The following is a 72,089-nucleotide window of genomic DNA, read 5'->3' as shown; positions in this document are numbered from 1 at the left end:
TAAGAGTTATCTGTATACAGAACCCTTTCCTTGTCTGCTTTCTCTACCATGCTTCCTTCTTAATTCATTTTCAGTCTTTAATGTACTGTTGTGTAGCATCCTCTCCCATTAGGCCCTGTAATGTGCTCCGATTGCCTTCAGCTTGACTGCACTTAATAGCCAGCGTAAATAGAACTTAGTGTAGCATGCACTAACATCTCTATCCATTGTCCAGAGATTAAATACATGCCACAAATGGTTTACGCATCATCAGCCTCGAGCCCTCGTTTCATAGCTCCCAACCAAAAGAGGATATTAAATTAATTTGCAGGTTGCTTTAGCAAGGCCTAACAAAAAGAGGGGGGGAAAAAAATCTTGAGGGTCACTCTGCACATAATATCCATCAATCAAAAAAGAGGGGTGGAAAATGATAATAGCAGGTCATTATAAGGGGACAGGTGCACACATATTTAGCTCTATGTCTAGTTCAGGTCAAAGCTTAAATGGTGTTAACGGGGAGGAATGCAGGCTATGTGAGCAGTGTGGATGTGTGAGGAAGAGGCAAAGGGCAGCTCTGACAGGACAGCACTGCATCTTTCAGATCTTCATCATTAACCCTTTACTCTGCCTGGGCAAGGGCTGTTCAGTAACACTGAGCTTAGAGGAAGGAAAGGAGCAAAGTATTGTAAATGCAGGTGAACCCAATGGGAAGAAATGACAATGTCTGACTCAATTCAGAAGGCTGAATTATTTATTATAACTGTGCTAAAATACATTAATATACTATATAAAAGGAGGATACTAAAACTACAAACTACTTTCTCTAACTCCATCTCTAACTCCCACTCAACTCGTGACCCTCTCTGAGAGCCCAGCCCCAGGTGGGTTGGATTGACCATCAGGCTCAAACAATCCTCACCAGAATCCAATCAAGCACTCACTCCAGGTAAGCAATTCTCCAAACTCATTCTACGTAGGAAAAACAAGGAGCAGAAATAGAAATTGTTTTCTCTTTCATTTCTCTCTGTGCACCTCTATGAAAAATCCTGAGAGGAAGAGAAATGTGCTTGCCACAGCAAAGCAGCCATCTCCAACTCTTGTCCTGCAGCAGCTTGTAGCATTGAAAGTCAGCAAGGAGGCAGGACTGGGGTAGGGCAGTGAAAATGAAATTGCACAGTGCCAGGGTCAGACTGCCAGGACCTGGATGCACAGTTATCATGGGCAGGGCTTTTGCCAAGCAGCAGGAAATGCAAATGCTCCTCATGGAGAGGCAGGAAGGAGATCTGTGATCAGCAGGGAACATGGGCTAACGGGGATGAGCAATGATCTCCACAAGGGCCAGGACTGAGAGAACTGGAAAAACAGTGGCAAGGCCACATCTCATCTCTAAAACAAGAACTGTGACTAAAGTAGTGAGATGTATTTAAAGTCAAGTGAGGCTGAGAGGATAGGACAGAGCCCTTGAGTTATTATTATGAAGGCAAGACTACATGGATGTGAGTTGCACACAGACACTGTGTGCCAGCCCTACCTGTCAGTCTTTGCTTTTAGCTCAGTGGCTGGAACAGACATGGAAAATGAGAAAGCTTCAGTCACCCTTGTGGGTTCCAATAAACAACTGGGAAGACACATTTAAAGGACCAAGATGAAAATTAGGCCACTTGCTTTGTGGCTGTGGCAAGTAATGTCACCCAGGACATGGGTATGCAAATCTTTTCTAAGTTTGATAGCAATGGAGGTGGAGGGAAATATCAGTGATTATCACTGTGTTTTAGATACCAGCATCAGGGTTTTTCAAAGTCTTGTTGATGAATAATAAATCACTGCATCACTTCTGGAGTGATGTGGCTCACTGGAACGTTCCCTTGCTTTCTGGGCAAGTGTGTTTTCAGGTGCTGTATTCTGTAGTTTTCATGAGGAAACGATCCAAATCCTCCCCCAAGCCCACAATAACACACATTGACTGACATGGATCGTTTTTCTGAGGCTCACAGTAAGTACCATCCATACCCTGAGAAGTGATATACTGGGAACTAAAGTAATTAAGTAAGGAAATACCCTTTACCACAAGAGTTTAAATGCCCAAGGACGGCTGTCATAGAAATCATGAACTTACAGTCTGTCAGCTGATATTTTAAATGCTGTTATTCCATGCCAATTTTCCCAGGCTGGAGCCATGAAAGTGAAGAAAGGCAAAGCAACACTGCATGTTAGCAAGGGCTCAGCAGAAGTTGTAAGAAAGAAATTTGTTAGTTAAGATATACATAAGAAGCCAATTGCAAGCTGTGTTTAAGGGTAGAATATTGGTTTGAGTGCGTTTGGGAAGGGAAAAAAATACATTGAAAAAATGACTTTTTAAAAGAAAGATTAATTTTGGGACCAGGAAGATCTGTTGTGGGAAGAGTTTGTTCTTGATGGAGTGGCCCACACAAAAGCAGAGGTACAACTTCCCCAAAGCCTTGGTGAGCTTTGCTGCCCGGTGGTCAGCCCCAAAACTGCTTTCAGATGTGGTGGTGTGTATTGTCTCATGCTCCATTTCCCGCCCCATCTTGCTAGCAAACAGCAGAAGCTGCTTCTTTTGGGGCTGAATGGATGGGGAAAGATACAAATATAATCCTGACCTGTTACAGAGCAACTTCAGCCAGCTCCTGCTCCAATTTTCAGGCCAAGCAGATGCTCAATCCACGTGTTCTTGGGAGTGAGGGCCAGGGAAGGGAGAGGGAAGAGCCCGAAGGGGCCGGGCTGTGCAGAACAATAGATGATCACTCTTAATTATGGCAGCCTGAATGAGCATCGCTCTGCCGGCCCCTCTCCTCCTGCTAGCTGATCAATACAGTCTTAATTGCCGAAGAAAGGCAGTATCCTACACAATCACGGCACAATGGTTTAATCACTTGGACGCTTAAAGTTAATTTCAGGCAGTTCATTTCTCATTGCCTCTCCCTCTGTCAGGCACGGCTGGGCTCCTTGCGCGCACAGGTGCGCGTGTGCCCGCAGCTAAAGGTGGGTTATCAATCGCTTTCAGCGAGATTATTTGTGCTAAGTGAAACTGTGGGAAATGTTATTATCATGCATAAGCTTAGAAGAGATTTGCTTTTTGAAGGGGAGCATGCTTAAAGCGTTTATTGAGACCCTTCTTGAGGGAAGAAATAAAATGTTCTTTTCTGGGCCATCTCCTCTGCTGCTTTCATGCTGACCTGTCCAGACACTCTGGGGATCCTTAGGTTGGTGGTCAGTGATGCAGCAGGATTGGGACCTTATGAACAGCTGGAGTGGAAATTCTCCTTTCCATTGCACCCAATCCTCTCCAGCTTTCGGGGATCTTTGGGCTCGTGGGCTGTCTCTGCAGGATTTTGTTGCTGGCAGAGCGTGGCCACTTGAGAAGGTGTTGTTGAGATCCATTGTGATCCTTGGCTTAAAATAAGGGCATATCTGGCCCACCATCTGCAGAATTTCTGCTGTTTCAGATGTGCAGGTTATGCTTGGATCACGTTTTATAGATGAGAGCCTGCTGCAGCACCTTAATCCGGTTTTGAATATCGTCCAATAGATCCAGCTGGAAGTCTCAGTTTTGGGAGCTGTGAGATGCTGGCCACAAGAGGGAAATTTGGGTGTTCCTTCCATCTCAACAGAGCTGAGCATCACCACAGCAAAACTACAGGCTTTTCAAAAGCCTCTTGTGATGCTGAGTGCAGTTTCTGACCTTCACTTTGAGACTCCTGCATCAAATCCTCTCCTTTTCTTCTTTCCCCCACCCCAGCCAGAAATGAAGCCACCAAAGCCGACTGCTGGTTTTGTAAATTCTTTGAATGCTGCTGACTTGTGGCTGCCTTAGAAAACCTGGATCAAGAAAACATGGGTAGAAATGAGTTTTGACACAGAGGAACCTGGTCCAGTGGAGCTCTCAGGCATCACTTGTGAGTGACCCCAGCATCTTTTATCTTGGGAGACACAGAGAGGGGCTGGCCCTTGCTGGGTGCCTGTGCTGCATTAAGGAGAATTCTCACCCTTACCTGGGCACTGAGAGCTGGGAAATCTGATCTCCCAGGATCCAGGAATATCAGGACACCAAGGAATATCTGAGGAAACACTTGCTCTTCTTGTAGAATAAGGCAGCATAGGAGCCAGTACCATACATATAGAGGGCCTGAAGAAAGGTGAACAGAGCATTTCAGAGCTATAAGAAAGTCATCCTTGAGCAACAAAAATATTCTGTGAAGCATGTTGCTGATGATGGCAGATGTCGTGGAAATAAAAGTTGCTTGAGAATTTATCTCACAGCCATTTTAGTGGCCTCCAACTTTGTTCTATATTGGACCATTGCCTGCTGGGACAAAGCAGTCAGAAGTTTCTTCTGAGTGCTGGTCAGATAAGGATGAAGTTCACAGGCTACACTGACATTTTTTTTCCCCAGAAAATAATTTCCAGGATAAAAATGGTATCCTGTGTTTTTGTTATTATTTTCTGGCTACTGCATATCTGAAATGACAGAATCAGTTGCAGCTCTCTCTACATCCTGCAGATCATTTTTCCATGAAGAATAGCAGGCAATGTTAGAAATTTGATAAGAGTGGCTTTCTCCTTTGATGAGTTCCTGCCCAAAATCTTAGGCAGAAGATGAGGAATTCAGCATGAAGGATACAGACCAAGAGAAAGGACCTGACAGAAGCACAGTCACTCCCTTTGTTGCAATGCTTTAGGCTAACCATTATTCACAGCCCTTTCCTCATATTGCATCTTTCATGATTTGCTTAAGCGATTTTAAATTGCTTTTGTGATTTCATTTAGCAGAGACCACAATAAAAGTGACCCTTGAGTTTATGAAATGAAACAGCCTGCACAAAGGGACTGAGGGCCTCAGCAGTGTGTGGGGTGACGGGTTTCTGAGCTGCACGGGCTGCGTTTGCCTGGGACAAAGGGATGATAAAGGGCTTGCAGTGAAATGCTGCAAGTGAGGAACATTTCTACCAGAGCAGCTGGTGTGAAACCAATGCTGACCAGCCCTTTGCCTGTGCAAATGAAGGGAAGAACTTCGCCAGACCCATCACCCAGATTTTTTTTGTTAAAAATAAGATTTTAGGGGTTTTTGTTGCCCCCTCAATGTTTTCCTTGAGGAGGGAGGCAGCAGGCAAATCGCTGAAGGTTTTTTTCAGCAGACCTCTTCAACAGGGGAGTTCATTTAGCAAAATGTCCAGGCTCTGAGCTTATGGCCAGGAGGAAAGGTGATCTCACTTTCCAGATGCTGTCCAAGGTGTACCTCTTGTACCTCACCCTGCCCCAAGGTGGTTTGGAAAGAGTTGGCATTGCTTTTAAAAAAAAAAAAATCCTTTTTCCCTTCAAAATCTTCTGAGAGAAAGGCAAAAACTGTCTTTGGAGCTAATTTTCAAGTCTCTATTTTTTTTCAATCCAGTACCCAGCTATTTGGGAGGTGATTTCCAGCCCCCATACCCCAACAGCCTGCCTGTGCATCCCCAAACCTGTTAGCCTGCTAGAGCGATGCCTCTTGATAACACCATGATGTTTTTGACTGCCCAGAAATACAGCTGAGCCTCTCCAGAGCTGGATGAGGCACAAATGAAACAAGCATCAGCAAAGTTGGTGCATTTTTACACAGCTGCTTTGCTGGGATGCTCTCTGCTGTGCCAGGGAGCAAATCAGTTCCTGGGAGGACTGCAAGGGAGGAATCCCAAATCTGACCTCTGATTTTTCTCTGGGATTGGCTTCTGCTATCTGAAACAAAAAAATTAAGCAGAACATACAGAGGAAATGATAAGAAAGTGACTGATTTTCATGCTGTTTGGCTGCTCTTTACTGTAGATGACAAGTGGTCTGGTGATGTTAGATGATTCCCAGGGGGATGAAAGGCAGGATTTGAAGCACGTTGTTGGTGACACCTCATTTAAAGTATTACTCCCACTGCCTGCAACTTCCCTGCTTGCTTCCCTGTGGTTCCTGTAGCCAGGGAAAGTCAGGATAGATTTTATTCCAGCTGCAGAGCACCTTGTGTTTTAGCAGGAGCCAGAGGCTGTGCTGTCATGCTGCAGCCTGGCTTGTTTCTGCTCTGAGCTTCTCTGGGGGCTTCAGTGTATCTTTGCAGAAAGAAAAGACTCCCTTCCTTTCTTCTCCCCAACAAAAACAATTAAAAAACCCCAATAACCCCAGAGCAAACTTTTGTTAGAGGAAGGAAGGAGAAGGCAATGGGAAGCTGAGGCACTGGGGGAAATCTGATTTTGAGATTTTTGTCGCTGTGGTGGCACAATTTCCTCTGATGCAGCTGTGTAATGAGTTCACATCTGTTAATGCCACATGTTGCTCTGCCTTGCACAGATGCAAAGTCTCAATTTTTCTAATTAGCAACAACATGAAGTATATCTTAATTTTCTGTCCCCCTTCCCTCTAATAAACGTGGTATTAACAAGGTTACGTGCCTGCTTTCACGGGGTTTAATCGAATGAGAAGCGAGATTGGGTTAGATCACACTGTTCTTTTTAGGTAGGATCTGCCCAGCCACAGAGACATCGGTTCATTACCATAAGCAGAAAGCACAGGACAGGGGATGGGGGCAGCAGCTGTGTCAGTCACAACCACTGTTACCTGTGTCTGTGATCCTTCAGCCCTCTCTGCACCACACTGCATCTTTATTTTACAGTGTGAGTGCCCAGAAAGGCTGTAACACCAGATTCAGCTGCAGTTCTGGTCTGGGGGGATGGGGAGTACAGCCCAGGTCCAGGCAGGAGATGCTGGGGGCTCCCAAAGCCGTGAGAAGCTGCAAAGCAGCCAAATCTGCAGAGAACAAAAAGGGGCAGCCCTGTGCCTCTTCATGCCCTGGAGTGCTCAGTGGCATCTCTGTGTGAGGCTGAGTGACTTTCCCCACTCCTGGCTGCAAAAATGCACAGCTGGGGGTGTTGGGGACCCTGAGAGCACGAGCTGGGGGGCTTTGCCTGTGGTCCCCAAGACAGTAATCAGAGCAGGACAGGGACTGGGCTGGATGGAGCTCTCCCTGAGCAGGATACAGCCCTCCCTGGACAGCCTGCATTCATATTCCACCTGACTCTGCTGGGAGAAATCCATGGGGACCCCAACAGCAATTACTTGTGTGATTTAATTGGCATTATCATTTTAGTGGCTTGACAGAGATAAATCGCCCTGTTGGGTAGGGCTGCCACTGTGACAGCAAAAGCAGAAGGAAAGACTTTCTTCTTCTCTCTGGAATAGGAGATGACTACCAGTGTATCTTAATAATTAGTGCTGTTATAATTAATCGGGCTATTTGAGAGTCAATCTAACAAACAAATGGAGGGTTTGATTGTTCAGTAATTGACAATTTGTTTCCAATATGGTATCACTCGCTTCTGCTTGTGCAAAGAAGGAGAAAGACACAAAACTGAGATAACTGGAGGGCTGGGGCTTGGCCTCAGTGAGGACAAGTGACTGTGAGTGAGCATGGAGGAAAGGAGTGTTCCCAGACACTGAATGCCCAGGGACCCATTTGTCTTGGAAATACACACACACACACACACACACATACACAGGGAGTTATGATTCCTTCTGGTTCCCTGCTTTTCCAACAGTTGCAGCCAGCTGTCACTGCCTGTGTGGGTAGTTTTACAGAAAAGCAGAGTTTCCAGGCCTTGGCCTGTCCATGCAATTTTCACCCTGGTTATATTCCCGGATCTGCTCTGTCCAGGCTGTGTTTCTTTCCTTGCCTTGTCTCAGCTCCCCTTTCTCTCTGTCTTACCCTCTGCTCTGCAGTGCCACGGGTGCTCTGGAACTGCAGTAAGTTGTTTGTTGATGCTTTGGATGGAAGAACAATGTGTGGCCATGGCAAAGACTGTGTGCATGTACTGGGCATTGCAGCACTGGGGTGTTGCTCTATGGATTCAGACTGTACTGTGTGTGGTGCTCCCATTCCTGCCTCCAAAGAGAGCAAATACAACAAGAGAGTGGACAAACAATTTTTAAAATTATTATTTCCATTATTTAAGTGAGGGAAGCAAGATACAGATATTTTGATGGTAAATATCTCTATGATGATATCTGGTTTTGAAAAATGGTTGAGTCTGTTGTTCTCCAGGATATTCCCTCCTGCTATCTGCATGACAGCTCCTTCCCTTCCCTTCCCTTCCCTTCCCTTCCCTTCCCTTCCCTTCCCTTCCCTTCCCTTCCCTTCCCTTCCCTTCCCTTCCCTTCCCTTCCCTTCCCTTCCCTTCCCTTCCCTTCCCTTCCCTTCCCTTCCCTTCCCTTCCCTTCCCTTCCCTTCCCTTCCCTTCCCTTCCCTTCCCTTCCCTTCCCTTCCCTTCCCTTCCCTTCCCTTCCCTTCCCTTCCCTTCCCTTCCCTTCCCTCTCTTTTTCCCTTTCTCATAAGACCAAATACATGCTCTATGTCTCAGTGCTCCTGCAGCACATGCTCAACTCCCATGAGCTTCTGAACTGCTGGTTCTGGCCTGGAGGATGCTTTGTAGGACATTAAAAAGGTAGCAATACTCATGGCAGGGAGTTCCAAACTCTCACATCTCTCTGGAATTGGCTTTGGCCACCAAATGTGTATGGATGGATATTCATATGGTCTGGGGAATATAATTTTGGGCACGGCTTTTGCTCCCCATACAATTCCTCCCTGTTGCAGCAGAAGTGTTGCAGAGAGGCTGTGAACAGCTCTGTCAAGTGGCAACGCTTCTCCCCCGACCCAGTTTAAATGAGATATGAATAATTGATTTGCCTCCTGAATAATTAATTGGATATTCAATAATGAAAGTAATTGTTTGGCTCATTCCCCCATTGATAATCAAGCTAATCTTCCCCTTCAGTATGTGGGCCATACAGATATGTAAAGCAGGGAGACAGTTTATAGGCCGATAATGCAGCTAATGTGCTCGGTGCAGGGTCACCTTGTCCAAATATTCCAGCAGCTCCCAGGGCTGCTCTCCGCTGGCTTATCCACAGCACAGCCAAGCTGTGTGCAGCAAGGGTTTGTTTTTTTCCTCCTCATTCTGATTGCTGAACATCTCCCACCAGGGAGGAGTCTTCTTTTACAGTTTAAACAAAAATCGTCAGACGCCACTTGCTCCAGTTAAGGCTTCCAAGGAGGTTTGTTCTTCCTCCAGTCAATAGTGCAGGGATTAAAGGGAGCAAGCAGAGCTCTGAACTCATGGGGCTGCTCTCTTCTGCAGGAATTACAGCTCAGCTCCACAGAGAGCCTCCAGAGCTTTTCTTTGCCACCAGCTCTTTAGAAATCAAAATCAAACCAAAATGTGGTAATGCTGATTTTGCAGCTGCTGCATTTGGGTTTGAGTTTCTAATGTTGCAAGTCCCAGGAAGCCTGGAAGTCTGAGCTGACACTGCTGTGACACAAAGTAGATGTGTCCTCTGGAGAGGAGTCCAGCACTGACAGTGGAGTGTGAGTGGATGACAGTCTCAGGTTATCCCAGAAGCATTTTGGGGATGTCCATCTGAGGTGTCCCCATGCACTGGGCAGAGTTATCAGATCTGCTTTGGGGATCTGGGTTTGAACCACAACATAGCATCACAAAATCAAATGATGTGAGGAGATCCACGTTGCTGGGCCTGAGTCAGATACTGAAGGGTTTCAATACTGGCACTTACAAACTGCAGGCTCAGAAAGCCTTGCCTGCACCCCCTCATGTTCCACCAGACTTCTGATTCCTGCATGTTCCTATTGGGTCTCAGCAGGGCTTGAGGTCCTGGCAAGTAATGCAAGTCACAGAGTGTGGAAGACATTCCCAGGAGGTACTGTCCCAGAGGTGCCAGTACTAATGGGTAAATAAATCCTCTGCCACTGTTGTAGGCCTGTCCTGGCAGAAAAAGGCATTCAGGACTCTATGAGCTCCATGGGTTTCATCTTGGGCTTGTTTCTAATGAAACTGAGGGCCGAGAGAAGCCTGTTCTCACCACATTGTGTGTTCAAAGTTCTGCACTCATGACAGAGCTTATCAACATCACTGGGGCAGAAAAGCATAACAAGCACCTTGAGACACCATGCACAAGGAAGGGGAGGGCTGGGACAATCTGGAGTGAGGGGGGAAGGAGTTGTGCTGCTCTTGCTCCTGAGATATCTCCTGGTGCCCAGCCTCCCACCCTCGCTGGGCTCTGTCACCGATCCGTGCCCTGCACAGAGGTGACTCCCAAATGGTCTCAGACTCTGGGTCTCTAGATGTTCTGAGTGGAAGTTTCCTGTGAAAGGCTTTTGCACTAGCTGGGACATGGCTAGGAGCTTTCAAGCATCTTTCACTGTGTCCTGAGCCCATGCTCTGAGGGCAGAGTTCCATGGGGGTGGGCACTCTCAGCAAGAATTCCTTGAGCCTGGAACACAGGGGATTTATCTTGTAGTACAAACCCACACTTCCTGAGGTTGCACTGAGTAGGCATTTTCTGAGGTGTCTGTTTGCAAGGCAGGAGATGAAGATGTCATTTGGGAATATCAAAGCAGTGCAGCTCCAGAATATTTTATTTTTCCATTAGGCCCAAACCTCCAGGACAGTGAGCAGCCCTTGAGGCAGGGAGAGCTGCATGTGACTGGTACATCTGACACTCAGAGGTTTCAGCCTCTGGGTCCCTCCTTCTCCTGGCAGCAGCACTGAGCAGAAGCAGTTACCTGGAGATTGATGCACTGTTGTGAATGTGTATGTGGGAACCATTTAAAACAAGCAAGGAAAGCAGCAGTGTGTTCCTGGAGAAGGATCTACGTGACATGACAGTGCAATCTGGGAAGCCCTCCCCTGCAACAGCTACTTGAGTTTAGATACTTTTTCATTTTAACCAGTTTAATTTCTTTATGAGGGCTTTCATTTGAAAAAGTGGCAGCACCAACAGGGCTTGGAAAGATTCGTCTTCAGCCAATTTACTCTGCAGCAGATTTATAATTTCATCAGTAATTTAAGCAGAGACACTTGATTGTGCATTCATTTATACAGCTCAGAGCTGCTTGGTTGTGTCTCACTCGTGGAAAGTGTGAGAACAGATCAAAAGGGAAGGGACAATGCCAGGACTGTTCCTAAGAAACCTCTGCAAAGTGGAGAGGGGAAAGTGGCAGGAGCCCATCAGCTGAGTAAAACCAATAAAACCCAACTTCATGTGAAGCTTTTTCTCACCACAGGCTAATTTAGTGTGAAGATGGCAGCACCACCCTTCCCTTCCCCTCCCTTCTCTGGGCTATTAAGGGGTTTGTGAGGGGCTCCCAAGATCAAAGTTCCCTTGGTGACTGAATTGATGTGCAGCTGCTGCCTGTGAGTGGAGGGAAGGGAAGCATAGGGACACACCACAGCCCTGCCAGAAGAAATGCTGCAGAAAGCCCCTGCCTCTGCCTGGCAATCCCGGTGTTATTTATGCACACACATAAAGGGTTCCATGCATCCCACTGAAATCTCTGTTATTTGTCAGTGAGATCCCCCCTCCCTCCTGCCTTAGCTAACATTTACAGTAAATCTGTTACACTGACCATTAAATCTGGAGCTGCCCTGAGCGATAGTTTCAATGGGTGTGTTGACAGCCCGAGTGTTAATAATGATGCAAACACTAACCTGTTTATTGATTTGCTTTTTGTACCCTTCATTCTAGCTCACTCCTTCTCACTCTCGGAGGAGAAATCCTAGAATTAGTAATCAGGTGACAGCTCAGAGCCCCCGTCTGTTCCCAGCAGTGTCATCCAACCCAAACTCCCGGAGATAAATCACAGGTGCCGTGTTCTGCCTCTGCCAGCCATTCAATATACTGTTACTCAATGCAAGATGTAGTATTTGTCATTGGTGCCAGCAGACAGGAGGGAAAAAAAAAAAAGAAACATTAACACAGACATGAAAAGCTTTTAACTTTGACAAGAGAAGCATAGGGAAGTTTTACATTTAGCTCCTCCACGGAAGGCCAGTGCCCATCCATTAAAGTAGCTTGTCAGACAGTGGGTGTGGTAGAATGGAGCTGGGGTCAGGATGCTGAGAGGAAACCTGACTGCTCATGGTGCTTTCTGCTCCTGCTGCTAGGTGGATGACTGCCTACAGCACTCAAGAGCGTGGAATTGGTGAAAGGCTTTTTGGGTTCCTACAAAAAATTTGTCTATTCATGAGCCTCCTTGAAGCTGAGATGTAGGGGGGCTTGTAGAGGGGGTGCAAACAGCAGTTTTGATTTATGCCCTGGGAGCCTGGAGAGCTTGTTGAGGGGGCTTGTAGAGGGGGTGCAAACAGTTTGTAGAGGGGATGCAAACAGTTTGTAGAGGGGATGCAAACAGTTTTGATTTATACCCTGTGAGTCTGGGAGCCTGTTCAGACTATGGGGGACACAAGGTGAGCAGTGGCACAGCCTCGAGGCCCTGCTTGTCCTCTGCTGAGGAGCAGCTCAGCCAACTTCTGTGCTTCTAAACCCTTGGCCCCTAAACACTCCCATCTGAGCTACCTAGCAAGGTTCTCCAGGCTGTGAAGTGTGAAGAGCTTTGCAGGCAGAGCCTGAGCAGGAGCCAGGAGCTCACATCTGCAGGGGATCAGTCCTACATCAAGCCAGGAGCTGCAGATGCTTGGTGTGACACCCAGCACAGGCACCACAGCTTTGCAGATGAGCTGCACAGGCTTGTGAAAGAAGAAGCTGGAGTTGACTGAAGTCTAGGCTTTGTGTTCCCCCTCTAGCAGTGCTTTTTGACCTGTGTTTTTTATGGTCAGGAGAGAAACCTGCCCATAAATAGGCAGAATTTATAGACCCTGCAGGGGCTCTGATATATTCCCCAGGAGCTGGGGCCCCAGAGGCTTTCAGTGACATTTATAAGCGTCACTCAGTTGTCAGACTCCTCACTTCCTTTTATTTCTGCTAAGTTTATAAGCTCTGAAAGAGCAGTCTGCAGTGTTTATTAACTGCACTGCAGAGCTAAAGAAAAGCAGTTAATCCAAAAGAAACACCATTCTACTGTACCACTTAAACATGGTTCAAACCAAAGGTCCACGTTCTGTTTTATCCTGTCTTCTAATATGCACCCATCACCAAACACATGGATGTGTGTTATTATAGAAAATAAAATTACACTAGTGGTAAAAATCCTCATCGATGCCTTAATTCATTAGGAGAAACCACAATGGAACATAACAAACAACCACTAAAAGTGGTAGTTTGTCAACTCTTAAATGTTAGTATCTGTGAATATAGTATATGTGAATATAGTATATGTGAATATATAACTGTCCATAAGGACAAGCTAAAATCCAATGAAAATAAAATATGTTTTAAAAAATGGTATTGTGCATGTTTCAATAGGACTAGTATTTTTTAATTAGGGTCCTTTAGCTCGGTGAAACACTGAGTTTCCCAGGGACAAGGGAACCTGTGGTGGCAGCCAGCAGTTTGGAAAAATAGTGTTTAGTGCTGTAGTACATGGAAGTAGCCTCAGGACAGCAGGATCAGCCACTGCTTTTGACATATATAAAATAACTGTGCTCAAATTATAAATCCCAGGGTATTTTAGGCTACATGGTATGTCTGCAATGATTTTGAGGAAAACAGAGCTCTTTCCACAGTGGAACGGACATGCAGGTTTACTCCAGCTATTGGTGCAGAACAAAGCAGTGACAGATTCCTTGCCTCGATTTCAAGAAATCTAAAGGGTAAAATGCTGCCTACAAGCTTAAGCAGTGTTTAATTAAGCAGTTATTGTTATTTATTATTATTATTTAATCAAAGATTAATTTAATTAAGAATTGCCATGTAAGGTTTCAGGACTCCTTTTTTAAACTTATCAATATTTTGTTTTCAGTTTCTTTTTACTTTTCTTCCTAATAAGACAATATGCTAAACTTTGTTCTTCATGTTTCCAAAACTGTAGAGTTGATCATATTTGGGCTGGGCCATTGTGAAGGAAGATTTAACATTTCTGATTTAATTAAACATTTAGATGTGCTTAGATCTCACCTTTTGAATGTGGATAAGAGTTAAAGTTGTTGACTTGGCTGACCAGTGTTTTCCCTATCGGAGCTCAGGTTTGGAGTTCTCAGGTTGGTAACAAAAATCATGAGATTTTAACAGACCAGAGGCAAAGGAAGAAGAAACAGTCCAGAAGCTGGGGACTGGGAGGGATGATGAAATAACAGAGGTATTTGTAGACAGAACTACTAGAAGTGGGAAAAGCATAGAAATAAAAGCAAAGCCCAAGAGGAACAGAAAGCACGTGAAATTAGTGGAAAGGAGAACAAAGCCTCATCCTGTGAGACATGGGAGAATCTTAAATAATTATAGCAACAGTTTGACTTTAAAATCAGGATGTGTATCTGTCATGGCTCCTCCAACAGTGCAAGTCTCTCCTCCTCCCTTTCTTTGCACAGATTTCCCCAGACAATTCACAGTCCTTTCCTTCCTTTATTTATGTGGTTTCATATTTCATGGCTTTTGGTTACTGTATTCCCATCATGATTTATGACCAAAGGGAAGAATTGTATCCAGGTGAGGATCCAGTCCATTATCTCCAGGGAGATGCTGACCACTCTAGTGGAGCACACAGACCTGTTGTACCACGTGATGGAGAACAAGCAGAAAAAGAAGGCTGCCAGATTATGAGGGAAAAACACAATTTTTGTAATTTGGACAGGTGGATGCAAAGAAAAAAAGAATCTTTTTTCCCCCTATTTTTCATCTTCCTGAATGGGATGTATTATTTACAAAAATATAGGAGACCAAATATATTCAATGTGCTAACACACAGCTGCCTTAGCTGAAATGACCCATTTTAAATGCATGATACAACAGGGTAAATCTGTCTTGATACCACCCTTGGCTAGGCTGGAATTTTTTCTTCCACTTTTTCCTTCCAGTTTTCTCCTTTGCCATTAATAAATCAAGATTTCTTGGCCCTGCTCTGCACCTTCACAGCTTTTGCAGGTCATTAATACCAAGACAGGGCTGTTAATCTCTTGGTCCCAAGGTGCATCGACCCACTGGCAGAGAGAGAGGCTGGGACACTGGTGGGACCATGCCCTTGCTCACAGGGCTGGGGATGCACCCCAGGGCCACATTAATTCCAAAAACGTCACCCTGAGGCCTGGCCTGCCCATCCTGCTCTGACAGCAGCTGCTGGTTTTGGGTGTGGACCTCGGGATAAATCTCAGTGTGAGGTGTCTCTCTGCTCTGACCCCCAGCACTTCCACTGCCTGTGCCCTACTTTAGCAGTGGCTTTGCCAAGGAATATCTCCTTCTCTGCTGTTATTGAGGTCTTATTCCCACTTGGGTTTCTTATCCAATTGAGCCCTTCTATCCCTAGTGGCATGTAGGAGAGGCTAAAACCCTTGCTCTATTTTTCAGGTCTCTTCCCATCAGTGAAGGGCAGGAACAAAGCTTGGCAATGAAAGGCAATTTCTCCTAACTCAGTGGGTGAGCTCGGTGTGGTAAGAGTGCTTTTAAACAAAAAAAATCCAATAACTTCCATATAAATTGTCCAGGAGAGAAAACTTTGTGTTTTTGACATTTGTAGCTGTTTCAGCAGTTTTCTGTGCAAGATGAAAAACTTTTGCATTGAGCAAAACACAGATTTATGATCAATAAAGTGAAGTTTAACAGTTTATAGGGGCCATACATTCTTTTTTTAAAAATCTGATATTAAAAACTATTTTTCCCTCCCAACCATGTGAGAAAGGCTCTCTGGTGTCAGAGTTTCAGCATAGTAAAGCAGCTGGCAGAGCACTGAGGATATTCACTGGATGGGGTTTCCTGCAGGACGAGTTGCCACCCAAGCCATCCCCCTCTTGCCTACATGGAGTCATGTGCAAAAGGAGCCCATGAACACCTGGGTGTGGACCTCGAGCTCTGGGGCTGGGCTAGCCCTGTGCTTCAGAGAGCTTAGGAGCACAAGGCTTTTGCAGGTCTCTTTCTGAGCCATAAAATAAACCCATTCCTAATAAGTGTCCCACCAGGCTCTGCAAGCCCTCCCACAGCACAAGGCAGAGAACAGGCAGCTGCTGCCAGACACGGTCCCACAGGTGGGATTTCACTGGCACTGCCTCGTGCCAGGCTGAAATTGCTCAGGGAGTGCTGGGCTGGCTTCTTCCCATCTCTGCCCTGATTCCCAGGAGCATGGAGCAGACAAATCTTCTGGTATTGCCCTCTTACCTTTACCTCTCACCAACAATGCTCACCTCCAAAACATTCTCCTAATAGAAGCCCAGAATGGTTTGGTTGGAAGGGTCCCTAAAGCTCATCCAGTTCCATCCTCTGCCATGGACAGGGGCACCTTCCACCAGATTAAGTTGCTCCAAGCCCTGTCCAACCTGGCCTTGAACATTCCCAGGGTTGGGCAGCCACATCTTCCCTGGGAAGCCTGAACTGCCCTCACAGGGAAGAATTTATTCCCTATATCTAACCTAAATCAACTCTCTTTGTCCCTTGTGCTTTCCATGATAACAAATATGCCAGGTTCTGCTGCAGGGATGCTGAACATACTAGAAAACAGAAAAGACTCTTATTCTCCAATGAAAAGACCAGTGCAATTGATTGTTTTATATATTCTAACAGAAAATCACATCCACAGACTGCCTGATAAAAACTATTTGAACTTGGTTTTTATATAAAAGTTAAGGTGTAATTCTGAGTATAAAATTATGGAGTATAGGGCCAATTTTGTTGCTATTAAAACCAACAAGGATGATTAGATTTATTGTAGAGCTAGTAAGATGAGGTAGTTCTTGTTTTATTCTCCTGATTCCCTGATTTTGCAGTCTCAGGGTTTTCTACAACTGAAGAAATGTGGAAGTGCTCATGTTGCCTTTATCTCTTCAACATATTCCTCTCTGTAAAGAAGTATCTCAGCACAAGGTTTACAGTGGAAAAATAGGAAAGTGTCCATTACCCAAAGAAGGCAGAGATTTAGCCTTTTTTTTTCTTCTTCTTTTTTTTTTTTTTCTACAGAGCATCTGACTAAGCCAATAAATTTGTTGAGGAGGTAAATTGGACTAACTAATCTCCAGGTTCTGCATGAAGGATGGTGTTGCAGCACAACCACACTGACCATGTCCCCTGCTTCCTACAATACGCTTTGAAATTTATCACCCAGTTGTGAGCTTTTTGTGTAAATCCCCAGCGAATTGATGGGAGAAGGAATTCTGGCTGAGGTTTATATGGTGGGTCTTAAACCCTTAAACTCTGGCGGCAGCACGGTCCCCATAAAGCTGGGCCTTGGGGCATTTATTTACACATGGGAAGCTGGGACATGTGGAAAATTGGACTGAAACAAGTGGGAGCTCAGAGCTGAGCAGTGGAACTTGACTCCCAGCAGCATGCCATGCTTTCTGGGCAGTGTACAGCCATTTTCACTTGGTTAAATAAACTGGGTTCTTGGAAGATCTGAAAGTGGCTAGAGGTTTCTGTCTGAGACCTGGCAAGATTTTGCATTTCTTCTGAAGAGGAATTTACACTCAGAAAATTAAAAGATCTACAAAGAGATGTTTTCTGAAGCAAACACTGCCATTATGAGTGTCTTTAGCACTTGCACTGAGTATCTGAGCTAAACAGCATCTCCTGACTGGCAAAGCCGTCACCCACTAAAAGCAACTGTTATGGAATTATGACTAGAGCATATATAATGTTTGTGTTTAACAAGATGACAGAAATGCCACCTTAGTAAAAACTGATTATGGTTACAGCTGAACAATTCACATCATGCAAGATTTATAATATTAAGGTTATGCAATCATCTAATCGGAGAGACAAGCCTTGAGTAATAATATGAAATGCATGTACTTCAATCTGCAGCAGTGGATTCATTGCTGTTTTCTTATTAGCTCATGCCAGCATTAGGGCTGCATTATCCATTTCACCATAGTCTAATTCAGCATTTCCATCTGAAAACATATGCACAATAAGTGATCTATGCCAAACAGGGAAATGGAGACAAAGCCATTTGAGTGACTTCACGGCTATAAAAACATACATAATCTGTATGTCTTTCAGCAATTCCCAATACTTTTTACGACATTTCTTTGCATGAAAAGTTTTCCCAAAATAGAGGAAAAAATAGAAATTGCTCCTTCTCTTCCCTAGAGAACAATACTTTGGGAGTGGAACCAGAGTGGGAATCCAATCTGTGAATTTCTCATCTTGGAAGTGGGAATATCAGATCATTTTATTAGTGCTGTGCCAGCTAGCTGGGAAGTGGCTAAGGATAAGAGAGGATGACTTGAAATGTGGGTCTTCCAGCACAGATAAAATTTGTAATATTTATACAGAAAAGGAATTTCTGTTTTTTCTTAGAAGTGAGATAGATACTTTCTAAACATCAGATATTTTCATCCAACAAATAGCAGCACACACACACATACATATGTCTATGACAGTATATGTATATATAAACTCTAACTGGTAAGTTACAGTACAGGGAAGTCACAGTGTACTTCAGCCTAAAAATATGCTATTTCTGGGCAGACGAGTTCAGGCATCGTATTTCAAAAGCACATATTATAAAAGTTGACAAGTGTTTATAATGCAATAATCAGACTAATTGACTGAGTTCCCTGATTAAAATGAGACTTTTCACGCAAAGCTCAGACTGAGATTCCCTTGAGCTGAGTTAATTTTCCAGAGCCTGTGCAGACTTTGGTCCTGTGAGGCCCTGGGGTCTTGGGACATCAGGCAGTCCTGGGAGGATGGGGGATTTCACTGAACCAAAAGTTTCTGATAATTTGTTGTCCAGATCCCTGTACATGTAGGTGGATTCATCAGACTCCTGCAACAATCACAATTCTCGGGGGGGGAAAAAAAAAAGGAGTATTTCAAAGGTAAACAGAAGGCATTTGTGTGCTGGAGTCTGATTTATTATACACACTATATATAGCTGTCATTAAATGAGCAGGCTAACGTGCAACTATTCATCATGGGGGGAAATGAACAGGCTATTCTCTGCTTGCCTGGAATTGTTCATATTTCTGGAAACTAAAAGCAGTGTCTAGGAAAGGAAAGAATGCTTAAAATGCTGTAAGATATTTGATTTATTCTCTTCAGGCAGTGCCTCTCTTTCTTCTCTGTGTCCCAGAGTATTATTCAAGTCAATCGATCTTGGAAACTATTTCTAGCAATCCCAGTTTTCCCCCAAACTCCCTGCTAAAGACCTTAATCTGCCTCCTTTTGTTGTTATTGCCATTACAATAGGCTCAAATCAGTCCACAGTTTTTGTTTTTACTTTGAAGGTGCATTTTGATCTAAGGAAAACAATTCATCTCCTTACTTGTGTTACCAGCAATTCACTTATGAGTCTGCATACGGGAAACTGCAATATCCTTTCGGGTGCCAGCTAAAGCACTTCTCAGCTTGTTGTTTAGTTACACAAGAAACAGAAAATGAGTCTTGCTGCCTGACCAAAACAGCCCTCTGAGTGCTGATTCAGGGGTATGACTAGAAATATTCAGATTCTTCTTAGCAACAAATAATTGCTGAAGAAAACCAGGAATAATTTTAATTAATGAATCAATGTGATTTTGAACTATTTGTGGCTACAAAGTGACACATGATTAAATGAACTGGGAGAAATGGCTAATGCAACGCAAAAATTGCAATCAAAATGGTTGTTTCAACAGAAAATTGGAATTTAGTTAGGTTATGCCTTTCATGACAAGGCTGCCTTGCCACATATGCATGGTTTTCCTCACCAAAATATGCAGTGCTTCTGGCTGGAAAGAAATGAAATATTTTGGTTTTCGGGAGAAATAATGTTCAGTATGTTAGGCTGAAAACTCAACGTTTTCCAGGTCTTTTTGTAAGTCCCACTTCCCAGTTCTGGCTGTCAATTCACTTATTTAAATTGCACAGCTGTGCAGTTTAACTAAAATCCTGTCTGGAATGAGTCTGGGACCTGTGCTACCACTGCAGGGTTTTCCATGGGGCAGGATGAGGAGCCCCCAGCCCATGGCAGCAGGGCAGGATCATGGGGGGCCTCACCCCATCCCACTTCTCCAGCAGCTCCCTGGAGCAGCCAGCCCAGCTCAGCCTGCAGAGTTGTGCTGATGAGAAGAATTTTTGGTGTCACCCAGCCAGCGAGAGGTGGGAGACATTGCACTGCAAGCACTCAAGGCAACCTCATGAACGATCAACTCTGATTTTTCCTGCCAGCCCTGTCCTACACCCACCCTCAGCTTCAAGGCTTTGGGGTTATTTTTGTCCTTTCCTGCTTGGGGATGCTAAGGGAGAGGAAGTGGGGACATGAAAACCCTCTAAAAGACAAAATGCCTCCCCAGGGATGTCCATCCTGGGTTGGGAGATGAAAGGGCACTTTGGATGTTGGACAGTGAGGTGTGTGGGTGTCTCTCATCAAACCCACTGACACCCAGTGCTGAGCAGCACAAAATCCCCGAGGTCAGCAGGGATAAAAGCAGGGATAAAAGCAGCCATGGCCCTCAGGGCTCTGCTTTCTGCCCTGTGCCCTGTTGGATGAGCTAAAGGCAGGTGAGGCACAGGCAGGAACAGCTTCCCCCATGGCTTTTCAGAGTTCTGCTCCTATTTTCTCCTTCTGTAGGTGAGGAAGGGTCTCAGGCACCACTTGGCATCGGCTCTGGTTCCTCCACTTAAACCTTTCCAGCCTCCCCAGAGTGCCCTTCAAAAAGAAATCTCTGCTGTGCCTTTTCTGTAATAGAAAAGAATTTATTTGCTTGTTCTTGACAGTGCAATTTCTTTGTTTCACTCTGGTTTCACCTGGTGACTTAAAACACACACCTGAACAGCTCAGCCTACACAGGCAAGGATACATGTGGAGGAAGGTGTGTGATTTAGTTGCAATTAGGGCCTTTCCTGCAGCTTCACAGACCTTTCCTGGCTGTACATGCACATACACACACACAAACACATTCCAGAAAGGGCTCCAGAGGTTGAGACCCCAGTGGAATTGTGTATCAGCAACAAAAGTCCAGACAAAAAATCAAGGTGTTTTGTTCAGGTCTTGAGTTGGGAAAAGAAAAGGTCAGCATGCTGACTAACAGGATATTTTAGGACCTAACTGATGCCATTAGAAGTGTGTTCCACCCTTCCCTGTTCTATTCTCTCACCCACCCCCACTTAAATACAAAATAGCCTGCAATCCAATTAGTGCTGAGTGTGTACAAAGCAATCACATTTAATAAACAGAGCTGGTAGGTTTAAAAAAAAAAAAACCTTGTCCATGACCTTTTCTTAATTTTGTTGGATGTAATCTGAAATTCTGGTCTATTTATTTACACTTGCAGTTTAATGAGGGCTGCTTGTTTTACCCCAGCTACCTGCTCACAGGCACGTAGGGGAGCTCACACACTCACAGTGCTCCTGCACTGCTCCTCTGATATCCCCAGGAGCTGCTGGGCTCAACTCCTGTCACACACGCCCTCAGCAGATTAATAATGACAGACTCAGTGTGAGTGAGTGTAAATAACATGCCCTGGTAACAAGTCAGGAGCCTGGAGAGGGATTTGTGTCTTTTAAATGGTTTTGGGACAGCAGCATGTAGTTTTTTCTCTTTTTTTTTTTTTTTTTTTTCCCCACTTTCAGTTCTGATTTTCTCTTCTTCCACAGCCATCACTTCATTCCATGGAGAGATGCCACTGAATGCTCTCTACTTGCTATACAAAGAGGAGTGATCCCCTCTGAACCTTCTTTTTAATTCTTTGAGAGTAGACAAAGCAGAAAAGAACTGAAGCAGCATGAACAATAAGCTGTGTTTTCCAGAATCGATAGTGAAAACCACAAAATTTTTGGCTGAGGCAAGGGGTAGAAGAAGAAGAAGAAGGTGGCTTTGAAGAGGGGCCAGAGAGAGGATTTTGTCTGAAGTCTTTGGGAGGAAGACAGAATTAAATATCAGCTTGTGACATGCTGGGTTCAGGGGTTAAATCCATCATGTTCCATCATGGAATCATGGATCATAGAATGGTTTGGTTTGGGCTGGAAGGAACATTACAGTTCATCTTGTTCCAGGCCTTGACACATGGTCAGGGACACCTGCCACTATCCCAGGCTGCTCCAAGCCCTGTCCAGCCTGGCCTTGGGCACTTCCAGGGATCCAGGGGCAGCCACAGCTGCTCTGGGCACCTGTGCCAGGGGCTCAGGACCCCAATGGCAGGAGGCACAAACACACACATGGAAGCCTCCCTGAACATCAAGTGCTTTTCCCAAAGGTGGAAAACACAGCACTGGTGTGATGACGGGATGGAGCAGCCAAAGCAGCTGGACACTCCCTCGGGCCCTCCCTGAGCTGCCTGGCTTCCATGTGAAAATTTAGGATTATCTCTGAGCAAATGAATTCTTCTTGGAACACAAAATAAAACCAGTGTCCCAAAAGTCCTCTTTGCTTTCCCATGTTGTAGTTACAGGTTATGCTGCTTTTGGTGGCAAAGTGTAAGAAATCCTGGCTATCTGTTTATTCACAAGTCTCAGATTGCCTCTCATCTGTCAGGGGTAAAAAGACTCAGTCTCATCCACGAAGAAACACCAGGCACAGGTTGGCAAGGCTTGCTGAAACTAGCTCCTCAACCAGAGGCAGCACAGCACAGACCTGCCAGCTCCTCACCTCACACTGCCCAAGTGCCAGTCTTCCCATTTCACCCAAAAATACACCTGAAAGTGTTTGAAGTTTGCCTTCTGCTGCTGACTGCAGCACTGGATTAGCAAGTGAGGGGAGCACGTGGAACCAGGTTCAAGAGTTGGCAGATTCATTTGCATATGAGAGGCCAAAATAAGCAAATAAAAACTGCCACACAAAACGAACCAGAATTGGAATTGGCTAAACACTTCCCCGTGAAATGGATTTTCGAAGTGACTCTTGAACTCTTCAGTGGAAAGACAGATTCATTTTCAATGGAGTTTGATCTTGCTCTTCAGCTTCATTTGTAAGACCAATTACAGAGCATTTTGTACAACAATTACGGGCATTAAAACCACTCTGTTCCATTTGATGAATTTTAATAGTAATTGAACAGAAGAAGCCATCAACTGAAAGATTGTCCAATCAAGTATGCCCACATACTGAACTGTAATTTCCACTCCACAAATGTGTAATGCCATTTGAAACTACCAAAATGTCCTCTCCCCACCAACACCCAAGCAGATATGAGGATTTGTTCCAAAACAACTTTATTCCCTGAGGCTCTAAGTATACAGAAAACCCACTGACCACAGTCCTGTGATAATTCCTGTGTGCAACTTTGTCCTGCAAAGCTCCCTGGAGCTCATTCTTGGATGGGCATTTGCAGAGGGCTGGCAACCATAAATGTTTGTGGGTAGCACCCTACAAGTCACTGTACAAAGTTCCCTCTTTGTGAAGAAAGGCCGTTTTGGGGTCCGTGCTCCGAGGAACTTTGAAAGATATTGGAAGAGCTGGGTGGCTGCTTTGTGTGAGTGCAGGGAATGGAATCCTTCCCCTGGACATGGGTCTGGTATTTACATTTGAGCTGGGTTCAGCTTCTTCCCTTGGAAAGAAAGAATGTGCAGAATGGTGGGCTGAAGAAATATAGGCCTGAAACAGATAATTTGGTAATGAGGAGAGGCCCCTCACAGCCACTAAAGAGTAGATATTTGGGCTAGAAGAGTCCAGATGGTTTCCACAAGACCCAAACAGACTTTGACTTCTGTTACAAGTCCAAAAGCCACAAAAGCAATGCAGTATGGCAGAGCAGAGGAGATCAAAGGCCTCACCAGTGTCCTGGGTCTCAGAAGAATGCTAATGCATTTCTTATTCTTTGTTGTGAACATTTTGTTGTTATTTTTTTCCTACTAAACCTGCCCTTTCTGTCTGAGTTTGGCCTGTGCTGTACTGAAAATTCCTTGAGGGAAGTTGTGTTCTTGGTTGGATTTGCTGTAAATTAGAAGAACAAAAGAACTATTTTGATGAACTTGCTCTCAATGGGATTTCCAGGCTCGATTGGGAAACAAAAAGAGATTTTGATAGTTTAGATCAGTGGGAGATAAGTGTCCAACTGTCAGAGCCTTCCTTTGAAGTGGGTTTTCCCTTGCCAGTGCTCACTACAACTGTAAGTTCAATTTAAAGACAAAAGATGAAGTCTTGGTCTTTCTGAAGTCAGTAAGAGTTTTCTTCCTGACAACTCAGAGGCCAGGATTTCACCCAAGATGTTTGTACAGGCACTAACTTTAGCATCTTGTTGAGAGCCACATGAAATATTTATGTTGAAGAATGAAACTGTATTGTTTTCTTGCATCTCATTCTGAACACAAAAATGACCCCGTCTCACTGGAAAATCACCACTCTTTTATGAAAATCATACCATTTCAGTTGTGAGATGCCTTATCCTGGCGTGGTCAAACTGAGGGTTGCAATGTGTGATTTTAAAAGCAGTTACTATATTTCTTCATGCAATAGATCTGATTTTTTTCCTGTTCATTTTAATTTTTATTTAGAACAGGTTAATAGTGAAGTTTTTATGTGAACAGGAAGATCTGTTTTCTCCCCAACTAAAATTTCTATCTGTGGTTTCTTGTATTTAAAAAAATATTTGTCAAATCCTGCCTTTCAAAGCCCAGAACACAGATTTTCCTGAAAGTGCTAGAGGTTCCATATTTCTGTAAGTGGTGCCAGTCAATCAGTCAATGGGTGCAAAGTTTTATAGAAAAAGCTCAGCTTTAGTAAATGAACTGCAGAAAACCTCTGCCTAAGAACAAACCTGTCCAAGCTTCTGAAATGAAGGCAAACACAAACTGGCATAAGTCATTTTTTTGTCAAGACTTCTTCCCTCTTTACCCCCAGTTAGAGACAAGATCCAAACAAGTGCAATCTGGGAAAAATAGAAAGGGAATGGGGGCAGATAAATGCTGAGATACTCACAGGGATCCTTTTGAAAATAAACTGTGCAAATTAAAGGCCAGAGAATTTTCCCCTGCTTGTCTCTTAGTCCCCTCCCCCTTTCAAACATTGTCTCTTATTTCTTTAATTTTATATATTTTTGTGTTTCAGTCCCTGGCTGCTGCAGTGAGTTTTTTCGCCCTTCACACACCATCACATACTGCCTGCCTTTCTTTGACCACACTCCGTCTTGTAATAATAATAATAAAAAACTGGGCCTGATTTTAATTTGTGTAATGTTTTTGTTGAAAAAAATAAAAACTCTACAGCCTAATTAGGAAACCCGTTAAATGGCTGCAATTCAAATATAATTCTATTAAATTCTCCCTGTAAAGTTAATGTTACAGACTTTTTAACAGATGTTTTAATTAGACATTGTTATTAAAGGGAATACTGTAGAAATTAAAAGCAGGCCCTAAATGTGTTAACAAAGACACTTTTCTTGCATGGCATCGATGGTGGCAGAAACATTAGCAGAGAGATTTTGGCAGCAGGTCATGAAAAGGAAGAAAAAAACGAGATGTGTTAAAGGGAAGATGCTCTGAGAGATATGCAGTGCTCAGCTACTCTGTGAGTTCATTTCACATCCAGCACCACCTCGGGCCATTGCCTGAGCTGGAATGAGGTGGGGAAGAGGCTTCAGCCCACTGCTAATGGCACCACGTGGGGAGCACTGGGAACTGGGCTTTGCTTTGCAGCTCCAAGGATTTCCAAGGAAGCATCAGTCCTGCCAGTATTTGGGGTTTCATCTGCTGTCTCTGTGCTTTGGGGTGTTTTCTGATGGTGATGCTTGGAATTGAGCAACACCGTGGGGATTGTGTTTTTTGTAAGGTGGGTTTGCTCTGAGCCTCTCGTGCTGCAGAGCCTGGCTGGGATGAAGGGTGCTGCAGGCCTGGAAATCAGGAGATAAACTAACCCTACAACTGTATTTTTTTGGGAAGAAGGTTTAAGCACACTACAGAATGACCCTGATGAGGCATTTTTGGACATTTATGATACTGGGATTGAATTGCAGGTGAAAAAGGTGACAAACTGGTCAGATTTCACCAGAAGTCCCTTTTTGCTGGGGGCTGTGAGGTGTGCAAGCCCACAGGTCCTCACTTCTGCTTGGCCAGGCCACCAAGGAGCCCAAGGCCAACAAGAGAACTCTTTTTTGGCTTATACTGATGGCTGCAGCAAGGCAGTGTCATCTCATGGGACTGCTGGCCTAACCCAGCCTCAAGGGTCCCTGAGTGCCACCACCTACTGCTCAGAGCCCTCCAGAGAGAGACTCAAAGCTGACATTGGTACATTTGATCAGCAAGAGAACACAGAGGATGAGTAGTCAGATGATGTTTCTGTTCCAAAGCAGAATCAGCTCTACCTAAAACATTCAAGTAAACATGCACCATCTAGTTCTGTTCTATTCCTTCATCTACAGGCACAAGAGCTGTGACTTTTTTTCCCTCAATGAGAGGAGCAACTTCTTCCCAAAATAGTAGGAGTAAAACTGATAATCACAGCTCTGAATGTTTTTATCCCTGTCACAGAAATCTCTGTTATTGTTCACTCTGGGAAGAGGAATACGAGCCTGGGGAAAAAGGACGCCTGGAAAATCATGTTAAAGTGATGCTATCATTGATATTTGTGAAAAGTGTCAACTCTTGTTCCTTCTTCTATCTACAGATTCCATTCTTTCTGCCACATTACTAGACTAGAGACAGGCCAGACTCAGAGCAGGACTTCCTCAGAGCTCAGAGGTGTTGAACCTGGCTGCTGATACCTGCCAGTGACTCTGATGAGCATCTCTCTCAGAATCTGCACAGCTTTGCAGATTCTCACTCTCATATATTTTCAGGCTTTGTTTACAATTTATTCTTCTTTGTTATCCCTTCCCTTTGGAGGCCTTTCATTTAAAAGCAGTGCAGGAACCAAATTAATGCAGGTAATCAAATTTTAATGATCACCTGAGTCAAACAAACTGGAAAATCTTTCCTGTACAGCCATAAGGGTAAAAGAGAGAGGTACAAAACCCCACCAACAGAGACAACTGGCTAATTAACTGAAGTGAAAGCAGTGTAAAAAACCAGAAACTAGAAAACAAATGAAAACCTGTACAGCAATTACTTCCAAAAAGGTAACATTTCACAATTAAAGCCATTCTAAGAACTTTAGTTAATTATGTAGGTTTTCTTCTCTCTCCCCCCCTCCCTCTTCTTCTCTCTCTCTCTCTCTCTCTAGCTCACCCCTTTATTAAAGTCCATCAGGGCTCATGATGTGTGGGAAAAGTGCTAACATTTGCAAATTGCTGGTTTATGATAAATGAATTGTGGAAACTCAGCCCCTTGCTTGGGGCCTGGCTAGATAGCAGAGCACCAGCATCTCCGGCTGCTGCAGCCCTGACCCTGACTTTACACCCATTGATCACAAGTGGTGCATGGCCATGACCACCAAACGCACACCCCGGAGCTGGGGACTTGCTTTTCCCATAGTATTTCATCATTGTTCCACATCACGGGCGCCACAGTGACCTTTGGCACGCCGTCCTGTAAGACTAATACCTGCAGGAGATTTCCTCCTGCCCCAGTAATCACTGCTTCCACTGCCCCAACTTTAAAACCCCTTCGTCATTAACCCAGATTTGATTTTCAGAAAATAACCATTGATTTCAATAGTGCTGGGGAGGGAGGGAAAGGGCTGAACAAGCTGCATAATCAAGCACTAAATAATTCTAACATATTTCCAGCTATAACTTCATGGCTTTCCCAGCACTTCCATTTTAGGCAGGAATTTACAGCAGCCTGTCTGGGTGTTCATCCCAGTGGTCCTTGAAGATGCAGCAGGAAAGAGAGGGAGGTACAGTTAAGGATAGCACAAGAGAGACAGTTTGCTTTTCGTTGTGGCTGCACACCTGGAGTGTAGGAGAGCTCCAAGCACAGTCACATCTGGGATTGCACAAACAGAAAGGGAAAACCCTTTGTCCCAGGTGAGGGAGATATGCAAAGTCAGCCAGGGGGGCAGGAGACACCTCGCAGGTAAAGCACAGGAGGTGCTGGTGGCCCCCTCAGCTGCTGCTCTCAATGGGATGTTACCTCTGTGCAAGTTTTATGTTATGTCAACATAAACTTGGGAGTTGTATGTTGACTTTAGGGACTATTTATGGTTTCAGGGAAAACATAGCTGAAGGGAGCACAGAGCTTGGCAGCTGCACGTCAGCTGAAATTCCTGAGTGGGGAAATTGTTTCCATTCACACTTCTGGGTCTGCAGGCAGGTCCTGATCCTGCTTTAATGAAAACAATTCCTCGAAAGTCAAGTGCATTTTTCTGGGTGGCACATGGATGTGCTGTTTTCTTGGCAGAATCTGGCAGATAATGCTGAGCATGTGTGCACACGTGTGTCAGCTCTCACACACAGGCACACACAGAGGGAAAAGGGAGAAGCTCTCAGAATCCAAGGAAAAACCCACCATCCATGAAAGGAGTCTGGATAGAAGCTGAAAGTGTCCCAAAGAGACACAGAGTAATGAAGTTATGAAGAGCTGGGAAATGTTGGTATTACTTTATTATAGTGTACTGAAGAGAGCTTGTGAGCCAGTGCTCTAAGGGTTGTATTCAATAAAAAAATAATACGTCTGGTTCCCACACGTGGCCACTGAAGTACCAAAAATCAATTTTAGTCATTGAATTGGACCCTAAGGTGCAGAAAAATGGGTAAGATTCACAACAGAGCAGCAAGGAAATAATGTACAGTGTCTGGTTGGGGAACATTTCCCTGCTTCATGTCTAGTTCTGCTTTGTGCAGCAGCAGGACTGACAGGGCAACTCTCAGCTGCCCCACAGATTGCCCAGAGACCCTGACAAACTCCAGCCCCCTGGAGAAAGCCTTCTGTCCTCTCTCCTGTGGGAAAACTCTCTCAGAACTCTGAATCTGATGCAAAACCACCAGTGCCTGTGCAATGGGCAAGCTGTGATGCTGTGGGGCTGCAAAGGCAGCACGGCACGAGCACCAGTGGTTGTAGCAGCAGTTTTAATTCAGTTTGGGAAGGCAACACCTTAAACACCTCCTGGACTGACACCAAAAGGAATGTGTGAGCTCAGACACCCCCACGGAGAGACCATCCCTGCAAAGCTCTGATGTGACTAATGCAGGGGGACTGGAAATTGGTTTCAAAATCAAATTTGAGCAGAAAGGTGAAAAGTGTCCAAAGAGAGAAAGGCTGGGGAATGCTGCCAGATCTGGTTGGCATTTTCCAGGCAGCTTGGTCATGAATTCAGTGTCTGCATCAGTTCTCTCTTGTCTTTGTTAGTGCTCTGGAGCACAGTGTCTGAAGCAAAAGTTAGTAAATTTTCTCTAAACCCTTCCTACATGCAAAGGCTTTTTCTATTTTAATGTTCAAAAAAGTCCCAGTTGCAGCCACCGTCTCTAGCATGTGCCCATATCTTTTCTCATTATAGGCTGAGGTCCAAAACCAATACGAATTAAATAAATATCCCACTGAGAGCTGTACTTTTGAAAACGGCCTTATTGCAGTACAGATGTGTGCTATCTAAAACCAGCTTAAATGTTTTATTTATATATATATATCTATATATATAAATTAAGAAAATAAAATAAAATATAAATATTATCCTGGAAGGAAGTGTATGCACTGGTGGATGTTTGATTTTCATTTTTCTCCCAGCATGCTCTGTCCTTTCATCCTATAATGGTTCTTCTCTATTAATCCTTCTCAAACCCCACAGGTAGAGATGCTTATTGATAGAAGGCCAATGTGTATCTCAGTTTACAAAGGCATATTAAAGGATACAAGTAACATATTTCTCTTGATGTCTTCTTATTAATGCAGTTCCACTCAGAACATTTTGGCATAAGAGGCATTGCCAGATGAAAGATAAAACTTCACTTTTATGGGTATTTTAAGAAAGAAAACATTTGGTTTGCATCAACTCTAAATGAATAATATTTATTGCCCTATGATTTGTATTTTATAAGCAGGATAACAAAAAGCACTGTCAAATACTTAGTATTTTAACAAGGTTTTTTTTTTTTAAACAGAAAGATTTTATAACAGCAAGTAATTTTAAATGATCAAATGCCTTTCAAGCTAAACTGCAATAACCCAAAGCGATGGGTTGTTTACATAATAAAAATAAATAAACACTGACCACAGCTTGGCTGTATTGAAGGATTCTGTCATTTGTTGCCACAGATCCCAGCAGGGTTTGGGAGCCCAGCGTGGGAGCATCACACACACATCAAACAGCCCCGTGCACGCCGGGCAGGAGGGATGGGGAGCTGGGGCTGCTCCTGCCTGGGTTTGGGGGGCAGCACAGTAAATCCTGCAAGTCTCATTTTCCCAGGACACCAGCAGGGCTCCTGAGGCTGGTAAGGCTGATCCTGTGATCACAAAGGATGGTCACTCTCTGAATCTCTCCCTATCAATAATTTGATTTTGTTCATCCATCTCCTTTCATGAAGATAATAAAATTCCATATTTTTTCTTACTTTTCTTTGCTGATTATTTTTGGTATTTATTGCTTTTGCAGCCATTTAGGTCTGTGAAAAGTGTTCAGTGGATCCAAATGTGTGGCCTTTCCCACTCCAACAGCAGAACCTGCCTGGAGCTCGTGGGTCCCAGAGGCAGCACGTCCCCTGCCCAGCACCAGCCTCATCTCTCTGGGATTTGGCACAGTGGTGTTTGCTTTGCAACACTAGACTTGTCCTGCAACAACACACAGTGGAAATATTCTCAAAATTAAGGCTGAGGAAATAAAAATGTTATTAACCTTTCAAAGGGAGGGGAAGAAGAAATAAATTATGTTGATTTCAGATTAACTCCTCCTTTAGTATGAGAAGATTTGAAGTTAAGCTCTTCAGAGCCGATGCCCAGGTTGATTGTGCCCTGTCCTGGGTCACACAGGACGTGCTGAAAGGTCTGCAGTGACACAGTGACAGCAGCACTGGGCAGAACATCTGAGACCAGTTCTGCACTCAAAGCATGGTCTAGTCTGCCATGTGACTTTGGAAGGAGACATTATTTTCTTTCTTCTCTTTTCTCACATAACTTGAGCCCTCTCTAACCCTTTGTAATCATACCCATTTCTAGTAATAAACAGATCACAAATTTTCAGTACCTGGGGACCGTACTGAGAATGGTGAGAACTCCACCCCTGTGAAATCCCTGTGTGCTCTGAGATACCTTGAGAGAGCTGCTTTGAGCTGGAGATGGAGCAAGACTTTGGCAATATAATGAGGAAAAAACCTCCTCCTTTTCCGGCCAGTGATGACAGAAGTCCTTGCAGTCCTGCTCACCTCGGTGACAATCCTTTGCCATTTGTAATCTGTGGAACCCCCAGGCTAAAGGAGCAGCCTCTCCTGTCTCCTTGGTGTCACGCCAGCAGATGGGGCATGAGTGGGTTCCAAATCTTGGAATATTTTACACATAAGCATAAAAATAATGTCATGCTCTTCAGGTGAGGTGCACTGATTCTGCTGCAAGTGTTCTGTCTGCCCAGGTAGGTGGATATTTAGCTTCCCATTTTGAGAGGATGGATTTTTCCATTCTCTTGTGACCCAACATTGAGGGCTGGGTGATGGTTCCCATTTTGGAGGGAAAGCAAAAGGAGACCTTGAACACAGGCTGTGTTGAGGCTCTGTTGAAATAACAGCAGATTTATTCTGACATATTCCATGGGACTTAATATTGATTTTCAAATAATCCAGAATGCTGTTTTTAAAAACAATTATTGGCAAGGGGAGGCGTTGTTTTTGGAAGCTCTTGTATGTACAGTAAGGCTTTATTTCTGCTTGTTTTGAAGTGCGGCACGTCTTTTAAAAAATGCTGTTCAGGAAACATCTGCTGTCAATTAAGGAGTAACACATTAAGGCATATTAAAGTGCACTCTTATTAGTGTTTCAGCAATAAAAAGAAAGGTTTTCTATTTGAATCATATGTTCTTTAAAACATCTGCCAGCCATCTGAAACTTGCAAATATTCCTCAGTAAAAACATCTTCATAACTTTCTAAAAACTTAGTGATACATAGCACTATGTTAAAAAAATCCCTTTATGCACTGAGTTCAGATGATCCTCAAACAGGTTACAGGGCTGATGCTGATAGTTTTAGGTAAGGATGCACTGCAAATGCTCAATCCATACAGTCCCTTTGAACCCATGGGAAAAATAAATTTTCATTTTTCATTTTTATAAAAATGGAAAAGCAGAAAATTATTCAATAGAAAAGTCAGTCTTTTCACACACACAAACAAAAATTGGGCTGGAAAGGAAGCATTTTATTTGGAAATAGTAATTTCTGTGTGTTAAGCTCCCCTGCTCTGTTCAGAATACATTTCCCATTACATGCTGTGGGCTCTTGTTGTTTAGCAAATTTGTTGCATTGTGTGAAACATTGGTCAGATGCATAATGGATATACAGATCATGAGGGATCATCCTTAATCTGCTGTGATTTTTAAGTGTAAACTATCTCAGGCTCCAGAAAGGTGAATGAGACTTGGAAGCTGAAACCACTTGGTAAAAATGTTTGAAAGTATCAATACACTGACACAGAAACTTGTTTTTTTTTAGCAGTAGGACCATGGAGAATACTCAGTTACCTGTGAGCACAGGTGAGCATGGTACCTGGGTTTAGTCACTTAGTGCTCTCTGAATCAGATTATTTTAAAATGAAGGTAATAGGGCAGACCAAAAGCACATAATTTTCACCAGTCCTGCTGGATAAAATCATTATCTAGGAAGCTCTAGGTATTATTCTTAACACTGGGACATGATAGAAAGACTGGGATGTGGGATCCTGCCACAGGGACAGGATGTGAATGCTGCAGCACAGGATTTTCTGCACTCCTGCCCATTCCTTGGTGAAAGGCAGGCACCAGTGAGGTTTGGCCACAGCACAGCTTGAGGAAAAGCCTGGGCATGGTGGTTTTAGGCAGGAAACTGTCTCCTTATGGCACTGAAGTTACTCCTGCTGGCTCCTCCAAGCAGGGCTGAGTGCAGGGACCAAGGAGCCCCAGAGCAGCATTGTTTGAAAGAGACTCCTTGTTCCATCAAACACAGCTTATACCTGATCACCTTTTAACCTCCTTGAGAAAAATTTCACCGGACCTTAGAGAGGGTGGGAGAGAATGAAATCCTGCCTGGGGAAAACTCAAATGTTTTTATTGCTTTCCTTTTGTTAGGAAGTGCCTTGAACACAGATCCCAAAGCTGGGAAACCACTGAGCTCATTCTCAGCTATTTGATTAATATTTTTACTGATACCTTGGAAGTGTCTGCTACTACATGAGTCAAAGTACCAGCCAAAAAGAAAAGGAGATTTCCTATTTCTGCATTTTTAAGGAGCTGGAAGCTGTTATAAGTGGATGATGCAGCATCTAATGTTCAGTGATGAATACATCTGCTTGGCTAAACAACAGAAATCTGCCTAATTAGATGCTGTTTGAGACTGACCTGCTTCTGCCACTCCAATGTACAGATCTCATTGAGGGATGATACAGTTCTTCCCTAGAAAATCACAAATCAAAGCTTGGTCATGTCTGCCTTTTAACAGCAAAAGAATTGTTTATATTTTCCAGAGCTGCAGGGAGAAGTTTGCTAGAGGTTCAAACTACAGAGGGCAAGAAAGGGAAATGTAACTTTACTTCAGAGCTCACGTACTAAATGCCATTTAAAGCAAACCTATGAACAAATGCAAAAAAATCTGCTGGGCTTCTGAGCTGCTGAGAACTACTGACTTATTTATGGGGAGACAATGTGAAGATGACTTATGGCAAGGGCAGCTCATCTTCAAAGCCTTCTGAGCTTTCCACTGCTCCTTGTGGGCTTTGGACTCCCAGGTCCTGTCCAGTGCTGGATTTCTTTCAGAAGTGCTAAGGAGGAGCAGTCAGACCTGGAACTAGAGATGATGGATACAGAGTGGTTGGCTAGGGATCAGATTCAGAAAAACATGTAAAGACATTGAGCTCTCATGGCAAAAAGGCCCCAGGACATGTCTTGAGTGATTGTTTCTACTCTTCTGCAGAGAGATGGGTGCTGCTTTCAGAGGCAGCTTTTCTCATGGTCTCAGAAAAAGGTTCACACCCTCCTGCAAAAAGACCCATAATGTCAAGTTCTTACACTGGAAGCTTTGATGATGCTCTTCATTTTCAAGGTTTGCAGCTACTACTGCCACTTAGCAAACCTTGAAGTCTCTGCTTGGAAGGCTCTGCCAGGAGTCAGCAGGGACTGCATTATTTCAGCTCTCCTTCAGCTGCCCTGCCAGTGATGAATACAGTTTAATTACAAAAGCAGAATTTCTGTCATTTCTCTCAGCATGGCCTCTATTGGGGAAGATTAAACATCAGCCAAACATTACTGAATTACCTTTTTAAACCTATTATTTCAACGTGATTAACTTCTCTTCTTTTCATTTAGCTGTGAGCAAAATCTTGTTTACAAGGCAAAAAAAATGCATTTGCTATAATATCGGCAATAATAATAAAAATGAACATCACAGGGAAATAATTTATGTGTAAACCAGCATAAAAATGTCATTGATGCATGAGTTTCCTCTTCAATTAATAAAAAGGAGGAAATATTTAAAAACAATTTATCAAGGTAATACATACAGTTCATATATCATGCACTCACAAAGATTGTACAGTATCCATTCCACAAATAGCTCTGTGACCTGGACTCTTGCACAGATGCTGGATTCCTTTTGCTGACCTAATTTGGAGCAGCACAGGACTTTGACTCTGCACCAATTTAAGATCCTGGGTCAAAAATAACAATAAAACCATATCTTATTAAAACAGGTAACAATTAGTGCTAATGGGATAATGCAAAACAAATGAAAATACAGTTGTCAATCATTCTGGCTTCATTTTCTACTTTCTGTTGAGATTGTCACCACCCATAAACCCAGGTGATCTGTTCAGAAAGACTAAAACATTATCTCTGCTGTGTAGGGAGTTAGTTTCAAAGTGGTCACACAGATAACATGAATCATGGAATTATGGAATGGCTTGGGTTGGAAAGGAGCTTAAATCCCATCTGGTCTCACCCCTGCCATGGGCAGACACCTTCCACCATCCCAGGCTGCTCCCAGCCCTGTCCAGCCTGGCCTTGGGCACTGCCAGGGATCCAGGGGCAGCCCCAGCTGCTCTGGGCACCTGTGCCAGGCCCTCACACCCTCACAGGGAAGAATTTTTTTCTAATATCTAATAAAATCTTCTCTCTTTCAGTTCCAAAAGATCCTCATTCAAAAGATTCCTGTTGGTGAAAGACTGTTTGCAAGGACATGTAGTGGCAGACTGGACAAGGGGGAATGGCTTCAAAACTTTGTGCAGAGTTAGTACTGGAAAACCAGATGGCTTTGTAATCACATGTGGAAGTGGATTCATGTTTAGAAGTTTCAATATTGAATAAAAATGATAGAATACTTATGCTGAACAGAAATATTGACATTGTCAACTATATATTGAACTCTCTCCATTGGTTTGTGGCAATCTGAGTAAGCCTTTTCCATTAATTACATTCTACAAAGAAATGGGGAACCTTTTTGCACTTGGCACTCTTTAATTTACCTCTTACATCAGTATCCGAAGTGGTGTCTCCCTTTGAAGAGATACATTCTTATTTAAAATTATTTTCCTGCTTTTTAATGTATTTGCTATCTAAAAAGCATCTACAATGCTTTTCAAGGAAGAGCTGCAATATAATTTATTTACTTGTTACTTTTCTTGCTTTTCAGAATTGTCTTAGGTAAATGTGTGTGAAATTATAATTGCTAGAAAATGACAGACTGTAAAAGCAACTGTATCCTTCCAGATGATGTGTTTGGCCCTAGGACTGGGCCACAGGAAAAACTTCTCTGTATCCTCTCAGGTGTTGTGCAGAGGTGTCATCTCCTCTCCCCTGCCCTGAAAGAAAAGGAGGATTTAGAGCTAATTGATGGGATTTTTTCCCCCCTGGTGTTTTAAAAAGGGAAGAACAAGGTGTGAATAATTTGGCACAAAGCATATGGAAATCATGCAAGATGTTATAATTCCTGCTTGCTCTCTGAGACCCATGAACCAGCATTCCCTGCACCACCAACACTGGGTGAGGGGCTTGGGAACAGCTGAACCCTGGAAATCCAGTTGGATTTGGTTTAGCATCTGAAAGGGACAAAGGACACTTGTGTCAGGAATGAGGAGCAGATGGGTTACTGGGGGTGAGCTGCTCCTGTGGAGCTGGGGTGTTCCCTTGCTTTCTCCCACAGCCTGGCAACGCAGGCTCCTGGGAGCTGCAGGTGGAGGGAAGTGCTGCCTCACATAGCTGGGATGTCTCTGGGAGGTGTGAGAAACCTGATCGTTCCTGTTTGCTGAAGCTGCTTCTTCACTCCCTCATGGGCTTGACAAGGTTCTGGGGATACTCATATCCCATAGCCTGGGAAGGCTTCTCATCCCACTGGGAAATAAAATAAACATGCAGAAATCCAACATGATATTAAGCAGAGCTTTGCATTTACAGAGGACAGAGAGAAATCATGTAATTCCCTGACACCTCTGTAGCAACTGTGGGTTTTGCAGGCTCACGGGCACCCCAAGAACAATCCTGCATGCCCAGCTCTGCTCTGCAGGGACCAGGCTGCCTGCTCCAGCTGAGCTGTTGGGTGTAAACATCCCAGCAAACAGAAATCCTTGGCTCGCCATGGCCACCCCTCTGTTCCCCTTTTCCCTGGCTTGCTGGGACCTGCCAATGCAGTTAAACACCATTTTTTATGTATTGCCAACTCTATTGCTACGACACAGAGTGCATTTAACTGAGTGAATCCCTTCAGACGAATTGCACAGACAGTGCTCTGTCCATCTGCCAAGCTCACAGAGAAAAAACAGGTATTTCCTCAATTGCTCACAAACTCCTTCTCTCACATCTCTTTTCATTTCTTCCTTGCCCCACAAAGGTGCAGGTCTCACCCTGACCCCAGGACTGCTGGTCTGTGGGTTTGCCTGGTGAATTTGGGTGCTGATGAGTTGGTATTTGGTTAAGGAAACATCAGGGAGCACAACTTGAGTAGAGGTAGATGTTTTCCATCCAGAGGAGCTTGAAATATTTTCTGTGCAGAGAAAGAAACATGGCACAAAGCATTTTTCCTACTTCTTCCTTTATTCCGAGTCCCACCTGCCTATCACTGAGCAGCGTTTTGGAGCTACAGATGGACTTCCTTTTACTGTACAGCAAACAACAGCATTAACAGATTAGAAATTACTCAGCCTGACATTTCCCAATCTAAACTATGACAAGGGTAAGAAGGCAAAGTGCTCTGAGCTGCTGTTTGCTTCATGTCCAGCCAGTTTGTGTGTTAGTACTTCAAACAAGCAGCTTTTGGTTCCTGGACTGGGAATACCAATCCTTTCCTCCCCAAATGCTAAAGGGTTTCTTCCCTTCCAAGGCTTCTGAACGCCAGGATTTTAAAAAGTGGCATTAAATTTTGCTGTCCAGGGAAGGCACCTGTCCCAGGGTAGTTATTTTTAGCAGCAGAGCTGACATCCAATACGGTAGCCCCAGTTTTAAAGCTGGCCATCATCCTCTCCCTGTGAGTTATGTTTTGTTTCAGTGTGATTAACTGGAGTTAAAAAATGAGCTTGGAGGGCATATAAACAGGAGAACAGAAGGGTTGCTTGGAAGCATAAATCACGTAAATATTAAATGGGAAAGTACTTCCAAATTGTTACTTGTTTGCCCAAAGCTGTTTAAATTAAGGGAAATATCATCCCTTCTCAAGAAAGAGAGTTCATGATTTCCTCAAATAAGACCTAAAAAAGCAAAGACCTAAAGAGTAACACTCTACAGCCCAAAGCATCACCAGCACAGCAAAAACAGGACACTTCCTGCCTCCCTCTTTGGTGTCCTCATGGTGACACAAGGAAGGACCATGGCCATGAGACAAATTGACTTAGGAGTCCACCTCAGCAAATGGTCACAGCTGGACACCTCTGTCTCCCCATATTCTGCATCTCAGCCTCATGGCAGCAACAGAAAGGAGAATTTTCTTTCTTTTCTTGAACATGAATTGCTCTTTTAATACCTTTGTTCTTGATGACAACTAACAGTAGGAAGAGAGACCCCAACCCCTAATTGAAATTTTTGAGATTTTTAGAATCCCACTGATTTGATGAGGAAAAAAGTTGCATTTTTCTTTTCTCAAATTCCAGTGAAAATAAAGAAGCAATAGCAAGAAAAATTTTCAAAGACATTTTACCTACAATCCAAGTGTTCCAAAAATTCATGTGGTGTGCCCACCTCCCTTTGTCCATGAGGAAGGTACAGCTGGGATATTCAGGACCATGTGTGTATTTTTGTGTGGCCATACAGAGAGGTTTCCATCCCAAGGCAAGCTCCCACTGGAATAGGTGTTGCAGAAAGAGAACCCCTGCCCAAAGCTGTGACAGTCTGAATGTCTGGGAGCAATGTGGACTTGAATTATATCTAGCCAGAAAATGTTCCCATTACTGGGAACAGGCACCACTTTTTGTTGGTGGTGAAACCCTCAGTGACAGCCCTGCATGCTGCTGGGTTCGCTCAAGGAAATGCTTATTTATTCACCTGTGAAACAAATGGCTGTTTTCTCTGGGTTGAACATGCCTCTCTGCATCTCCCTAAAGCAACATCTCATCCTGCAGCTATGATTCAACACTTCCCTAAGTGTGCTGGCAGCACTCAGTCTGAAAGGTGATACTGCACCAGGTTTTCCAGCTCTTCACCTGACCAGCATCATTCACATCTCTCCACCACCATCAGGGCTTGGAATAATGTTTGCTGCTGAATGCTCACATAATTTTTCATTAGCCCCTTCTGTTGGCTTCATGTCCTTTCTGTACACATAACCAAAATGTATTAACAGTTTCCAGTAGGTCCATTAGGATTTTCTCCCCAGTCTCCCTGGCAAACACAAGAGCATTATCACAGGCTCAGATTTAGTTAACCCCTCCATATGCTGAGCGTTTCTCCTCCTCCACTGCCTTCCATGTTTCCTTCTGCCTACCCTGCTGAGTTTCCTTTTTAGTAATTATTAGTAGGACTGGGGTTTTTTCCTTCTCCAATGCCACAAAATGAAAATGCATAATTCGGGGGCTTGCTTTAATTAGGCATTTTATATAAAATTTCGTATTGCATTTTTGTGTAGAACCTGCTTCAAAGAAAACAAGAAAGAATGTGGGATTGCTCTTTTTAAGTTCTAAGTTTTTCACTGGCTCTACCCATTGATCTTAAACTGGGCATGAACTTGGTCTGTAATATTTTTAAATATTGAAAATGAATCAAATTATTCCAAGAAAGCAACTCAGCAAAACCTGCTCAGGAAGACATCAGGCAGGGTTTGTTTCTCTATTTCTTCAGTCCATTTAGGATTTAATTCTGACTCTGGTATGGATTGAAGTGCCCAGCACATCTGACTAAAGCAGTCCAAGCTCCTCCAGCAGCTGGTTGTGATATTTGTTTAAAAGAATGGTGGTTGGGATCTTGCATCGTGCTGTTCCAGGCATGGAGGTGTCACAGCCCGGTGCAGTGACAGCCACACCAAACCTGCACCAGTAAAACTCATACCAAACCTGCACCAGTAAAACCCACACCAAACCTGCACCAGTAAAACCCACACCAAACCTGCACCACCAACATCCACACCAACAAAATCCTCTGGTGTTTGCCTTGAAAATGCTCCAGTCCTCCATTTGTGTTGCCTCCTGTTTCAAGGCTGGGGGAGATGCCTTCCAACTGCTGAGCCTCAGGCTTGTGAAATATAAGATGGTGAAGCTAAACGTGTGTTTATTTTAACAATAACAGCTTTACATGAGGGGAACCCCTGAAGGACTCGTTCAGCAGGACTGTGAGTGGCTGTAACTGTGGAGCAGGCAGAGAGCAGAGCCCAGCCCAGGCTCAGAGCCCAGCCCAGGCTCAGCTGTGCCCATGGGAGAGGGATTGGCACTGCCCAGGCAGTACCAGCCAGGCCATGCCCTGCTTTCTGATCCCAGCCACGTCCTCTCCAGCACCAGTGGCACTTGATGCCAGTGTTTTTCAGTTTTTTGTTCAGTTTAACAAATTACAAAGTTGGCCCTGGGCTGCTTGCTATCATCAGCCCAAGTGTGCAGAGGGATATTCGTGCAGCTCCACAGCTCAGCTTGGGACTCCAAACCCACCCGGCAGCCCATGGCTTTCAGAGCTTTGATTGAGTCTGAACCCCTCTTATTTTCATTGCTTAACCCAGAGTATTACAGCTGAACCTCAGAGCCAGCTTCACAAGCCTCCCCAAGTTACTTTTGATCAACCCAATCTATGAGAGGAGTTTTAAAATTTTACTCAGAGAAGGGAAAAATTTGAAAAGAAATGGAGGTCAGATTTGCTGTGCAGGAACATCCAAAAAACTTGGACATCTCTCTGGAGTTTTTCTAGCCCAAACAATCTTTCCTCTAACCTGGAAAGCAAGTGATCCCAAATGCCATCTGGATTAGGAGCAGAATACTCTCTTGGGTGGTGTAGTTTTGGCCTAAGTCAGCAGCCATGAGCCCAAAGGTGATCATTTTATCACCTCATAAAAATTTTGGTGTGAGCCAAGGCTCTGAACAGAGGCAATATTTCATCATTTCCTCAAATGGAAAAAGCTGGAGAGACACAGTTGTTCCCCTGAGCCGACCTCCTGAGGGCCAGGGGAGCCGGGATCCAGCTTGGGCACCAAATGCCACCCGTGACAGGGGACAGAGGGGACTGCAAAGGGCAAGGGCCTGGATTTGGGCAAGGTGGGAAGAGGAAAGGAGGGCTGCAGGGGACACTGACAGGGTAATGGCATCCCTGATAACTATCCTCTAACCTGTTGGGGTGGGGGGCATAAAAAGGGAGATAATTATTTCTTTTCCATGTCCCTAGGGAAAGAAAGAGAAGTCATTGACCTAAGTCATGGCAGATAGATATTGGGGCACTGACACTGGATAAAGTTTGGAATGATCCTCCTGTGGAAGATGTATGTTCTTTTTCAAAGAATTTTTAAAGAAAACCTTTCCAGAAGGGACAGCTTTGTGCTGCAGTGAGGGCAATGCTGAGCCTTCTGCTGCTCAGCCCAGAAAAGACAGAATGAAATGGGGATATTTCATCCTCCCAGAGGCCAAGGTGGAAACAGACCATCAGGATTATCCAGCAAGGACTGAACCCTTTCCCCTGCTACATCTCATTCAGCTAGTTTGTTTGTTTTTGTTTTTGTTTTTGTTTTTGTTTTTGTTTTTGTATCTTTTTTTAATTATAATTTTTATTATTATTATACAGGTGAGAGCTTTGACCTCTGTTCTACCAAGAAACAGAGCAGATATTTTACTGAGCTGAATTTGCATCTTTTACCAGTCCCTTCTATTTACATCCTTTCCTCTTTGGACAGACTGCAGTTGGAGTGTGAGACCACCAGCTTCAAATTATTATTTTATTAATTGGGCTGTAAATTATTTTTTTTTTCTGGAAACCTGCAGCTTCTTATTGATCTCAGCTCACCTTGCCCCCACCCAAGAGGACTGAGTGCTACATGAATAACACAGCACTGCAAACAGGACAGGATCAGAGACTTCAATAAGAGCATAATCTAAGTAAAAACACTGGATCTGTCTGTTTATGGATCTAATAAATTATGTTGGATTTGTGAGGTTATAAATCCAAGCTGTCCAGTAAACCCAACAACTAATTTGTCAGTCGCTCGTCTAGCAATCTGACTCTCCCTGGCAATTGCTCACCATGCAGATAACAAGGTGCCTTACAAATCTCTTGGTTAAATGTCATTTGTTTCAGTGCCATAACATGCTATGGATCATTGCTCACACACAGTAACCCAATTATATTAACCTGTGCAGCAATATGGAGTAATGACGTGACATTAATGCGAACTCTTCAGAGCTTTCCCACAATTTGGTGTTTCCTCTAAAGGGGTTTTTCTCCTTGAGCATCTTTTTCCTTCTTTCCTCCCTTCCCAGTGTTTAGAGACAGAGCAACATATCTACCCAAACACATCTAAAATCATCATAATTTCCCAAATAGCTGGAGCTCATTCACAGCTTGCATTGTGGGGCTGAGCTGTGTTACTTGTTGGAGATCGTGTCGCTGTTCCTTAGGCTCTGACTTCTCTGTGGCATTTTTATAAGAATACCTTTGAAACACAACCCCTTACACTTTGTCTGTGCTGATCACGTGTTCCCACAGTAGTGGAGCAAAACAGCACTTTTAAAATACCCATATGAAAAATCCCAAGCCTGTGGAAAGATGAAGCTGTTATTTCCCAGTGTTGGAGGGAAAGCTGACTAAATCAGACAGCAAGTGCCTTGGCTGATCTGCCTTCTGTTTGCATTGCTGCAAGAGACACTGAGTAACACCAAGACAACAAGATAAATTTGATAAAATAATGTTTTTCAGGCACCCCGGCTTCTGCATGAGGGCATAAAATTAGGGAAGGAGGGTATTTTATAATAATAAACAGAATTCTATTTGTTTTTGAGAAAAGGCAAATGAATGCTGAAGTATGCTGAAAATTTTCTTCGTTCTTATTGCTGAGAGAAAAAGCCTGCCCCATTTCCCTGGTTGTCACAAAAAAATCTCCAGAGTGCTGTAGAGAGGGTGCAAGAGGGTAAGCAGCCAGTTCGGAGAGGGATGCAGGTCCCATGGAAAGACTTGAAGGATTTATAGCTCTGTCTCATGGTTGTAGCTGTTTTCCATCACTGCAGTGTAGTGGGGGGAGGAGAGGGGACAGATGCTGATCCTTTGGTGACCCTTTACTCTCCAGCTGGTGTCACCACAAGTGGAGCAATGTGCCCATTCTGAGCAGTGTGGGCTCAGAACCTGTCCCTGTGTTTCTGTGTGTTTATGCTTTTTTTTTGGCTTCTGCAGGGAAGGCGAGTAACCCCATCATGAGCACTAGGCTGAACTTGCTGATATCAGCTAAACCCAGCTTCTTCCTGCAGGAAGAGTTTCAGCAAGTAAAGAAATAAAGAGGCTCATCTATGACAAATCTCACCTGACACAAACATATTTTGATCAGCCCAACACAATCCGTAAGAGGCGCTTCTAAATATTATGAAGAAATATCTAGTGATCAGCTCCAAATCCAGGGCCTGAAATGTATACTGGCTAAATTCTTTCCATTGTGCTGTTAAATGCATCCAGCTGTCCATACGTTAAAGTTAAATATACTGTACTATAAAGCTGAACTGAGAGTGGAAACTATTAAAATAAACCCAGCTATTTCCCCATTCCCCCTCTCCCTCCCAATCAAGTATATTTTAGTTGGGGAATGAGGAGAGTTATAACAACAATTATTTGATGTGGTGCATGGCAATGACAGGGAGAGAAGGGAGAATGTGGCAGGGAGTGGGAGCAGCCCCAATCTGATGGGCAAGGAAAAATGGGAATGAATTTTCTGGGTGACTTCAGAGGGGGCAAAGGGTTGTCCTTATGAGGAGCAAGCAAAACCCTGCCTTGCTGAGTTTGCCATGCATAAAAAAGATAAATGGGAAAAGGCAGAGAGAGAGTGATGTGGTTGGTCATGGATGAAGGGGGACGTTGTAGACCTGTGATCATCTATATCATAAAGGAACAAAATGGTTTTTTTATCTGTCAAAAGAGCTTTGGGGTCTGTGGGTTGCAAAGTGTGTCCTAACAACTGATTTTGTTTGGCTCCTTATTTGCCATTATTTTGTCACTAACTGCTGAAGAAAAAGCAGAGGAACAACAGCAAGAATGTAAACAGGAATCATCTTCAGTTCTTATGGACAGTGCAGGTTCCTGTCTCATGTCCCAGGGTTAGAATACCAAACTGAAAACTCTCTTATCCAGAGCCTTGAGCAACAGGAAAATGGTAGGAAAGCAATAGCTTATGAAAAAATAGCTATTTTCAAACTAACTTTCACCCCATTTTTCTAAGGAAGTGAGGCTTGTCTTGTCTGTCTGACATGCAATTTCCATAAATTTTTCCTATTCTGATTTTTCAGTCAGCAGAAGACAGATACCAAACACAGTGCTCCCGACGAGGAAAAAGCAATTAGAGCTCAGTCCTATCTATTTAGAGAGGTTGCAGCCAGGTGACCTGTTGGGCCACCTTCCCATCCCCAGAGCCAAAGGGTGCAGGAGGAATGGCTGCAAGGCAGATCATCCAAACCCTAATACATTGCATTTCCTTTTGTTCTGCTTAAAGCACTGCCCATGCAGAGCAGGGACTCTCCTGGTCACTCTGTCACTGCAGGGGCACAGACGTCCCCAGCCCGTGGAGGTCTCTGGCAACCAGAGGGTGAGTCTTGTTCTCCAGACAGCAAACCCATTCCTGAGCACTCCACAGGACACTCCACTGGGCACAGATTCTTCATTTCACAGTTTTTTCATTTCAGATATTTAATTATGTGTGATTGTGTTGGCTAACATGCTTGTTTGGAAATACAAAAGAAAACAAATCTAGACAGTGGAGAAGGGAAATGTGACTGTGAGCAGAAGTGTGGACTGGTGACAGTGTCCTTAAAGTGATTTTCCCCTTCTTGTCTGTGAGTGTGTGTTTGCTTTAAATGATTGCCCAGATGAGGTGAAGGTTCAGATTTAAACACCCTGGCCAAGAAAGAGCAAATCAGTTTTGTCCTCCAGTCCCTCTCAGTGAGTAAAAAAATGTTAAACTAAAAAAGAAAGAAAAAGGAAGCTGTTTCAGCATCACTTTTCCAACACTCCAGATGCTGCTCTGTGATGGGTTTGAGATTTATGCTGCTGTAGTGCAAACTCTGACTGCATCATTCCTGTTTGCTCCCTTGGATGCAATGAGGACATCAGGACACCATCAGCCAGAGCATTTACACCTTGTTAGGGCTGGGAACCACATGCCTTCATCTGCCTCATCTTAGTGAACTCTGTGGATACAAAACCATGAAATTTAGAGATGGAAGTGTAGCTTTGCTCTATTATTATGGAACCACTTGGAAATTGTCTTTGTTTCCTTTTGTTCTGGTCAGAAAATTCCAAAGCTGTTTCTCTAAATATGAACTTTTGCCAGAAAAAAATCCTATCTATAAACAACTTTATGCATCATGAGAACATCCATTTTGACAGCTATTTTCAGATTATAAACAGACTTTGGTTAAAGGCAACAGTCTTCACTTTGAAGGAGGATGAAAATATTATCTGGGTTGGCAGTCAGTAGGACAAGAAGAGGTAGGTTTAATATTCAGCAAGCAAGATTTAGATGAAACCCTAAGAGCAAGAACTGAGTGCATCATACAGTGCAGTTGGGTTCAAATCTTCGTTGGTTCTTCATGAACTAAGTACATGTGATTGTGTTTCCTGCTCTGCTGATGTCTGTCAACAAGGTGATTTTCCTGTACCATTAAGTAATCCACTTAGTGCCCAGATATTTCATGCTGTGCAGCTATCTTGTTGCTGTTTGTCCTCTTGGCAGCTCAGGCAGCAGCAGCCCATATCTGAGCCCTGGAGCTTGTCTGCTGTGAGGGTCAGGGCCTCCCGAGGTGTCAGTGACAAACAGGGGACCGTGGAGAAACCTTCTGGGGTGAGGAGAGGGGCCCATGAGTCAGCTGCCCCGAGGGATGCACATGTTGGCACAGACAGCACCTCGGCTGTTGAGATTTTGCCAAAAAGCAAAGGAAGGTGGAGGGAGATGTTTCTGATAAGAGATGTCCAGCTTATCTCATCAACACTTTGCTTTGGCATTTTTTTAAATAGCTGTTCCCCTGTCACGTGCATTTGGAGTGCACGGGAATAGCAAAATCAAGTCATGTTAAAATGTCCTAGGATCACACCAGCAGCAGCTTTTGTAGCTCTGATGGCCTCAGACCCTTCTCTCAGGTCAGGCACTTGAGATAGGAGTGCAGTGTGCTATTTGCCAAGTGTCAGCTTTCAGGAGTGTTTGGTATCAGCCTACAGCTATCAAAAGGCAAATTAAAGGTGAACTAGAGCAATCTGTGCAGTGGAGAGTGTAAATATGGGAGATAAGATGGTTTTGATGCCAATCCAAGTTGCTTCCACTCTCTCTCCTTACCCCCTGTTTTTTATATATGTATAAAAGCTTTTCAAAAGCTATTTCTACTGCTATCTTGTTATCAGCTCTGCATTTCCCCCCAATTGCTCATGGACTCCCCTGCACACTTTATTTGATTCTTTCCATAGGAGAGGTTTCAAAATAAATGAATGCACTTTGCACTTCCACAGCTGGTTTTGATCCAATGATTTCCAACAGCTTCATGGAGGAGTTTTCAGCACCTCAGAGAGATGAGAAATTCACTCCTTTGCAGCCCAGGGCTGCAGTGTCCCAGGGGAGTCATCACAACCTTCCACACAGGGTAGGCACTTACACCTGTGAACACAGAATTTTACTCTGGCTTTGAAGCACTTTGTTCTCTTCTTGCAGAGCTGGGCTGGGGAGTGGGGAGCCAGGGACATGAAAGGATGTGCCTGGATGTGCAGCAGCTCAGAGCAGCCTGGAGGAGTCCCCAGCTCCTCCACCACTCTGTCCTGTCCCTGCCAGGAAGCCTCCCCTTTTCATTTCCCACCCATCCATGTCAGATGGAGGAAGAACAAAGCTGTGCCCGTGCCATCCATGCTGGGCTGGCTTTCTAAATGTATAAAGAGGGCTGGTGACTGATTCCCATGGAAAATATGTTGCAAATGGACATTTAATGCTCCCTGGCTCTGCTGACAGCCTCATCCCTGGGTAGGTTAATGACCTTAGAGCCTTCCTCTTCCCAAGCTTGATGCAATTGTTTTATAAAAGCTTCATGGTCCACTCCATGACAATCTTTCACCAGAATTAACATCCTTTTTGGTTCAGGTCTTGCAGCATTTACTAGACTTAAGTAACTTGACAGAGTGAGGACTGTTGGCCTTTGCTCAGGCAGCAGGTAAATAAAAGCCTGGCTCCCTTTTGCTCTGCTGAGAGTAAAATGATGCATTGACAGGGGGCACGGTACATATCCACCTCCATTCATCCCTCCTGTTACTCATTTCCCTCCACACGTGGGGATGGGGCCCTGCTGAGGACACAACCTGTGCAGGGAAATGGCGTGAGGGGCAGGTGGGCCATGGGCCACTGGCAGCACTCTCACCTGTGCTTTAGAAAGGCACAGAACGTGGAAACCACTGCCTTTTCCCAGCCCTGCAGCAGCCCTTCAGAGCACCTTGGAACAAATATGTACCTATCCTTTTTCCTCCTCCTGTTCCTATTCCTGATCCTGTTCCTATTCCCATAAAAATACCTGCGTGCCCTGTTTCCCCTCCCATTCCCACATTGCTTAATTGCTGATTTTCATGGTGAATTTCCACAATTTAAAAAACATCCTGAGGGCAGAGGTGAAGCCACAGGGTGATATTTGCAGATGGATGTAGCAAAGCCTGCAGATTTTGTGTCCATCTGAAACCAAACACTTCCAGACTGGATTTTGGGGGACTCCCTGTGATGACCACATCCTCAGCTGACAGAGACAGGCTGCTGGCAAAATAATTTTTTTTTTAATTTTTTTTTTTTTTTTGCCAGTGTAGCTTCTGATGCCTTTCTGGATGTCAACATTTGTAAGGAGTTGAAATCTCTGATGTACTTAACTCTGCAGGCAGACCACTGCTGCCTACTGACAAAGCATTTCTGAGAAAGATTAGGGTTTTCATACTCTTTAATTAGGGAACCAGGGAGAATTAGAGGCGTGACTGCATCCAGGAGCTGCAAGAGAGCCCTCTTTTGTCTCTAATGTAGGAACAATTTCAGAGGATTTTGTCCTGAATGTGGAATCAGAAGTTAGTCCCAAACCAGCAATTATAGATCTGTTCATGACAACAGATAAACTGGGAGATAAGGAGATTTGTAAGAGCTGTTTTTACCTGCAGTGGCACTATCCAGGGAGAAGTTTCTCTGTCCATAAACATTTATCTTGCAGTCCAGAGCCATGAGCCAAGTCCCCAGCCGGATTTGTTGCCCTGACTCCAGCACAGCTCCTGTGGCTGCCCCCAGTGCCAGGCACAGAGAGCACAGCACACTCAGCAGCTGTTTAGCTCCTGGACATGCAAATGCTTTGAGCAACTATCAAACCCTCTGGTTTATCACTGGTTTGTGACTGAATTGCAAACCCATTTTTATCCCATTTAAAGTCATTCTTGTGTCTTTTAAACACTAAGTCACCTCTGCAAAGCCCTATACTGGGTTCATATGAGGGGATCAAGAGAAAAAGAAGGAAAGCGCTGCCTCTTCAGGGCAAAAAATCCTAAAATAAATCCCAGATTGATCCAATTGGCTAGGGTGCAGATTCCTGCTGTCCACCTACACAAGCATCCTGCCCTTGACGGATTGATTCTGCCTATCTACTGATTCCGTGGATGTTTTTGCAAAAAACCAAAGGGAAGCAATCTGCAAAAAGAGCTGCTGTCACTGGGAAGTTAGTCATTAACAGCCAAATGTCTCCCAGACAAGACAGAGATGCTGCAGCCTCTCCAAAGTTTGCATGTCATTAGAGAAGGATGTTGTGATGTGACAGACACAGGGATTTAAGACAGATCTTTTCCTAGCCCAGGGTCCCCCGTGCTTCTGCGGTGTTTATATGGGATCACTGAGCTATATCAAGCATTCAGTATGAAATGCATGAAGTACTATCCACATGCATCACCCGTCAAGAAAGATTAACTTTTCACTGCACAGCAGCACAGCAATACTCCCAGGGCAAAGAAGGGCTGCCCAGACAGAAATCTTTCTTTTTCTCCCTCATTCCTCTCATTAAAACTGTGGCTGGCTGATGGAAAAGGCTTACCTAGCACGGAGATGAATGGCCAGGAGCTAATTTGCTTCAGGAATCGACTCTGTTGCAGTTCAAGACGGAACAGTGGTTTGATGACACCTTAAAAGTGTTTAAACCACTTTGCTGAATCAAATCTGATACCAGAATTAGATTAAAAACATAACTGACCTGGAATTTAATGCCACTGATTTTATACTGTAGCAGCCCCTGAAAGGATAAGCAAAATGTCCCATCTCTTTGCCCTCTACCAGGATGTCAGAGCCAGTCACAACCTCGTGATTTAACCAGCAAGGGGGTCAGGATTCCTCTTGGGTCCTGGATTTCAGCTGTAAACAGGCTTGCCACTGTTGTCCTTGAGGATATAAGCTGGTCAGCTCCAGCCCCACAGCTGGGCTTGGTGTCCATCCCTGTGCTCACAGTGAGAGAGGTTCTGCTCCCAATCCTGCTGGGAGCACAGGGATGGACAGCAAACCCTGCTGTGGGGCTGGAGATCTCCCCCACGCCATCTGAGGAAGAGCTGACCCTCTTGATCTCGCTGTGTCCCACAACATCCCTGACATCCCCTTCTGACCCCACTGGGTGTGTTTAATGGGGTGGTTCAGGGCAGGGTTGGTCTGAAGAGGTTGTCACATTCCTTCTCCTGGGCCATCACTCCTCAGCAAGTGTTAAGTCCCCACTCAACAGGAGTTTTTTCCTCTTTGTGCTTTAGCAGAAGAGGATGGTCCAGTGAGTGCTGCTGCTCTGCTCAGCACTGCACATCACCTTCTTGCTCTAAACAAGGCAAGCAGTACCCATGAAATGAAGGTGTTTCAAACAGCCTGGGGAGGAGGAGGCTGGTGAGGGGCTTGGAACAAAAACCCTACGAGGAACATTTGAGGGAGTTGGGGTTGTTTAGCCTGGAGAAGAGGAGGCTCAGAGGTGACCTCACTGCTCTCTACAGCTCCTGAAGGGAGGTTTAGACAGGTGGGGGTCTGTCTCTTCCACCGGGCAGCAACTGGCAGAACAAGAGGACACAGTCTCAAGTTACGTCAGGGAAGGTTTAGTTTGGATATTAGGAAAAAATTTTCACTGAAAGAATAATAAAATACTGGAATTGTCTTCCTAGGGAGGTGGTGGAATCACCATCTCTGGATATATTTAAAAAAGGACTGGACTTGGCACTTGGTGCTATAGTCTAGTTGTGGTGTTAGGGCATGGGTTGGACTTGATGATCTTGGAGGTCTCTTCCAACTTCATTATTCTGTGATTCTGTGATTCTGTGATTCTGTGATTCTGTGATTCTGTGATTCTGTGATTCTGTGACTCATGTGGCTGGCTGTTGAGAGTGCTCCAGAAGTCAGCAGCATCCTCTTCAGAAACACAGGCAAGGCTTGCCAGGCACCCACTCTGGCTGAAGGCTGATGTGACTTCAGTGCTGCTGGGGTGCAAAGAAGTGGCTGCTGGGTCTGCATGGCTGCAATGGACACAAACAAGGAGAAACTGCTCACATAAAAAAGTTGTTTTGCTTTCTCTGTTCCTGGATTTCTCCAAGGAGCCCAGTAAGAGGCTTAGAGATATTTTTCTCAGTGTAGGAGCCGTGATTTTACCTCCTGTGTATCTCAACTAATCTAACCACAGCATGTTAATGAAACTAAGAGTGTACCCAACAATCAATACCAGCATGCACCAATATTATGTACCACAGACCTCACACTCCTGTTTTATATGCTTGTTTCCATTTTGCTATGCCATTTTCTTACACAGAACACCCAAGTGGAATGATTAAGTTCACTTTGAAACTCTAGCAACACATAAAAATCCCCTTTTGGAGGATATTTTAGTGATGATTTGCTGCAAGTATCCATTAAAACAGTTTAATATGTGGCATTCCAGAGCAGAGCTACAAGATGGGAGCCTCGAGTTCAAAGACTGAGCTGCTGGTGAGCTACTGCTTCTACAATTAATGTGCTTCTTTCCTCAAGCAGTACAGGATGGAAGCAACTTTCCAATGAGAAGGAAAAGCATTTTGCACTGACAGGAGTTGCAGAGGGAGGGGAGGAGGCAGGGGAATTTTGCTCCTTGGTGCCCTTAATCCTATTATCTGTAGAAGCATCACGAAGTGGCAGCACAGCAGCTCCTAACCAGGCTTGGAAGAAAAGGCTGTGCTCTCCTCACAGCCTTCCTCAAAAGTTAAACACATCTTATTCCTCTGTTATTGTGGAAGCAGGAGCTGCTTCCACAGAGAACACAAGCTGCCTGACACTGCAGGCAGGCTTAGATGCCTCCCTCACTGCAGCACAAATGGACACACTACACTTGGCTCCCAGTCTCAGAAGGGAATGATGATCCTCAGGAAGCAGGACAGCTATGCACAGCAGGGGTCTAGATCATGCTTTTTATTGTCCTTTGCATCTGGAATTTATTTATCCAGAATAATTTTATACTCAACACAAGGTGTAGTGCTCAGCCTGAGAAAGGTGGGGCACTTTGGCTCTAAATACCATTTTTCTACTTTTTTAGAGGAGAAAGCTCTTCTTTTGTTCACCCTTTTGTAGTTCACCTTAAACAGAGTGAGTTCTTCAGACATTACTACAATCTCCTTGTACAAATATAATGCTAAAAATTAAAATGCACTTAGAAGGACAGAGGCAGCTTATTTTTTGCATTTATAATCCCAGTCCAACACTTCAAGTACAAATCCTCCAGCCTGTGGTATGAGGGCTCAGTGTAAGACACCAACCACAAATATTAATGTACTTAGCTTGATCTGCCTGGTTCTGGATGCAAACATAGAAATAATGCAATAAACTTCTTTGCTTCAGCCACATAAAAGCATCTCCAACCAAAAAAAAAAAAAAAAGCTACCACCAAAACTTGACTAATTTTTTTAAGGAAAAAGGCAATTTTTCACATTTTAATAGCTTTCATTCCATGTCTTAATAAATGCATGTTTGTTGATTTGTGTAAGCATGATGTAGGATTCTGCAAATGAATGTAATCTGCAACAAGGGGATAGCTAACCACTAGCTAACACTTTTGAATAATGAATCCCTACTGTATCAGATGGACGCTATTCATAATAATTCCTTGCTTTTCTCATTTTGTCGTGTACAGTAGCGATTAATCAATTTGCAGTGTTATGTCACCCGCAACAAATTGCTAGCACCAAGACAAATTTATTGCTTTATGATAAAAGAACTTGTTTAGGTAGAAATAAATTAAATTTGGGGGTTGTTATTTGAGCTTGATGTTTACATATATGACCCATGCAGCACAGGCCAGCAGAGGTAAGGGTATCCAATTATAACACGGGTGTTTTGAGGGTAGTTCAAAGAGATGCAAAAGCAAATGGTGTGTTTGCACAGCCAACTGGTCCTTGAGGAGTGTGAGTGCTCCTGGGAACTCTCTGTTCCACAACTGAGGCTGCTCAGGAGAATTTGGGAGGATTTTCAGGGAGCAGAGCACTCAATGTTCCTTCCATGTGAAGATGGTTGGGAGCGCTCTGGGGGTCTAGAGGAGAAGCAGCTCCCAGGGCCCCACCAAGCCCCTCTGAAGATGGTGTTGCTTTGTGGAAAGGGGCTGAGCAGGGATAGCTCTGCAGGGAGGTCTGGTTACCTTTTTCTGCAGCCCACAAACCACTCAGCCACGGGCAGGAGACAAAGATTTGGTGCTGGACACCAAGTGCTCGTTGTCTGCTTCCACTCCTGCAGCTGGATGCAGCTTTGGGAATCCTTCCTGAGGCACTGGGAGGAGATGGATAGCCTGGAGGCTGCAAGGGCTAATTAATTTCTTGAACTCAAAATGCTCAATCTGTTGCCTTTATTTCATATTCTTTATTTCTTTTTAGTTTCCTTCAGCCTTTGACAGGCTCCAATCTCATATTAGCTGCTCCTCCATAAATCTTATTTTTGCTCTTACTTTCTCCTTCCCACTGCTGCAGAAATCACTTTGACTCTTTACCCCATGTTAAATGTTGCTGTGACTTCTCTTTCTTTGCTTATTTCTTCCACTCTTGCCTTTTCTCATTTCTCGTCCTCCTGACCAGGCATTTTCTGTAGCTCTGGATAATACCTCTCCCTTCGCTGCTACTTCCTTCTAATGTCCTTGTCAGGCTTCTCCTGAATCATTGCTGCACCATCCCAAAAGATGTTTAACTGAGATTATTCCTGTCTGGAACTGCAAGAATGAGAAAACCCAAAGTGTCAAATGGTTCCTCCATGCTGACTGCGGGCAAGGTGACCCTGAAATCTTGGGAAAACAAAGGAGAGGAGAGGAGGACAATAAACTTCACCAAGTGCTGGTAGAGGTGTGAGGGCACCAGAGCTCATTCACTGAAATTCCCTCAATTTTTCCCTCTATCTGAGGTGTATAACCCTGTGTGAACATTGAACATTGATCCTACAGAGAGTAGCCACACAATTTGAACGTGAGTGTGGACAACACCTGACAAAAAAAAAATCATATACTCTTAAAATTCAGGCCAAATCCAAGTTTTACCAGGCCCTGAGGATTCCGGGTTCTAATGTAAGTCAACGACAGCACAGTAATGGTCTATTAGTTAGCCAGTTTCTATCAACACCCGCAGAGCAGTTTTATTACCCATGACGGGAGGCAGCAATCTGCCCTCGGAATCAGATGAGGGAGTGTTCTGCTTGCTGGATAGTCCTCATCTCTGACAATATCTGATGAAATCAAACGTACTCCATACAGCTTTCTCACCACCAAATATTTCTGAGCCAGGGATTAAAAAAAAAAATCCCAAAAAATTTGTTTTAATACATGATCTTCAGGTGGTTGAAAGCCTCCCACAGCCATGTAAGAAAACCTACAGCAAGAGGGTCCTGGGGGGTTGTCTAAATTAACAAAGATTTGGTGTAAAAGAAGCTCAAATATTATTAGTTTTTTAATGCATTATGAAAGTTTTGCTGACACAACCCAACCACAGCAACATCACCCCAGTTACTGTGAGATGTATGTGGTACACTCTTATTTGTGTTCCAGTGAAAGGTGTAATTGGGGCATGTGGATAAACACACCCAAATTGATTTTAAATACCTGGCAATTTAGCACAGTGCTATAAACACCTCATTGCTCTTTGCCTGTTTCACCATCTCAGAGCTGCCTCAGCTCCCTGGGTTAAGCTGGACCTGCCCCAGTGTGAGACAAGAGCTCCACACATCTCCCTCTGACTTAAAGCATCATTCATGCTGCCTAATATTCTCTTTACCAACACAAAGTGTAACTTGAGGTTCTGGATCTCTCTTTATGTTTAAAAAGTTACATATTTCAAATGTTAACACCTACAATTTTAATGGATTTCTTTTTTTAAGGAAATGGGTAACAACTTTTAGACTGAAAAAGAAGGGGGAGATTAGTGAAGTACAAAGTTAGAAAATCTCAGTTTATTCAGTCAATTATTTGTCAATATTAGGTCCCGTAAAATAAGTAAAAAACATGTAAAGCAGGTTTATTCTTATGAAGATAAGTGCAAAGGGGAATGTGGTGTGTTATTCTTCAAGTGAATCAAAATTTTGACAAACCTGATATTTACACTCAGACATTTCAAACCCTTTGATGCCCACGTGGGACTTGGCCTCAACAAACATGGGCTACCAAATGCATATTCATTAACCTCAGAACTGGATAATCCAATAAATGAAAGAAAGAAAGAAAAAGAAATAAAGAAAAAAACCCCACCCAATGCTCTGGTAGCATGCTTATGGAGTCATTTATTGTAAACATGATCCAAGTGGCTCATTTCAGACGTGCTGCTAAAAGCTTAAAAACCACTGGCATTGCTTAGCCCCAAGTCAAATCCTGCACAAAGAAAGGGCCTTCAGGCCAAGCCAAATGGAAAAGGGGAATTAGAAGGATGTTACTCATTCATTACTGCCACTTTAATCACTTAGAGGTCCAATTAAGTATAAATCATTAGTATTAAGTTACTTTATCCAGGACTCTTTATAACACACATGGCTGGATTTGGAGGGCTCTCGGTGGCTAGATGGAGCGTGAGCTGAAAAAGGCAGTCAGATGTTGGGTTCCCCCCTCCCTTTCCCTTTCCCCCTTGCTATGAAATTGATAAATGAAGGCTGCATTCTAGGTGCAGCAGTAATTTCTGTAGTGCAGTCAAGTGCTAGGTCCCTTGTCTCCTCCGAGCAATGAGGCCACCGTCCCCTTTAATGCCTGAGCCTTCCCCTGGGCTGCCAAAGGGCCGGACCAGAACCAGGCACGCTTTCATTTCCATGCACAAATCCCCAGCGTGGGAGCCCTTTATTCATTAACAGATCCATCCTTTCCTGAGGAGGGAGGCAGAGGGAATAGGAAAGTCAGGAGAAAAAGTGGTTTTCATCCCATTCCTGGTCTCTGCCTGCTGTTACTGCCTGAATCTCTCCTGAGGAGCAAAGTGACTTTGGGGCATGTGAAAAAAATTATGCAAGAGCATCTTGTAAGTTCCTTTCCTCTTCTCTTCTTTTTGCCCCCCAATCTTCCCAGGGATAAAATTTCCCCAGCGGCCTAGATCGCTGTCTGGGAAGCATATTTCCTTCTAATCGGTTTTACAGCTCTTTTAAAGTAATATGTCAGATCATTTTCTCCATATACATAGTTAATGAAAGTAACCCTACAAATTCATTTTAAATAGATGGAAGTTGTTATAACCCTGATCTGGAATTTATTACGTTCATTACAATCTTGCTGAAGTAGGTAATGTAATGGACTATTACTTTTATTATCTTTTTAATCCCTCAAAATTATTAGGAACTGACTAATATTTGGCATCACCCTGTTAATGTTTAAACAGAAATTGATATCTTCATTCATCTAATAAATGATGGGGTCTTTTTTCTGCAAAAGAACTAAAGCTGGTGACTCTTTTTTTAAACTGAACTAGGCCAAAAGATTTCTAAGTAAAATCATAAACTGACAAGATGATAATTTTATTAAATCAGCTCTTTTATCAGGTTACGAGAACATTTTCCAGAACATTTTCATGACTCCTGACTGCCCAGAGCACAATCAGGGCCCCATCAGTTTCTGTGAGGGATGGATTCAGATTTTATTTCAGCAGTCAGTCCTTTGATACAGCATTTCCTGGTGACCAACAGAAATAAAGTACTTCACAAACCTCCTCCCGATAAACTTCCTTACACACAAGACCAGTGTTTTTCAAGGTGAAATGGTTTAAATTGGCCTCCCCACACCACCATTTCTGGGACATGTTCTGTGGCACAGTGTTCAGCAGGATGTGATGTGTAATTCACAGCACGAGTGCTTCCTCTTCCTCTCCCTCTCTCCCTGCCAGCCACGCTTGCAGCTTCACTCAGTGCATTTCTTTTGGCACCAGAGGCAGAGGCTGGGCATTCATTGCATCATCCCTTGGTGGCTTCAGGAGCTGCAGGGGTTGTTCCAGGTGACACACACCTGCTGGGAGCTGTCCGTGTCCCACGTGTGCTCACCTGGGCGTGCACACCAGCAGTGGGCAGGGGCTGAGGTGGTGCCTGGTGCCCTGCAGGATGGCCCCTGGAGCCCTGAGCTTTCCACCAGGATGACAGGGGCTGCATTAAAGCCCTCAGCTGCTCAGCTGATATCTTGATGGAAATCTGTGCACACTGATGTCCCTGGGAGAAGCTTCCTGCTCTGGGTGTTCAGCTGCTGATGTGATGCCCTAAGGACCAGAGCAGGGTGCTGCTGTTTTCCACGAGTCCCAGTAAACAGGGACCAGTGTCACTGATCATCAGCTGCAGTTGTGTCACTGACTCTGCCAGGAGTAGAGTTCAGTTCTGTTTGAACAGTGTTTTTTGCTTTTCCATACAAAATCTATCTCCTGGACATTACCTCTGGCTAAAGCATCTAAACTGCAAAGTCCCATTTTTGGGAATTATTTAGATAGAGACAGTAACAGTGCAAACAAGTTTCTGATGGGATTAGCAAAAGCACCTTGATTTTCTTGTACATTGATGATGAAGAAGGTGCTTTTGAATCTCACATAAAACACCTATTTGTACTTTTGGAAAGATTTAGAAACCTTGAAAATGAGAAGTAGAAATCACTTCTAAAATTGCACAAACAAATCTGTCCCTTTGGCACTGCCAGAAATGTTACCCAGCATGCAACCTTTGAAAACATCCAAGTTTATTTTAATATTTTTAATCTGTATCTCACCTTACAAGTGCTAATAATATTCATTATCAGATTAAGGCCAGAATGAAGATGACAAAGAGTTCTTTACAGTTTCTTTGGAGTAAAACCTATGTTGCAGCACAGTGCAAATGAAGGACAAGAAAATTTCTTTGGGAAGTACCCCTAAAAGCCAGTTACTGGGATATATGTGTTCATATACATTAGAAAGATCTTTTTATTAGTATATAGGTGACAAAATTCACAGAGTTGGTGGCATGCATGATAAAAGAACTAAAGAGGGAACTCACAGCATGGTTTATTTTTAATTGAGATGAAAAATGAAAAATATAAAAATTTAGATGCAACCCTGAAAGAGAAATATTTTCTGCAAATTGAACCAGCTGAAATTATATTAGATAATAAATATATTCACAGAAGTAAAGAACTCTGGGTCAAAACACGAGAGGCAAGTAGACAAGTGCCAGCTGACAGTGAAAATTATGAAAATGCTAGCAGGAAGAGCCTGCTTGTCTTGTGATTATGGGAGTTTTGGGAATCATGTAGAAAAAACCAACATGCAAACTTTTACCTGCAAATATTCACATATTCCAATATCACTGAGTGCCCAGCATTGGAGAGTAGCTGGGGTTGCAGATGCAGCTGGGCCCTCTCTGCTGGTTATGGTGGCCCTGTGCCAGTTTGTACCAGCTAAGGATCTGTCACCAAGAAATCATGTTGTGTCCCCAAATGTCATCTCAAAGCTCTATCACCATTTTTATTGTGTAGAGCTGAACATGCTGTAGATACTGACCAGAAAAATCTCTGAATCACAGTGGTGGACTTAGCTCTTAAACCTGAGCCACAAAAGATGTGGCAGAAAGGTGCTATTTCCTGGGACTTTTGTACTCCTAAATACATTTTAAAAATATGTACCTTTTATGTCTGCCTACAAATTGTAAAAAATAAAGAAATTACTAGATTTTGGTGGCTGGTTCACAGAAAATCAAGTATTTTTGATGCACATTAGCACCAATATTTTCTTGTCTCGCATTAATATTGTCCCTGCTTTATGATCTGCTGCTGAGATGGAGTAAAAGGAGCAGAGGAAAAGAATACCTCTTTTTTTTTTTCTTTTTTTTTTTTGTATTCCAAATACTGCTTTAATAAGACTGAAAGTCTCTCTTTTTCTCTCCTTATAGCCCTACAGCAAATAAATGGAGGTGTCAGCCCAACACCCTTGTAGGTTTAAACTGAATGGAAGTGTCCTTTTGAAAAGCTTGTTCTGTCTGACAGTTCTGAATGTGCTCCTATTGCAGTTCCTTTGAACACCCATCTTTTCTGTGTTGGTGCTCTGCTGACATGGCTTTTCGTTGAGTTAAAGATTAACAGAGTGCTGCAGAATGACAGGACTTTGTGATAACTTAATTGCATGAAACATAGTTGTTCCTATGCAAATCAGAGTGTAATTGGTCACTAAGAAATTACTGTGCCTGCATAAAGATGGCAAAATGGATTTTGGACACACGTGGGGAATAATCTGTTACCTTTTATCATACTTGAAAAACATAGTTCATAGTTTTTATGATGAGTGTTAGAAATGCATTTCATGCCATGAAAGTATTTGATGATGTACATTAAATATCAAGTCTGAGAGCTCTAAAGCCTCCTTCATTTTAAGTGTATTTTAACTGCTGACTTTAGAATTAACATAACAATGTGGGAGCTCTGCAATAGATTTATGAATTGTGAATCCTAATGGACATACCTTGCAAAGGTCCCAGGGTATTTACCAGCCAGAGAGGACAAGGTAGAAACTCTTTTAAATGAGAAAACACTGAAGAAGCTGCCTGAAATAGTTTCTTTATTACAATTAGGTTTGGGTAAGAGTAAGTATAGGATTATAGCTTCATCTAAAAGAATATCATAAACCAGACAGGAAAATGATATTATAATCAGAGAAAGGGGATCACTCCAGGGCAATTGCTGCAGCTCTGCCTGAAGGTCTGTGCTAAGGAGCAAATGAAAAAACAAGGTTAAGAACTAAAGAGGTGTGTGATGACCACCAAATCTTTACCAAACTATTTAGCACTTCACCTTAAACAATTGCAGGGTATCATAAACTGAATTACGTGAGCTAAGCCCTGTCTGGTGTTGAAAGAGTGCAATTACAGCACATCCCATCCTTCTCCCCAGTGTTTCAGTGCAGAGGTTCAACACTTTAGGAATGCTAAAGCACAACGGAATGGAAATGGTATTGGAACAGAAAGAGCCTCCCGAAATGAACTGTACGCAGCCCGTTGTGTTGGCATGATTGATACTGGAGCATGTAGGTGTAATGAAACTGATGCTGTCTCTTCTGCACCTGTGATTTATTGAGTACAAATTTAAGATGAGAAAAGGCCCCATACCAGGAGCTGCATCTTCCCCCTCAAAGAGGGTATGGTCATCCATCACCAGCCATTGCAAAAGGCCCAATAGTGAGCGGCTCATCAGATGAGCCAATAGTCTCTTTGTTGGGATTCCTAACAAGTGTTGGATCAGCAAAAGTCTATTTAGGCTGGTGGACCTTTCAAGACCAATTTGTAGTGGGTCACTGATTCTGCTAGTGTATTATCTTCTTTACTACTAGTACCAGTTGGGCAAGCAGCAAAGATTAATGATTTTAGCTGCCGACTGTTTGTGGCAATCTACTGCTTCTGGACCAAAGATTAAGATTTTTTTGTGCTTTACTAGAAAGGACACACCTTTTATCTGGGACCCATTTTTATTTGCTGAGTTCTGTACAAATACTAAAAGAAAAATAAAATAATGGGCACCTCAGTTGCCTTTTTAATGGCAATGAAAAGGATTTTTGCTGGTGCATAGCACAAGAGAAGCAGGTTTTGAAACGGAATGATAAAACTCAAAGCTGAGGGTAAGTTTTGTGCTCTTTGGGATACAGAATATGATGGAGCACAACTCTCTGCCTCATCTGTCAATACACAGTGCTGGAGAAATCCTGAGATCTCCCTACTTCTTAAAAGAAGAGGAATGAGGGAAATGAGACTCTGTATACCAAGAGCTCATTTTCCAGGTTCATATTTCATTATTATATTTATAATATATGGACTTAACATGGTGTAAAACAACTCAAATCCATCTCAGGAACCTAAGTCTGTGCTGGGATCCCGTGGCTTCTGGGGAGTTCCTGGGATGCTGAGTGGCCTTGGCCACTTTTGCAGCTACTTTTTCTGTAAGAGAATTCCAAAATGAAGATGTTGTGACTGTATTATAATGGTAGAACTAAAGAGACACTGACTGACAAATTCAAAGAAAGTAAAAAAGGTGTGGGAGAAACTTTGATTAAACATATCTTTTCAGATATGTTATCTAATGGGATGTTATCTCACTAGCCCAGTAGTAAACTCCTGTTCCAAGCTCAAGAGGTTGGATAGCAGGACTCTGGGCAATTCTAGGGAAATGCCACTGGCTCCTTACAAAAAGATAAGACCTGGTACTGCTCAGCTCCCTGGGCAAACCACTGTTGAAGAAATTAGAAGTGGAAATATAATGACAACTAAATAACTCTGCTGTTGGAAAGGAGAAGGGTAAAAGAACCCTAAAAATGCTAAAAGAAACCCAAACCACAGCACTTCTAAAAATTCTGGTCCATTTTCTTTATCAGTATTATTTTCCTATTTCAGTGTGATTTGCCAGAAGCTTCCCACAAGTTGTAGAGGAGAGAACAGGTCAAGTTGTAGAGGAGAACAGAAGAAAGTTGTGAGTAACCAGGAATGAGAGAATGGTACAGAAATCAGTGCAATTCCTGCAGGAATTATTCTTCACAGAGGGCTTCGACTGCAGATGGACCAGGACTTGTGGGTGAGCTCAGGGATGTCCTGTGCACTCCTGGGAAATTAAAGATATGGCTCAAGAGTGTTTCCAAAGTAAAGCCCAGGATTTTCTCTCTACTGAAAAACAGGACAAAGCACCTGAGTGCATGAAAAATGCACTCATCAAGTATCTAATTTTTAAAAGGAAGAGTTATATAAATGACCTTATAAAAAATGTGATCTAATTGTTTCCACTACTGCTTCTGAAATTGCCAGGGCCTTTTCTCCTTGCTTGTCATTGTTTGTGGAGTCATAAATCACAACCCAGGAGATCACTCAGCTCCTGACACTCTGCAGCCATGCTACCAGGTCTTGTGTCCAGCCAGGCCACGAGCACTGACAAGCTGTTACTTGAGCAGATGACAGGTTTCAAATAGCAGAAACTACAAGGATTTCACCAAGTAAAGAGATTTTAATTTATGTTTTACATGCTTATCTTCTACTCCTGTCGTAAGCACTGTCAGAAAACATGGTACTGCTCCTGTAGATGCTGCAAATTCCAATGATGACATCTAACATGAATATGAATTTTCCGCTGTGCTATTTCTTGAAATATTGATGAAATTTCATAAGGCATGTAAAGTTCTCTGGTTTTGAAGAGAATTTATTTTAAAAAATCTTCCATGTGTTAGATGTAGGGTGTTTTCCTCCTTCAATTCTGAAATAGGCTTTCATCAAAAAAGAAAACCACAGAAAGCTGAAATTTGCTACTCACACCTTGAAACTTTTTGTTGTCTGTCTGTCTGGATTTGCCCTTGGTTGGCACAAGGTGCTGCAGCCAGGGCTCTTCTGGCTGAGAGCAGCAGGGAAAGCCAAGCTGCCTGTCTGGCTCAGCCACTGGAGCAGCGTGGCCCTGGAGCAAGGCAAACAGCACTGCTGCCACAGAGCCAGGGTGATGACAAACATCGTTTAAATCCCAGCTACTCAAACAACAGTAGGTGTTTCACAAATGGGATCCTTCATCTGACAAATGTCTCTCTTTTGTTCCCCCCACACAACTGAACTTGCTCACTTTGCAGCTGTATCCCGTCCCCTGGTCAGCCTTGCAGACGTGTTTTGACTTTTCTCCATGAACCTGGGCCATATTTTAAACACACAGGTATGGAAACTGGAATCCATCTGGCACTGAAAAACATCACACTGGAATTTCTTCTCTCGTATCAACAGTAGAAAATGCTCTTCCGAAACAACTTCACAAATAATCAAACAATTAATAAAGTTTGAACTCATTCCTCTAGGAACTCTCTTGGATTTAATGACATGAAACAACCAATATGATGGTAGTTACTAAGCTGAACCTCTAACCAAACCCCTTTGGCAGTCATTCTTTTTGGGATGATCATCCCATAGGCTGCAGCTTCCTTCTTTGAAGAAGCTCTCCCATGCTCAGGGAAAGTAATAAAACCAGTTTTTTCAATGAATCATCGGAAGATGACTTAACCTTTGCTCAGAAGGAACAAGCACCTGACAGAAAGTTGGGGCCAAGGAATCAACCTTCCTGACCCATGCAAGAGATACCAAGAATTGAATTAATAACTGAGCATTGGCAAGGGCAGAGCTCGTGTTGTGGTGAACTTCTAACTCAGCTGCATTGGAAATTAAATGGGGAATTACCTATGGGGGAGTAAAAGTTGGACAAATTTCTTCATAGTGGGAAAAGTGAAGAAAAGGAAAGGGAAAAAGAGGATTGTAGTAATCTCATAGTGCAATGTTTTGGGGATTCTTTGGTTTTTTTTGGTTTGTTTGATGTTGGTTTGTTTTTTTTTGTTTTTTTTGGGGGGTTTTTTTTGGGTCTTCTTCTTTTCAAGCCAAACACGATTTTGGCTTGGTTTGATGAAGCCTTGGTCCATAGGCAGAGGACACTGGTGGGCAGTGTGCTAAGCAAGGGCCAAGGACTGAGCTTAGACTTTTCCAAAACCTTCCTGGAGAGCAAACCCAAGCAACTCCTCATGGCCAGGAATGGGGAGGATATACATATAGGAGAGCTGCATGTTGTAAGACCCTTTTCTGTGCCCTCTCAACTCAGGTACAGAAGAAAAAAGTGCTGCTTTTAAATCCATTGAAAGTCCTCCTGCTTAGCGTAGGCTTTGCAGAACAAACAAACAAACAGACAATAAATGCAAGGATTCTCTGCAAACACAGCACAGTAGTAATTGTGATACTTTGCTTCCTTCCCACTTTAAGCAGATCATTATTTCATCCAAGTTCAGGCTTGGATGCAGTTTTTTTTTTCCCTACTGAATTCAAAGGCAAAGTGCACAGCTGGCCCAGGCTCCAGTCTGTTTTACAGAATCGACCTGCCTTAGAGGAAGATCAGATCTCTGTCCTGCTGCTCAGTAGCCAGAGGAAAGCACGAGGGCAGCTGGCTGGAGCTGCTCTGGGACACCACGAGGCACCGAGCAGAGCTGAGCAGAGACTCCGTGCCCTGGGGAGCACTCAGGGACACTGACAGGGAGCAGGGTGACACCCTCATTCCTGAACAGAGACTGAGCCCCTGTGTCAGGTGTGAGAGGCTGGAGGAACACAAAGAGTCAACTCCAAAGAGCTGCTGTCAAAATCACCTTCCTGGCAAAGGAGAGAAGCCCTGCAGGACAAAGTAGCAGCCCTGAATATTCACCTCTATTTAGATGTTTGGTGATTGAACAGTAACATCCCAGCTCTTCCACAGGAGATTTTTAGCCACTTTCATGGGATAGTTTTAGCCAGTAACTCTTCTTAATTAAAGAGGTCAAATGGCATGACCAAGGTCAGAGAGGAAATTAGTGGCAGAGCAAGAAAACCTGATTCTTCTCCCTCATCCCCCCGAGTTCCATTAATTGCTCCAACTTGTGGAGGGCTGAGCTTAAAGAAACCAACAGGAGTTTCAGTGGTTTGAAGGTCAGGCCCAAGCACAGCAAAACCCTGGGGCAAAAGTGTGTTTCTCCTCTCCCTCCCCTGCAGCAAGTGTGTATTTCAACACCCTCAGCAGAGGAGGTTACTCCTTCACTGGAGTCCCTTGAATAAAGAGATGTTTCTGGGAGCACACTGAGCAAATGGGTTATTTTGAAAGGACAAGTTAGCTCTATAATTTGCCTTCACAATGTGTTCTGTACTCTAATTACAAATGCAAACACAGTAATTGAGAACAGCATCATAAAACTCTTAAGGAAGCCATAAGTGATATAATACATGGACATGTTTACCATTTGGTACAGCAGGATGCCTCTGTGATGTTTTCCCCATGTTTAAACAGGGTGGAGATTTGCTTTTCTTTCATAAAATTAATTCCATGGCAGCAATTCTTCCCTTAGCCTCCCCTCTCCTGAGCCTGGCTCAATTAAAATACAGCTATCAGAAAACATTTCTTCTTTTTCCTCAAGTGAGAAAAACCTCTCATTCTTTTGAAAGATATAAACTTATTAATTCAAGCTATTCCAGAGGGAAGAAAAAAAGAGAAAATATTAGTGTGTTCTCTGCCTATGATATCCCACTTGCTTGCAACAGCAAATAATTCATCAGGATGAAGTGTAGAAAGGACTGAGGGGCTGCACTGCTGCTCCCCCTCTTTAACTGTCCTTGGGGAGCCTTCAGCCCTTCCCATGGCTCACAGGAGAGAGTCCCCACAGTTTTCCTTCAGCTACCCGCTGGCTGGACAGTGCAGGCAGGCATTGCCTCTTGGTGCTCTCCACCCACTGACTGTCCTGTGCTGGGGTGTGGAGAAGAGTTCAGAGCTCCAGTTTTTCCCAGTTCAAGGAGGGTAAGTGGCTCAGGCCAGGGAATGGCCAATGGCCAAAGCACCAAGCTGCTTGCAGGCTGGCTGAGAGCTTTCTGCCTGGATGGACAGCAGGAGGGTGTACAGCACCCAGCACAAGGGGCACCCCTACACTCCTGTCTTCACCCACTTTGCCCTTCTACACCTCCTTTTCTATCCTTTCTTGAGTCACCCTTCCAATATTAGCCCGGGGTCTTGCTCCAAACAAGGCTTTAAATCAAGGCAAAGTCCAAGGACTTCAAAAGCGTTCCCAGATAAAACACAGAGGAATGGAAAACCAAACAAATCAGCCCCACCCTTTGGAAAGCACCTTTGGGAAGCTGGGGAGGAGTGACCAGGAGGATGCACAGCACTCAGGGAATGCTGCAGGAGGAGCCGTGGGGCCGAGCCTCTCGCAGAGGAGCTGGGTAGCAGCACTGAGGGGATCAGGGCTGAGTGTGCACAGACAGGATCCTACAAGCTCACCTGAGCTTAACAGCTGCTAAATAACATCACCAGTCATGTGATTCAAACCAGAACAGTTCAACCTGCCTTTCGAGATCAATGAAGACGTGTGTCCCCTCTGCAGCTCGGGCAGGCTCACACCCCGTCTCCTCAGATTTGCTGCAAGCTGCTATGGCCTGATTTTCAGAGGTGCTGAGTGCCTGCAACTCATCATGACAGGCTATACATCAAATCCATCACCTCTTGGGAAACTTGATTACCCTAGTGGAAACCCTCATTTCAAGCATTTAACTGGTTCCTACTGGTTTCAGCCGGTCAGCTCAGTTTTGGGATGGATCACTCAGTTTGGGCTGTACTAGGAGAAATAAATCCAAGTCAATGTACACCAGTGAATCCACTAGAAAGGTATCAATTAAAAGAAAAAAATAATTATATTTTTAAAACACTGAACCAATAAAAATAACTCACACTTGGCTGGTTAGAGCTGTTCATCAGGTGACTTGCTGAACAGATGTCTCCAGCTGGGAATTCTTGGATGAAATTCTTCATCTTCTCCTTTTTTTATAGAAGTCAGTTATTAAAGAAGTACATTAGAGGCTTGAAACGTGTTAATTCAAGCCAGGGAAACAACACAAAACAGAAACTACACATACACTGCCAAGGGAGAGGTTGCTGAGGTGTAATCACAGCTTTAAGGGGTGAAGCTCTTTATCTGGATGTGTGAAGGATGAAAACACACTTATTAAAGCCCCTGCAGACACAGAGTAAATGCTGAAGATAAACAGGGCACTCACACTGGAGAATCCTAGAGAAAGCTGTCCAGCAGACTCTAATCTCTTTCTTTCACAATGCTCAGAAAATGTACAAAGTGGTCGTTAATTCTGTATGAGGAGATTAGTTCACAGATATTCGACAATATTTTTCCCCAAATTTTCAGCCATGTTGAATATTAATATATGTATTTTAAAAGCCTAACTAATGCCCATGTTACTGTTTGGCCAAAGAGGGATAACTGAATCTGCTTTAGCAGGGGCATTTACTGATTGCTGCAGGAGCAGGGTATGGGCTGGAAATTTTTTGTCTCCACTAACATATGAGGAATTGATCCTGCTAGAGGAAAACTGGTAGAAACAATCTCCCTAGGTACAGCAAAGTCGAAATGCCCCTTCAGATTGCCATTAAAATAGACACAGGTGTGAAGGAACCTTCCCTGACCAGCTTCACTCCTGCAGCAGCTTGTGCTCACCCCGCACTGCCCCTCTCCCTGCTGCACTCTCCTGTATCCCTCTCCCAGCCCAGGGGATGCAGTCGCTGTTCCTGGCATCCCAGGGTGATCCGTGGCTCACTTGGTGCAGAACATCCAGCCTGGGAAGCAGAGGGGGAGAATTTGCAGCACTGCTGTGCTGTCAGCTCTCCTGCACAAACTCATTTAACCATTCTGCAGGGCAGCTCTGGAAGCAAAGAAATTGTTGCAGAGCAGCTGCAGCTCGTCCCAGGGGCAGCAGTCAGCTCCACCAGCCCTCCCCCTGTCCAGGCCCAGTCGAGTCAGATCCTCCCCTCTCGGATCCTCCTTAGGATCCTGGTAGTGGCCAGTGATGGGAAACATCTCCAGCTTTTCTTGGGTCTGGAGATGCAGAGAGATTTAAGCTGGGAGAGGTTTGTGACACGCAGCAACCACAGCCACAGAGGCTAAAATTCAGTTTTATTTCCCTAAAGACAAAAGGACAAGCTGCACCATGAGCCAAATGTCTTGTTTGGGCAAATGGAGCAGAATTTGCACTCTGAATCTGATTTTAAATCAAGGTTGTGGATCTGTTTATATGTAAAAGAAACAAAGATCAGGAGCCTTTTATTTTCTCCTGTCTTTGTAACAGCTGAGTAAGTGTTCCTCAGACTACCAGGGAAAGCAAACAGAGTAATTTCCCCAGAATTGTTCCATTTCTTTGCGTCTCTTCTTTTCTCTTCATGTATGTAGGACTTAAAAATATTTAGGGAGGAAGGGGGAGGCTTGCAGAAGCCACCTTGTTTCCAGTTTGGCTCATCTTTACTTCTCAAAAATGCACAAAAGGACTTTAATTTAGCAGAAGCCTGCATAACAGGCTTCTCCTAAATACTTCCTCACTTTTCTCCTGCACCTGGATCTGCATGGGGGGGCTAGAGAAGGAAGATAGCTGAATTCCGTAGGTGAATAGAGAACTTCATTTCCAGAGGGCACAGCAAACCTGATCCTTCCTCTTCTGATCAACAAGAGCACAGAAGCTGCAAACCTGACCAGTACATCAAAAAGGAGCTTGAAAAATACTTTGAGCAAAAAATGCTAACGGTGCATCCTTCTCCTGTAACCGCACAGATATTAAATCAGGAAACAGTACGGAACAACTACAAATACATATATACAGGGGCTGTCAAAACAGAAGCAAAACCAAATCCCTAATGGGCTCTAAAGGTGGAAAGAGCAAAAAGAATATACAGTATAGGCTTTATGATTATATTTAAATCCTTATGCAGCAAATGCTGGAAAGGGAATTCCAGACATTTTCTCTGTATAAGCAGTTTTTTTGATCCAGGACTTTGTGCAATGAAAAGGAATTACAAATCAGTCTGAATGAAAGGGTAAGGGTCTGAGGGGATGTCAGGACATGCCTGTGGACTCCTGGGCTGTAATAGCATCCTCCTGATCCTGCAAGGTCCCAGGGATGCACCCAGCCCTGGTGGGAGCATCCTTTCTGCTGCCAGGGACGTTCAGCCTGCAGCAACACTGTCTTTCTGAAAAGATGCTTCCGTGGTCCTGGGTTTCCTCAGGTACAACTCAGGCCAGAACTTCCTTCCTGGGTGCTAAAAATTTGATCATCAAGAAAGTCTCCCACTGAGCTGCTTGAAAAAAAAGGTAGCAGACTATGGCCAGAGAGGGATGTTGACCTTTTCTAGAAGATTTCCTGGTTTCTCATAACTTTGTGATGATGGGGTGCAGAACACCTTCCCTGTCTTTCTGATATTTCCCTTTTCTGTATCTCTTCCAAGGGGACTAAAAACACTTTTCCACCCAGACATCTGTTCACCCAGACATCTTCAATCCTAGGAGAAGCAGATAAGCAGGAGAGTTTTTTCTCTAGCAAGATGTGGTCCAAGTTCTGAAGTTTTTGAAAAGCCTTTGAATGACACAGAATGGTATTCCAAGATACAGCTGCAGCAATTACAGTTCTTCAGCTTCTGCTGGCTACTTCAGTCCCCAAAGGCAACTTCTGATCACTCAGAGAGGTTTTGGTGCTGTTTATTGGCTACAAGCTCCTAAAAGGGCTCAGATAATGAGTTCAACATGCCATGGTTCAAGTGGGAAGCAGGACTCAGCCAAACACTAGAGGAAAGCTGGTCCTAGCAAGGCTCAGACGGGAGATTTTGTGCTTCTGGATCAGGTGTATCTGCTAGAAACAATTTTCACCATGATGGAAAGGGGAATAATAACAAGGATGTGTATTAGAGAAGGAAGCTAGGATGAGACTGCAGAGTTTGGAAATGATGAGAGAGAAAAATTCTCTTGAAAACGAGTTTGGACTGATACATTCACGGTATGATGGGGCTAAGGCTGAAAGAAGTAACGAGAAGCAGAATGTTGCTGCTCTCTGCTTGCCTCCCTGCCGAAGGCACCCTTGTAGGAGAGGGTGAAATGATGCCAGGTGGTTTGGAAGTCACCCTCTTTCCCACCTCTCCTCCCAACCCCGGAGTGCAGCGAGACCCTGAGCCAACTGCAGAGGGTGCCACGGAGGGCTCGTCCTTCTTTCCCTGCACAAGAAGGAAGGGCTCGGGCTGGGGCTCGGGCTCGGCACCAGCAGCAGCAGCAGCAGCAGCAGCAGCCCCCCTCCAGTCCCCCCGGGCCGCGCCGCTGTCCCGGGCTAACCCCGAGAAAATAATCCCCATTGCCCGGCTCCAGCACCCTCCGAACGTCGCCGGGACGGGATCCTCGCCCGGGCATCACCGCAGCGTGCTCTGGTGCGGTGCCCACCGGGACCCCCCATCGGGAGCTGCCGCTCCCCTCCCGTCCTCCCCCGTCCCCCGAGCCGCGTTTCGGGATGCTCGTGTTTGTCTGCCCCCGCTCGGGGGGACCCGCGGGGCAGCGACACGGCCCCGCTCACATCGTGGGGCGCTCATCACCCTCTAAACCCCCCGTCCCGACAGCAGCCCCCGCCCGGCAGCGCTCAGGGACCCCCGGACCGAGCGAAGCCCAGAGCCGCCGCCCGCACACCCTGAGCCTCGCTGCTCAGCGGGGAGGTAACGCTGGACACTGCAAAACCTCGGGAAAGAAAAGTTGCCCCCTAAAAACCTACCCTTCTGAAGTGTTGGTCCGCTCCCTTCTCCCAGATCCACCCGTGCAAACGTGTCTAGAGTTAGTAATGGGATTTGCCCCGCTCTTAACCGGTTCGGGCTAAAATCTGACGAGGTCCCAGTTAACCCAGAAGGGTTCAACCGCGTGTGTTACACAGCAAAGCCGCTCTCGGACTTTGTCCAAATAATGTTGCCCGCTTTACTTTGACAATCCCCGCAGAAACGGGAGAGCGAGAGGGAAACAAAGCCTTATGATTACCAGTAGTAATTTAATCCTAAATTCGTGGGCCATTCCCATCAGCCCCAACAAGCAAACATCAACACTTTTCTTTCTCATGCACATGTATCTGCGATAGATGATTAACCAGGTCCCTCGCTACTTACACAGAGGAAAAAAATCCTGACAGCCAGCACCGTGTCTGCTGCGGTTTGGGGAATTGAAAATCAAGCGAGGGGAGGTAGGAATTAGGAAAGTGATGCTCTTTTCCTCCATCAGTGCCGGCTGCCAGCCAAGGGTAATTTGGGTTTGGGTTTGTGTTTTTTAACAAATCTCCCATTCCAGTCAACATATCCCGCTGATGTTACGGGATTAAAAAAAAAAAAAGCCAGTTCTGGGGCAAAAGTAGCACTCAGCTACCAAAACAGAGGAGCGTTTCTCAGAGAACCGACATGGAAATTACATACGTAACAGTCATCTTAATTTTCATCTGAATACCTATACTTTCTGTTTCTAAACCCGGGGACTGGGATGCCAGTGTAATACAATTCCCTTTCGGTGACCCGATTTAGGCAGAGCCCTACCTGAACAAACACGGGTAGGTATCTATGTTGCAGTTTTGAGGGAGAGATTTCAAATTTCAATGGCTCCAGGACCCTCACTGTTCTGGGAGGATGTGCCGCCGGAGCTGATCAGAAATAACATTAATCATTTTCTCTGAACTCGTCCCGATTTTGGCCGGGAGTTTGCAGAAGGCAGGGGGAAGTGAAAGGAGAGCGGGAAGAAGTAATTTTTTCCTCGAAACGAACCTTGAAAAACCGGATCTTAAAATATAGAATGCAAAAAAAAAGAAAAATTAAAGCATCTCGATTAGCTGTTTTCGGATGCGGGAAGAAGGTGGCAATTAAAAAAAAAATTGCCCGGAATGCTCGGCGGGGAGGCGAGCTGCGGGGCCGGGCAGGTGGGCGCCTCTTCTTCTCCCTGCGCGGGTGCGGAGGAGACGGGGAACCCCTCCCGAAGGATGCGGCAGCCGCCGGTGGCTTTTAGGGTGCGGGGGCCAGGGTGCGCGGAGCTGCCTCCCTCCCCTTGCGCGCAGCACCGCGGCCACGCGGATGGGAAACACTTCTGAGCTGCCTCGTTGGGCTCTTCAGCCCAGAAATCCTTCTCCAGCAACACATTTTCTTCCCAAATCCCTGTTAAAATAATAAAATATATATACATCTAATTTTAAATACACGCAGCAGCAACGCCCCTAACATATAAATCCCATCGAGTTTAATCTTTGGTAGCTGAAATAAAAACTACAATGACCAACTGTGGATTCGGGGCACGAAGCGGTTCTGACTTTAGTTAGCCGCTTAACGCTGCAAGTTTTATGGGATGTATTTTTGAAAGGGGAGCGAGTCATGGAAGACCAAAGACCCAGGAAGTGCCCCGAAATTTTATGACTGCGAGGATGGACGCTGGAAACCGATCTGTAGTTCACAGCTAAAAGATTAAGGAAAGGGACAGAGTGTGTATGGACAGGGAGATAAATGCTTCCCTCCGCCTTTCAGTAGCTCCACCTTGTGAATATACCTCAGTAATTATGAGAGGAAAAAGTATTATCCATCTAATGGCACATTTTGCAGGGCTGCATCCAGGCTTCCCAAGCTCTCACTAGTGTCCCTTTTCTCTCAGCGGCAACGATAACGTTTAGCGCGCAGGTAAAAATAAAGCTTTCCCCAAGCAGCTTTCAGGACCTCAGAAAGGTCCTGAAAAGGACCCGCACGGGGACTCTCGGCGGCCCCAGGGCCCCGGGCAGGCGGCAGCCGCCGGTCGGACCCGCCGAGCTCCCTGCCCGGTCCGCCCGGTCCCCTCGCCCGGAGCCGGCGGACCCCTCCGTAGAGGGGCACCGCGGGGCTCCCCGCCTCGCCGCGCCTCGGGGCCGCTCGTTAACAGCGAAAAGACGGCGATTCCCCAAATTAGGACTGATGGGAAAGCAGCAGCGCGGTGGCCGTGCGGACCCCGGCGCACCCCGCACCGCCGGCGCTGCGCTGTCCGTAGGGGATGCGCGGTAAGGGGAGCGCCCCGGGTCTGTGGGTACGTTCCACTCGTGTCCTCCCGCACACGCGTTCGGAGCAGCGCGACCTGCGGAGAGAGGTCTGCGCGCTCCCGGGAGCGCAGCCCCGCTTCGGGCGGGATCGGGATGCGGAGGCATCGCTCACTCGCGGGACCGCAGCGTGGGGAGCGCCGGAGCCGCCGCTCTCCGGCACTGCCGAGCGAGGGTTCTGTCCCCTCCAAATGCCGTGGGGAAAGCACGCACACAAGGCATTGCCGCACGAAATCAAACCCCGTCGTGCCCGATCTGTGAAAGACGATTTGGATGAAATCTCCCTGCCTGGCGTCCTCCCTCTTTCCTCCAACCGGCTGCCAGACGGACCCCCTGGAATTTCTTTTTGGGTAGAGGGAAGACTTTAAGCGACTTTTCCTTCCCTGTTCCCTGCGCGGCTGCGGCCGGCTCCGCGGGTATGCGGAGGAGCGGGACCAGCGGGTCCGGGCTGCGGGTACTGCCGCGGAGCTGGCGGGGGGGTCCCGCAGGGACAGACCCACACCGGGAGGTCTCCGCTGGGGACTCCTCAGCGTTGTCCCGGCTCCAGAAAGGCAGTTCCCTGCTCATAATTTTCGGGAAAGCAGACAGATCCTGAACTTTTTGTTCTTTTGGCCAAATAAATGGGGGGTGGGAGGGTGGTGGAGGGGGTTCCGAGGTGGAGGCGCAGCTCCGGAGCTCCGGGGCCGAGGCGGTGCGGCTCCCGCATCGCTCCGGTCCCGCGCTCCCGTCCCCTTTTCCCGGGAGTTTTCTGCCGGTGAAATGTGCTGTAGTTCTATAAACGGACACTT

General features: G+C 44.5%; 1 long non-coding RNA gene across 1 annotated transcript; it reads right to left on the bottom strand.

Moving 5' to 3' along the window:
• Positions 1–29,684: 29,684 nt before the first annotated feature.
• LOC146765713 (uncharacterized) lies at positions 29,685–71,046 on the bottom strand. The gene is made up of 2 exons (XR_014949641.1): positions 65,141–71,046; positions 29,685–35,656 (listed from the first exon to the last, which is right to left on the bottom strand). It is a non-coding gene; the product is annotated as an uncharacterized LOC146765713 (long non-coding RNA).
• Positions 71,047–72,089: the final 1,043 nt, after the last annotated feature.

This window comes from Lonchura striata, chromosome 20 (genome assembly GCF_050655825.1).
Source record: "Lonchura striata isolate lonStrDom1 chromosome 20, ASM5065582v1, whole genome shotgun sequence".
In the NCBI taxonomy this organism is placed as follows: Eukaryota; Metazoa; Chordata; class Aves; order Passeriformes; family Estrildidae; genus Lonchura; species Lonchura striata.
This window is presented reverse-complemented; position numbering and strand designations above follow the sequence as displayed.